The sequence below is a fragment of the Coregonus lavaretus genome (assembly GCF_964263955.1).
Source record: "Coregonus lavaretus genome assembly, chromosome: 16".
In the NCBI taxonomy this organism is placed as follows: domain Eukaryota; kingdom Metazoa; phylum Chordata; class Actinopteri; order Salmoniformes; family Salmonidae; genus Coregonus; species Coregonus lavaretus.
The window spans coordinates 17,900,196-17,972,284 of NC_140003.1; the positions used below are offsets into that span (position 1 = coordinate 17,900,196).

A 72,089-nucleotide genomic window follows, 5' to 3' on the forward strand; every position below is an offset into this window, starting at 1 on the left:
CACTATTCCAACACAATTTCAACTTTAACATTTAAACATAATCAAATCACCTCTGCTTAGTCTAATACAGTGACAATTAAAAGATACCAAAAACAATTTAGTCCAGTCAAGTAAGCTAAATATGATGTGGATTGTGTACTTACGTTTTGCCCTAATTTTTATGCACTATGAGAGAGAGAATTCTGATTAATTCAAACAGCCTGATCTCCGAAGTCGACGTCTATAGTCCCAATCAATCACACACATCGCAGAGCTACAGCGGTGTAGTACAGAACAGGTTACATACGCTTTTATTTTTTGTTGTCCTAGGCTACCTGGCTGAAATGCTTGCTCGCTAGCCTAAACAAAGATTTCTATAACTAGACCAAGATAGACCACTGACCGTCGTTTCAAACGGGAACAAAGAGTCATAGTGGGCAAAACAAGCAAGGAGGTGGGCAGAGCTACGCACTTACCGTTAGGTAACGCCTACTCTGAAAGTGCTCGTGTGCAATAACTCAATTCGCCTTTGCACTCCTTCTAAACAACGCAATTTTTAAAGACTTTGGCAAAGGGTAAAGTCTACAAAACGTAGTCCACTATGTTTGTAACATATTCTAGTTTTGGGAACAGAAAATGTAATTGAGATCAAATGTTTCATCAATGAGAAAATTAGCAGAATGTCGGCCAGAATCCATCTCGTTCCATCTTCTCCACTGCCGGCCACTGAGCTTCCTCTCACTACCAAATATGCCAAGCGGATGCTTCAATAAAAATAAAAAAATAAAAAAAATGTATTGGTCACATACACATGGTTAGCAGATGTTATTGTGAGTGTAGCGAAATTCTTGTGCTTCTAGTTCCGACAGTGCAGCAATATCTAGCAAGTAATATCTAACAGTTCCACAACAAAAACCTAATACACACAAATCTAAGTAAAGGAATGGAATACGAATATATAAATAAATATATGGATGAGCAATGTCATTATCAGAGTGGCATAGGCTAACATGCAATAGATAGCATAGAATACAGTATATACATTTGAGATGGGTAATGCAAGATATGCAAACATTATTAAGATAGTATAGAATACCGTATATACATATGAGATGGATAATGCAAGAAATGTAAACATTATTAAAGTGGCATTATTAAAGTGACTAGTGTTCCATTTATTAAAGTGGCCAGTGATTTTGAAGTCTGTACGTCTGTGCTAGTGATGGCTGTTTAACAGTCTGATGGCCTTGAGATAGAAGCTGTTTTTCAGTCTCTCGGTCCCAGCTTTGATGCACCTGTACTGACCTCACCTTCTGGATGATAGCGGGGCGAACAGGCAGTGGCTCGGGAGGTAGTTGTCCTTGATTATCTTTTTGGCCTTCCTGTGACATCGGATGCTGTAGGTGTCCTGGAGGGCAGGTAGTTTGCCCCCCCGGTGATGCTTTGTGCAGACTGCACCACCATCTGGAGAGCCCTGCGGTTGTGGGCGGTGCAGTTGCCGTACCAGGCTGTGATACAGCCCGACAGGATGCTCTCAATTGTACATCTGTAAAAGTTTTTGAGGGTGGCAGGCCAAATTTCTTCAGCCTCCTGAGGTTGAAGGGATGCTGTTGCGCCTTCTTCACCACACTGTCTGTGTGGGTGGACCATTTCAGTTTGTCAGTGATATGTACGGCGAGGAACTTTCCACCTTCTCCACTGCTGTCCCGTCGATGTGGATAGGGGGGTACGCCCTCTGCTGTTTCCTGAAGTCCACGATCATCACCTTTGTTTTTTGTTACGTTGAGTGAGAGGTTATTTTCCTGACACCACACTCCGAGAGCCCTCACCTCCTCCCTGTAGGCTGTCTCATCACTGTTGGTAATCAATCATACTATTGTTGTGTCATCTGCAAACTTGATGGTTGAGTTGGAGATGTTGTTTCCTACCTTCACCACCTGGGGGCGGCCTGTCAGGAAGTCCAGGACCCAATTGCATAGGGAGGGGTTGAGACCCAGGGTCTCAAGCTTGATGATGAGCTTGGAGGGTACTATGGTGTTGAATGCTGAGCTATAGTCAATGAACAGCATTCTTACAATAGTGTTCCTCTTGTCCAGATGGCATAGGGCAGTGTGCAGTGTGATGGCGATTGCATCGTTTGTGGACCTATTGGGGCGGTATGCAAATTGAAGTGGGTCTAGGGTGACAGGTAAGGTGGAGGTGATATGATCCTTGACTAGTCTCTCAAAGCACTTCATGATGACAGAAGTGAGTGATAGGGGGCGATAGTCATTTAGTTCAGTTATCTTTGCATTCTTGTGTACAGGAACAATGGTGGCCATCTTGAAGCATGTGGGGACAGCAGCCTGGGACAGGGAGAGATTGAATATGTCCGTAAACACACCAGCCAGCTGGTCTGCGCATGCTCTGAGGACGCGGCTAGGAATGCTGTCTTGGCCGGCAGCCTTGCGAGGGTTAACACGTTTAAATTACTCACGTGGCCATGGAGAAGGAGAGCCCACAGTCCTTGGTAGCTGGCCGCGTCGGTGGCACTGTGTTATCCTCAAAGCGGGCAAAGAACTTGTTTAGCTTGTCTGGCAGCAAGACGTCAGCAAGACGTGGCTGGTTTTACTATTGTAGTCCGGGATTGTCTGTAAACCCTGCCACATACGTCTCGTGCTTGAGCCGTTGAATTGCGACTCCACTTTGTCTCGATATTGACGTTTTGCCTATTTGATTGCCTTGCGGAGGGAAACAACCACTCTGTTTGTATTCTGCCATATTCCCCGTCACCTTGCCATGGTTAAATGCGGTGGTTCGTGCTTTCAGTTTTTCGCAAATCTATACACGGTTTCTGGTTAGGGTAGGTTTTAATAGTCACAGTGGGTACGACATCTCCAATACACTTCCTTATAAACCCACTCACCGAATCAGCGTATACGTCTATATTATTCTCAGAGGCTACCCGGAACATATCCCAGTCCTCGTGATCAAATCAATCTTGAAGCGTGGATTCCGATTGGTCAGACCAGCGTTGAATAGTCCAAAGCACGGGTGCTTCCTGTTTGAGTTTCTGTCTATAGGAAGGGAGGAGCAAAATGGAGTCGTGGTCAGATTTGCCGAAAGGAGGGCTGGGGAGGGCCTTGTATGCATAGCGGAAATGAGTCTAACAATGGTCCAGCATTTTTCCAGTGCGAGTGCTACAGTCAATATGCTAATAGAATTTAGGTAGCCTTTCTCTCAAATTTGCTTTGTTAAAATCCCCAGCTACAATAAATGCAGCCTCAGGATACAGTGAGGGAAAAAAGTATTTTATCCCCTGCTGATTTTGTCCGTTTGCCCACTGACAAAGACATGATCAGTCTATAATTTTAATGGTATGTTAATTTGAACAGTGAGAGACAGAATAACAAAAGAAAATCCAGAAAAACGCATGTCAAAAATGTTATAAATTGATTTGCATTTTAATGAGGGAAATATGTACTTGACCCCTCTGCAAACCTGACTTAGTACTTGGTGGCAAAACCCTTGTTGGCAATCACAGAGGTCAGACGTTTCTTGTAGTTGGCCACCAGGTTTGCACACGTCTCAGGAGGGATTTTGTCCCACTCCTCTTTGCAGATCTTCTCCAAGTCATTAAGGTTTCGAGCCTGACGTTTGGCAACTCAAACCTTCAGCTCCCTCCAGAGATTTTCTATGGGATTAAGGTCTGGAGACTGGCTAGGCCACTCCAGGACCTTAATGTGATTCTTCTTGAGCCACTCCTTTGTTGCCTTGGCCGTGTGTTTTGGGTTAAGTCATGCTGGAATACCCATCCATGACCCATTTTTAATGCCCTGGCTGAGGGAAGGCGGGTTCTCACCCAAGATTTGACGGTACATGGCCCCGTCCATCGTCCCTTTGATGTGGTGAAGTTGTCCTGTCCTCTTAGCAGAAAAACACCCCCAAAGCATAATGTTTCCACCTCCATGTTTGACGGTAGGGATGGTGTTCTTGGGGTCATAGGCATCATTCCTCCTCCTCCATACACGGCGAGTTGAGTTGATGCCAAAGAGCTCGATTTTGGTCTCATCTGACCACAACACTTTCACCCAGTTCTCCTCTGGATCATTCAGATGTTCATTGGCAAACTTCAGACGGGCCTGTATATGTGCTTTCTTGAGCAGGGGGACCTTGCGGGCGCTGCAGGATTTCAGTCCTTCATGGCGTAGTGTGTTACCAATAGTTTTATTGGTGACTATGGTCCCAGCTGCCTTGAGATCATTGACAAGATCCTCCCATGTAGTTCTGGGCTGATTCCTCACCGTTCTCATGATCATTGCAACTCCACGAGTTGAGATCTTGCATGGAGCCCCAGGCAGAGGGAGATTGACAGTCCTTTTGTGTTTCTTCCATTTGAAAATAATCGCACCAACTGTTGTCAACTTCTCACCAAGCTGCTTGGCGATGGTCTATTAGCCCATTCCAGCCTTGTGTAGGTCTACAATCTTGTCCCTGACATCCTTGGAGAGCTCTTTGGTCTTGGCCATGTTGGAGAGTTTGGAATCTGATTGATTGATTGCTTCTGTGGACAGGTGTCTTTTATACAGGTAACAAACTGAGATTAGGAGCACTCCCTTTAAGAGTGTGCTCCTAATCTCAGCTCATTACCTGTATAAAAGACACCTGGGAGCCAGAAATCTTTCTGATTGAGAGGGGGTCAAATACTTATTTCCCTCATTAAAATGCAAATCCATTTATAACATTTTTGACATGCGTTTTTCTGGATTTTGTTGTTGTTATTCTGTCTCTCACTGTTCAAATAAACCTACCATTAAAATTATAGACTGATCATTTCTTTGTCAGTGGTGAAACGTACAACATCAGCAGGGGATGAAATACTTTTTTTCCCGCACTGTATATGGTTTCCAGTTTGCATAATGTCCAGTGAAGTTCCTTGAGGGCCGTCGTGGTATCGGCTTGAGGGGGGATATACACGGTTGTAACAATAACCGAAGAGAATTCTTTTGGGCGATAATACGGTCGGCATTTGATTGTGAGGAATTCTAGGTCAGGTGAACAAAATTACTTGAGTTCCTGTATGTTGTTACAATTACACCATGAGTCGTTGGCAACAATGTCATACTCGTTTGGACCAGACAGCATCAGATATATGGCCTACACATAGAGAGACAGAGGGGCACTGTTTCGCTTGCTTGGATGCTTTCTCCTGTAAGATACATTCCGCCTCTTGCGAATTGAAGGAAAATTATGAAACACAGAGAGACAAAAGATACATGATTTTATGTATTTTTATGTATTTTGGGGGGAAGCCTGGAATCCATGAATACATGGCACTGCTGTAACGTCTAATTTTCTTATTTTTGTTCAAGTTCTCGAAACTAAAGAATTAAGTAATGTAAAAAATTTGAAACTGAAATCTGACCGTTTTAAAGGTTGTTCACTTAAAAGTGGGATTAAAATGGATTTAATTGTGATTTTTTTGTCAACAATCTACAGAAAATAATCTTTAAAAAAAAAGATAATACAAATTAAATAACTACAATATAGTCTTTGCATAAGTATTCAGCTTCCTGAGTCAATACATGTTAGAAACACTTTTGGATTATATTACAGCTGTGAGTCTTCTTGGGTAAGTCTATAAGAGCTTTGCACACCTGGATTGTGCAATATCTTCCAATTAGTCTTTTCAAAATTCTTCAAGCTCTGTCAAGATGTTGGGGATCATGGCTAGACAGCAATTTTCAAGTATTGCCATAGACTTTCGAGGAGATTTAAGTCAAAACTGTAACTTGGCCACTCAGGAACGTTCACTCTCTTCTTTGTAAGCAACTCCAGTGTAGATTTGGCCTTGCATTGTATAGGTTATTGTCCTGCTGAAACGTGAATTCCTCTCCCAGTCTCTGGTGTAAAGCAGACTGAACCAGGTTTTCCTCTAGGATTTTGTCTGTGATTAGCGCCATTCCGTTTCTATTTATCCTGAAAAACTCTCCAGTATTTGCCGATGTCAAGCACACCAATACCATGATGCCTCTCACAGCCATTGAACTCTGTAGCTGATTGAAAATCACAAATGGCCTCAAGGTAACATCCTTGAGCAGTTTCATTCCTTTCCTGCAGCTCAGTTCAGAAGGACAACTGTATCCTTGATGTGTCTGGGTGGTTTAATACATAATCCAAAGCATAATTATTAGCTTGATCATTCTTAAAGAGATATTCAATGTCTGATTTGTTATTCTTACACATCTACCAATCACTGCACTTCTTTATGAGGCTTTCGAAAAGCTCCCTTGTATTTGTAGTTGAATCTGTGCTTGAAATGCAATACTTGACTGAGGGAACATACAGATGTTGTATGTATGGGGGACAGAGGAAGGGTTAGTCATAATTTTTTTTATGTCAACCCCTATTATTTTGCACAGTGAGTCCATGTAATTTATGTCATTTTTTAAGCTAGATTTTACTCCTGAACTAATTTAGGCTTGCCTAAACAAAGGGGCTGAACACTTATGCAACGACTATATTTTAGTTATGATTATTTTATTTATCTTAAAAAATAATAATAATTCAGCTTTGACATTAAATATTCGTTTTTGTAAATTGTTGATTAAACAAATGACAATTAAATCAATTTTAATCCCACATTGTAACACAATAAAATGAATCCAGGGGGTCTGAAGACTTTGGCAAGGCACTGTATTAGTCACCCCCTTCACACAGCCATATCACATTGAAACACCCATGTGTTACAAATACCCATGGTTTATATGCAAGTCCTACCATAGACTTGGACTACTTACATGTGTCCCAAACTATGAAGAGTTGTATTTAATATAAATATAAATTATGAATATGTTGTATTGACTTTTAAATTATAATTGTATTTAGCAGATCATTTGCTCACATGCTTTGGCAAAAATAGACCTTTTGAATGACAAACTGAGAATCAACTATCAAATCTCACTTTGACACCACCATGTCTAAATGGCGCTTTCACTAAGGAGGGGGGAAAACACAGATAATAATAGATCTCTTGCACAAGCAGGTTGAAGGGAGCGGGTCTCTTCAGTACAATCTTCAACTGTATCTGAAGAAAATACTGTACACTGGATTTCAAACTCAGCTCTTTATTATTTAAGCTTTAAAGCCTTCAGTGACTCCAGAAAGTATTGCAAACTGGCTCTAACCAGAATAGAAAGAGGAGTGGGAGGCCGAGGTGCACAACTGAGCAAGAGGACAAATACATTAGAATGTCTAGTTTGAGAAACAGGCGCCTCACAGGTCCTCAACTGGCAGCTTCATTAAATAGTACCCGCAAAACATCAGTTTCAACGTCAACAGTGAAGAGGTGACTCAGGGATGCTGACCTATGCAGAGTTGCAAAGAAAAAGCCATATCTCAGACTGGCCAATAAAAAGAAAAGATTAAGATGGGCAAAAGAACACAGACACTGGACTTTTTCATTGCAACTCTTCCTAGGTCAGCATCCCGGAGTCGCCTCTTCACTGTTGACGTTGAGACTGGTGTTTTGCGGGTACTATTTAATGAAGCTGCCAGTTGAGGACCTGTGAGGCGCACAGCCAAGACAAAGCAGGAGTGGCTTCGGGACAAGTCTCTGAATGTCCTTGAGTGGCCCAGCTAGAGCCCGGACTTGAACCCGATCTAACATCTCTGGAGAGACCTGAAAATAGTTGTGCAGCAATGCTCCCCATCTAACCTGACAGAGCTTGAGAGGATCTGCAGAGAAGAATGGGAGAAACTCCCCAAATACAGGTGTGCCAAGCTTGTAGCGTCATACCCAAGTAGACTCGAGGCTGTAATCGCTGCGAAAGATGCTTCAGAAAAGTACTGAGTAAAGGGTCTGAATACTTATGTAAATGTGATATTTCCGTTTAATATTTGTATTTTTTTTTAGCTAAAATGTCTAAAATCCTGTTTCTGCTTTGTCATTATGGGGTATTGTGTGTAGATTGATGAGGGGAAAAAACGATTTAATCAATTTTAGAATAAGGCTGTAACTTACCAAAATGTGGAAAAAGTCAAGGGGTCTAAATACATTCCGACAAGTCTGTATATAACTGTGTCTGTCAGTCAATGTAATTAGCTTTATGAAGATGTGCTATCTTTAATGAACTAATTGTCATTTATCAGCAATGTGGGTGGAGTTATATTACAGTCAGGAGAAATTGGACTTTGACTGTTGAGCGCCCACATGACCAGCATGTCAAAACGAAAGATAATGGAAATGATAGCAGGGTTGAATGAGTATACTTCAGTGAAGTCCAACAAAGGGAGAGAGAGGTTCTAAATGGCTTCCAGAGCAAAGAGACAGAATGGTCAGTTACTGAGTTATATCTAAGCTTACATTTTCAGTGCATTGTTTATAGTTTTCTCACATTGTATTTATAGGCCTAGTCATCAATAGTAATATGTTATGTTGATTCTAGCTAAAATATTGGTCATATATTGGAAATTTGGTCATACTGTAATGCCTAAATTCAAGTGTGTTATATTTTATAAAACATGCCCTCTTCTCTCTAGTAGGGGACCAGCGTAGTCTCCCTGAGCTGAGAATCATCCTCCTGGGGAGGGATTGGCTGGAGAAGAGTCAAACAGGAAACACCATCCTGGACAGGAAGCTGTTTGACACCGGGAGGGACGTGGAGATGTGTGTGAGGAGACAGAGTCTAGTGAACGGCCGGCAGGTCACTGTGGTCAACACACCAGACAGATGCATCCAGTACTCCGTGCAGGACCCTCTCCTTGTCCACCGTAACATAGAAGCCAGTATGTCCATGTGTCAACCAGGTCCCCATGTCTTCCTCATGGTCATCCCTTTGAACCCACGCAAAGGCAGGGAATGGACAGTAGAGGGCCCCCTCAAGATTTTAAACCATACAGTCTGGAGACACATTATGGTGGTGTTTACCAGATGTGAGAAACTCAGGGGAATGTCACTAGAGGATCACATAGCGAGACATGGGTTTCTCCAGGAGATGGTGGGGAAGTGTGGGCATAGGTACCATGCTTTAAACACTAAGGCCAACACATGGTGCAATGATGTCACTCAGGTCCCAGAGCTGCTGAGGAAGATAGATAAAATGGTGGCAGGTGGTCCTGGTTATGTTGTCATGAATGAGAGGTTTTCAATGGCAATTGAAGTTAAGAGGACGGCAGAGGATGAGAGGGCGAGCCTGAGACGGATGAAGGTTCAGAGACAGAGGGAAACACTCAGATCTCTGCTCAGGGGTGAGGATCAAAAAAATTCTAAATATATATATATATATATATTTTACCTAATGATTTCCCCCAAACCTTTACCCTTACATTTTAATCGGTTCGGTGCGATATATGAAATCATGGAAATAGATTATGTTATCTAAAATAAATATCTCCCATTCAGGTAAGTCCCACCAACTATCTGAAGCTGAGCAGAGAATCATCATAGTGGGACCGCGATGGGTTGGGAAGAGCTCATCTGGAAATAGCATCCTGGGTAAGGAAAACTTTGAGGCTGGACACACGACTTCTCACAGTGTGAAGAGACAGGGTGACATCGCCGTAAGGCAAGTCACAGTGGTGGACACACCCGGGTGGCATGGGCGATACTGCACTGAGGATACTCCTGAAGAAGTAAGACTTCAGATTATAATAATAATAATAATAATAATAATAATAATAATATGCCATTTAGCAGACGCTTTTATCCAAAGCGACTTACAGTCATGCGTGCATACATTTTTGTGTATGGGTGGTCCCGGGGATCGAACCCACTACCTTGGCGTTGCAAGCGCCGTGCTCTACCAGCTGAGCTACAGAGGACCATCTCTTTGTGCTCCAGAGCCGCACGCTGTCCTCGTGGTCGTACGCAGTGACGAAACATTCACAGAGACAGACAGGTCAAGAGCAGAAGAACAACTGAATCTGATTGGCTGGTCAGTCTGGAGTCAAGCTATAGTGTTATTCACCTGGGGAGACAAGCTTGGAGACACAACCATCGAACATCACATCGAGAGATGGCCTGCCCTTCTGTGGCTTGTTGATAAATGTGGTGACAGGTACCATGTCTTTGATAATACAAGCACGGCTGGAGGCCCTCAGGTCAAAGAACTTCTGGAGAAAATTGAGGAGACAGTGGTGGGAAACGATGGTGGACACTGGCTCAAAATGTACTGGGAGCTCGGGGAGAGCAACAAGAAGTTGACAAAAAGCTCTGAGGAGATTGGGAGAAGACTAGAGAAGGTAGAGAAGGAGAATAACAAGCTTAAAAGTATGATTGAAGAGAAAGAGAGGAAAGTAGAGAAAATACATAAGAGATATGAGGAGAATGATGGAATGTTGAAAGAGATGGAGCAGAGAAGCACAATGAGAGAAAAGGAGACAGAAGAGAGACATATGGAGTATGAGCGAGAGAAAGAGGCCCTCAAACAAATGTGTGTGGAGAACGACAGAGCATTGGATCAGATGGAGAAGAAGCATAAAACAGAAAGTAAAGAACTGAGAGACAAGATAGAAAACCTGGAAAAGAGAACGTTTGAAAAAGAAGAGGAGTTGAATGCCACAATAGCTGATTTACAGAAACCGCTACAGGAGAATAAACACAGGTATGAAAGGAAAGAAGGGGAGATATCAAAACTTGAGAGAGATGTAGCGGAGTTTAACCATCAGAATAAAGTGAGAGAAGAGGAGTTGAATGCCACAATAGTTGTTTTACAGAAGGAGTTACAAGAGAATAAACAAATTAATGAAATGAAAGAAAGGCAGGTTTCAAAGCTTGAGAGAAAGGTAACAGAGATTAAGCATCAGAATAACGTGAGTGAAGAAGACATGATCAACCATCTGAAGATTAAGGAGGATCGAATGCAACTACACAGAGAGGAATCTACAGCACCTGCAGACATGGTGGACACCTCTTATCTAAGTGAGTGCGTGAATTGCCTCCATTTCAGATCTCATTTAGCTATAAATGTAGTTAAATAATGTAAAACATGGTGATTGTTAATGCTAAATCATAATGCATGCGCTCTCTTTTACAGAGACTCAACATAGACATTTGAGAAAGACACAGATGTTGTCACAGAAGGAAGACGAGAGGCAGAGGGACACAGCAGGACGAGAGCAGAGTGTTGGAGATGAACAGGGAGTAGCACCATGGCTGAAGGTTGGGGCAGCAGTACTGGGGGCAGTGGTTGGGGCCATGGCTTGCTCTGTGAGGGCACCACTAAGGGCAGCCACAGGGACAACTATAGGGGCTGCAGCAGGGTCTCTACTGGGGAGTTTACTGATACGAGGTGAAGAGGCCAGAGAGAAGAAAATGGAGTCTGATTCCCCTGATTAGCCATTGAAACAGATGGCCCAGCACATTGTATAATCTGTTTGAGAAGCAGAATTGTAGTTCTGTAAATAGTTTTAGGGAGACCCCTACTGGTAAAAGGAGCAGCTAACGTCTTTGCATAAAGGGATAGTTCGCCCAAATTACATATGGTTTCCTAATTACCTTGGGTGACTGTCCCAAACTTTTCGTAGTCCGTAGCGCTAAGGTTATCTTTCATCAATTGCCTACTTTTTTATGTTTTTGTTTACCTGATTTGTAGTATACTTGTATGTCTATTGTATGTATACTGCTGCAATCAAATTACTGTATTTGGACAGTAAAGATTTCCTGTATCTGAACTTAATATTCGTGCGTATTTATTTCACAGAGGATTCGGATGCATAGCAATATGTCTGTATTGACCATTATAATGTATATTCATCTATAGAGGAAGATAAGGGATGGGGTAGGAATAAAGATAATCATCTCAGTTTCAACTGACTATGAGTTGCGATTGGATACGAAATTAATGGCTGATTCATTTTGACTACTGGGTCTCACTGTGACAATTTAACTATCTATTCTAGCATGTGCATTAAAGAACATAATTGGTTAAGGAAAACTGTGATAAATAACAAAGTATATCAGTTTCACTTAAGGACCAAAGGACCAAAGGATTGACAGCCGTCCCATATAGATTGCAAAATAGTTGGGAAGAGATCTTTGACGTACCGATGCCATGGCATAGTGTTTATGAACTGACACGCAAAACGACACCGGATTCAAAAATTAGAATCTTTCAATTTAAATTATTATATCAAATTCTTGCTACCAATAGAATGTTATTTATATGGGGGATACAATCTTCCCAGCTCTGCAGATTTTGCTGTGAAGAGACAGAATCATTAGATAATAATATAATAATATGCCATTTAGCAGACGCGTTTATCCAAAGCGACTTACAGTCATGCGTGCATACATTTTTTTGTGTATGGGTGGTCCCGGGGATCGAACCCACTACCTTGGCGTTACAAGCGCCGTGCTCTACCAGCAGTGCTACAGAGGACCAGAGATCTTTTTTTTTGGTTCTGTCCATTTGTAGCTTGTTTTTGGACACAGGTCCAGGAATGGCTAAAGGATTGCAATATTTACCTGGAACTAACCTTGCAGATAGCATTACTGGGTGATCTGAAAAGTCATAGTCAATCAATCAATAATATAATAATACTTTTAGCAAAAATGTTTATTTTTAATTCACAATCTGTAGAAGCAATGAGAATAGAAAGGTTCAGAACTTTTGTAAAACATCACAGTACGGTTGAAATATATATGGCAAATAGAAATCCTATATGGATGGTGTTAATAGATAGATGGGAGGTATTGAATAGAGTTGAAGGATGGGACTAATAACAAATAACAACAAATAATAACAAAGATAGCTAATAATGTAAGCATACTGTGTCCATAATAAGTATATAGGTTGTATGTTGGGAGCTTTTGGGAAAGAGCACAGTTAGAAAGATATGGCATATAGAAGCAAACCGGATGGACATCATGAAAATGATCGGAGAGGTTGAGAGTAGAAGAAGTTCAGGAGCAATAAAAATAAAAAAATAAAAAAATATGTAATAGAATTATTGTAAAATTATCTCTGTCCATAAGGTGTAGATAGTAAGTATAGACCGGAAGTAGAGGCCTGGGCATTGTTGTTCACTAATTTACTCCAAGTAGGGAAAGGATGGTGGGGTTGAAAAGTAATAAAGGGGAGTATATATATATATATATATAAAAACATGGGGGATTGGAAGTGATGCAGACAATTACATTGATAGAAGATACAATCTATCTGCAATATTAAGCTGATCCATTCCCCCCCCCCCAAAAAATAAAATAATATATATATATATAAAAAAGAAAAAGAAAGAACAAGATAACACTTGCTGATTTACGATTCCCCACATGGCAGTTTCTTTTCATTGTTGCTAGCCATCCAGAATCAAAACAACACACGGCCTTCTGCCACATTGAAGCGTACACATCGTTTTTGTGACGTTCTCAGCTAACCTGTGTATATCTCTGCACAGCACTGGAATCATTCATTCTATTTCTATGACTGGAATAAGGATTTTCAGAGACAACCTGGGGTGTTCTCTTCTATAACAGAATCCCAGACCTCCAACTGCACTTCAAGTCCTCAGACCTTCTGATCGTTCACATAGAAGAGTCATATTAACCGGTCGTCAAAACTAGTCGAGTGGCGCGGCCAAGGCATCATGTAACGCACCCTCTTCCAGAAGCTTGAGTTGGGCAGCGTCGACCCACGCTTTCCCTCCTGCCACATTAAGGGGGCACTCTTGCGGACCAGGTGCTGCAGGCCGGGGGGCAGGTGTGTGTAGCCCCCCTCCCCCATGTCTCCCAGCTGGATGAGTATGACGCTCATCTCACTGTGGACCAGAGCCTGGTGGAGCCCCACCTGACAGTCATAGTCCTCCGCTGAGGTCAACGATGACGAGTAGCCCCACTGGCCCCATGACCCTTGACCTCCTGAGCCTGACCTTGAGCTGGGGGTCAGGATGACAATCAGCCTCCTGCTCAGCCGCATGCAGGCCTCCACCAACTCCATGCGGTCTGGGGACAACAGAACAGAGAGGAGCAGGAGAAGTTAACTTTCGACTTTGGTACTGTTTATTACTGTTACATTTGCTTCTTAGAGGGCAGGACACAGTCTGAAAGAACCAACCTTCTCCAGGTAGGTCGTCTCTGCCGTGGATGAAGAGTCTAAAGCCACACTTCTGCTCCAGGACAGTCGGCAGAACGCTGCTCACAAAGTGATACACTTTCTCCTCCATGTCTTTGTCTATGCCATCCATTTGGTAGACAATGTAAGCATCATAGACCTTCCCATCTGAAAACACAGACAAAGAGGAGGTTTCTGTCAAACCTCAGCATGAAAGGAGTAGATTTGAGAGATTTGATTGAATTCCATTTGAACTGAAATTGAGTTATTTTAGTATAAAATGGCCCATTACTTCTACACTAGTAGTGGGATTGACCCAAGGCGGGGCCTGTTGCGAAAGGCCTACTGCAAACAACTGCACTGCACAATCAGTGGGCCGATTGAGACATTTACTGTACAGTACAAGGTTAGAGTGCTCCTGTGTGGTGACTAAAAACTAAATGTAGTAATATGTTTATATGGTACCCAATACTATACAGATAATGTAGGCTGAATAAGCATTTCTGGACAATGAAATATCTTAGTGAAATAGCATCAGTAAACTTTAGTCTATGGCTAGATGTTCTTACCCTCAGATTGATCATAGCATTTGAAAACTCCACGGAAGAGGAGAGCCAGATCGATGTCAAACACTTTGACGGCTACAGCAGCTAGCAAGAAGAGCAGCAATGCCACACATAGACCCATAAATATAAACCCTGTTGGGGGAAGACATGGAGGACACAACACCAAGAAAGTTACAGAGTGTATATGTGTGATTTTGTTTGTGTGACATGTGGATGTGTGTCCGAGTGATGTTTGTGTAAGTGTGTGTGCACTAACATCTTGGTTTGAGAGTCACCACTGCATGAATCAATTTCTGGTCGTTGCTGGCAACACACTTGAACTCTGACTGGAGGTCCTTGATAGTCACTGTGTCTATGGTCAGGATAGCCGTGAAGATACTCCGCATTGAAGATACCTCCACCTCGCTACAGTAACACATACACACAAAATATTCACACAGTGAATTCTCAATGGTGAATCTGGGGTCTGTGTAAATTCTGTTACCATGTTCTCAAAAACAAGTGTGTGTATGCTTGTGTGTATGCGTGCATCCATGTGTGTGTGCGTGCATGTGTGTACCTACCTGGTGGAGTTCACTGAGTAGCCTTGCTGCTGCGAACCCACTTTCACTCCGTTCATCTCCCACCACACGTGACAGTTGTCTACAATGTTCTGCCCACAAAATGCTTCACACCTCAACTTCTTAGTGGTGTCTATGAAGAACAAGAGATACAATGAAGACAGAGAGATATACCGGGCAAACCAAATCAAGCACAACACAAGTATTTGAAAGTATTTGAGCCAGGTGTGATCCCTACACAGGTCTGTGGTCTCTGTGCTTCCGTCTCTAGGCACGTTGATCTGAGGAGGGTGCAAGGCAGAGGGAGCTGAAGGAGACAAACGCACAGTTTAGTCAGAAAGATACTTTTGGATACATTCAAAAAGTAGTCAATTATGTTTTTGATGATTGTGGCTGCCTCAAAGACCAAACGTGATATGAGGGTTGCTTTTGAAGTTGCTTTTGATCCTGTTTGTTTGTGTAGCCTAATAACCTACTGTAATGTAGCCTAGAGTTTCTATGTTTGCTGACCCTGCTGCCATCTTGGATGAGGTTTCAGTAAAGCTAAAATCAAATAAATAAAATGCTGAGTGGATTGACAGCTGTCATCAAGCCACGACCTACTTACCTTGGATCTTTAGTCTCCTGGATGCAGAAGTGTTGAGAACCCTCCCGTTGTGATCCCACGTGCACACACACGTATAGATGCCCTCGTCTGCTTTTGAGGCGCCATTCACCCACAGATTACACTCAGACTCGTTTGGAATGAGACTGAAATTCTGAAATGAAAGACAAACAATTTGACAAACTTCTTTGCTGAACTAGCAGTAAGATACCTGATTCCACTAATCAAGAGCTTGATGATGAGTTGGGTGTTAGTGCTGGGCTAGAACAAAAACTGTGCAACACTTATGAGCTTTAGGACAGGAGTTGAGAACCAATGGTAAATAGTTTTGCAGGATTGAGGTTTGTGTTAGCATTCTGGTCATGTTCAGTACCTTATACCAGGCTAAGTTTTCTTTTCCATCCTGGCACAGTTGTTCCACAGGGTCAGGACATGGGATAACGATGTTGTCTGCTGACTCTGAGATATCACTGAACAGGACTGAGTGATCGAATGGTTGGGCTTTGACCACAATCACCTTTGTCACAAATATGACGCATGTGTCTGCTGCCTTTCTCCTGGAACATATGAATATATACAGAGTACCAGTTATCCAAAACGGTTCTACCTGGAACCAACAGGGTTCTAACTGGGGGCCAGCCGAATAACCCTTTTAGGCTATAGATAACAAATGTTTTTTCTAAGAGTCTATACAGCCTGAAACTAAGCAGTGTAAAAACGTAGAAAGTTTCCTTACAAGCCAGAATGTTTCATAAAATTGTATTACATTTTACCATACCAGTTGTCTGTGTGGTTGGTCCTTCAGTGGGTCGAATTCTGTGACAAAATATCGACAGGAAAGTATTATTTACCTGACTTTTTAGAGTGCCGGTACTGCCGTTGATATTTCTATCATCTGGCACATGCTCAAAACCATGTAAACACCTGCAATATTTTGGTCAGTATGCATATATCGGCGTGCATGTCCGTCCAGCTTGTGCTTGGCCTTAGGTCAGGAGCAAACACATCTTTATTGCCACACACGAGACCCGCGTTTTGAAGACGGTTATAATAGTTTTTTGTGGATATTTTGCCTCAAATTTCAATTGGCAGAGTAAGTTCAAATACAGTGCATTCGGAAAGTATTCAGACCCCTTCCCTTTTTCCGCATTTTGTTACGTTACAGCCTTATTCTAAAATCAATTAAATTGTCGTTTTTCCTCATCAGTCTACACACAATACCCCATAATGACAGGTTTTTAGAAATGTTAGCAAATTAATAAAAAATAAAAAACTGAAATATTACATTTACTTAAGTATTCAGACCCTTTACTCAGTACTTTGTTGAAGCACCTTTGGCAGCGATTACAGCCTCGAGTCTACTTGGGTATGACGCTACAAGCTTGGCACACCTGTATTTGGCGAGTTTCTCCCATTCTTTTCAGCAGATCCTCTCAAACAGGTTGGATGGAGAGCGTCGATGCACAGCTATTTTCAGGTCTCTCCAGAGATGTTCGATCGGGTTCAAGTCCGGGCTCTAGCTGGGCCACTCAAGGACATTCAGAGACTTGTCCCAAAGCCACTTCTGCATTGTCTTGGCTGTGTGTGCCACACCTGGAGTTCCAGGTCTCAGGCAGCCTCTGGAACTGCCGTTCTGCTGCCAACAAAGCTGACTTCATCCCAGCCTATGCTAACCTCCAGTCCCTCGACTTCCTGGCGCTGACGGAAACATGGATTACCACTGAAAACACTGCTACTCCTACTGCTCTCTCCTCGTCTGACCATGTGTTCTCGCATACCCCGAGAGCATCTGGTCAGAGGGGTGGTGGCACAGGAATCCTCATCTCTCCCAAGTGGACATTCTCAATTTTTCCTCTAACCCATCTGTCTATCTCCTCATTTGAATTCCATGCTGTCACAGTCACTAGCCCATTTAAGCTTAATATCCTTGTCATCTATCGCCCTCCAGGTTCCCTTGGAGAGTTCATCAATGAGCTTGACGCCTTGATAAGTTCCTTTCCTGAAGATGGCTCACCCCTCACAGTTTTGGGGGATTTCAACCTCCCTATGTCTACATTTGACTCATTTCTCTCTGCCTCCTTCTTTCCACTCCTCTCCTCTTTTGACCTCACCCTCTCACCGTCCCCCCCTACTCACAAGGCAGGCAATACGCTTGACCTCATCTTTACTAGATGCTGCTCTTCTACTAATCTCACTGCAACTCCCCTCCATGTCTCCGACCACTACTTTGTTTCCTTTTCTCTCTCGCTCTCCTCCCACACTACTCACTCTGCCCCTACACAGATGGTAATGCGCCGCCGCAACCTTCGCTCTCTCTCTCCCACTACTCTCTCCTCTTCCATCCTATCATCTCTTCCCTCTGCTCAATCCTTCTCCCTCCAATCTCCTGATTCTGCCTCCTCAACCCTCCTCTCCTCCCTTTCTGCATCCTTTGACTCTCTGTGTCCCCTATCCTCCCGGCCGGCTCGGTCCTCCCCTCCAGCTCCGTGGCTTGATGACTCATTGCGAGCTCACAGAACAGAGCTCCGGGCAGCTGAGCGGAAATGGAAGAAAACTAAACTCCCTGCCGACCTGGCATCTTTTCACTCCCTCCTCTCTACATTTTCTTCATCTGTTTCTGCTGCTAAGGCCACTTTCTACCACTCTAAATTCCAAGCATCTGCCTCTAACCCTAGGAAGCTCTTTGCCACTTTTTCCTCCCTGCTGAATCCTCCCCCCCCCCCCCTCTCTCTCTGTGGATGACTTCGTCAACCACTTTGAAAAGAAGGTTGACGACATCCGATCCTCGTTTGTTAAGTCTAATGACACTGCAGGTCCTACTCACACTGCCCTACCCTATGCTTTGACTTCTTTCTCCCCTCTCTCTCCAGATAAAATCCTGCGACTTGTGACTGCAGGCCGCCCAACAACCTGCCCGCTTGACCCCATCCCCTCCTCTCTTCTCCAGACCATCTCCGGTGACCTTCTCCCCTACCTCACCTTGCTGATCAACTCATCCTTGACCGCTGGCCATGTCCCTTCCGTCTTCAAGAGAGCGAGAGTCGCTCCCCTTCTCAAAAAACCAACACTCGATCCCACTGATGTCAACAACTACAGACCAGTATCCCTTCTTTCTTTTCTTTCCAAAATATTGAGCGTGCCGTCTTTAGCCAACTCTCTTGCTATCTCTCTCAGAATGACCTTCTTGATCCAAACCAGTCAGGTTTCAGGACTGGTCATTCAACTGAGACTGCTCTTCTCTGTGTCACGGAGGCTCTCCGCACTGCTAAAGCTAACTCTCTCTCCTCTGCTCTTGTCCTTCTAGACCTGTCTGCTGCCTTTGATACTGTGAACCATCAGATCCTCCTCTCCACCCTCTCCGAGCTGGGCATCTCCGGCGCGGCTCACTCCTGGATGGCGTCCTACCTGACCGGTCGCTCCTACCAAGTGGCGTGGCGAGAAGCTGTCTCCGCACCACGTGCTCTCACCACTGGTGTCCCCCAGGGCTCAGTTCTAGGCCCTCTCCTTTTCTCCCTATACACCAAGTCACTTGGCTCTGTCATATCCTCACATGGCCTCTCCTATCATTGCTACGCTGACGATACACAACTAATCTTCTCCTTTCCCCCTTCTGATAACCAGGTGGCGAATCGCATCTCTGCATGTCTGGCAGACATATCAGTATGGATGACGGATCACCACCTCAAGCTGAACCCTGGCAAGACGGAGCTGCTCTTCCTCCCGGGGAAGGACTGCCCGTTCCATGATCTCGCCATCACGGTTGACAACTCCGTTGTGCCCTCCTCCCAGAGTGCGAAGAGCCTTGGCGTGACCCTGGACAACACCCTGTCGTTCTCCGCTAACATCAAGGCGGTGACCCGCTCCTGCAGGTTCATGCTCTACAACATTCGGAGAGTACGACCCTGCCTTACACAGGAAGCGGCACAGGTCCTAATCCAGGCACTTGTCATCTCCCGTCTGGACTACTGCAACTCGCTGTTGGCTGGCCTCCCTGCCTGTGCCATTAAACCCCTACAACTCATCCAGAATGCCGCAGCCCGTCTGGTGTTCAACCTTCCCAAGTTCTCTCACGTCACCACCCTCCTCCGCACACTCCACTGGCTTCCAGTTGAAGCTCGCATCCGTTACAAGACCATGGTGCTTGCCTATGGAGCAGTGAGGGGAACGGCACCTCTGTACCTTCGGGCTCTGATCAGTCCCTACACCCAAACGAGGGCATTGCGTTCATCCACCTCTGGCCTGCTGGCTCCCCTTCCTCTGCGGAAGCATAGTTCCCGCTCAGCCCTGTCAAAACTGTTCGCTGCTCTGGCACCCCAATGGTGGAACAAGCTCCCTCACGACGCCAGGACAGCGGAGTCACTCACCACCTTCCGGAGACATTTGAAACCCCACCTCTTTAAGGATTACCTGGGATAGGATAAAGTAATCCTTCTACCCCCCCCCCCCCCAAAAACAAAAAATTGTAAAGTGGTTTTCCCACTGGCTATAGGGTGAATGCACCAATTTGTGAGTCGTTCTGGATAAGAGCGTCTGCTAAATGACGTAAATGTGCCCTTGAGCAAGGCACTTAACCCTAATTGCTCCTGTAAGTCGCTCTGGATAAGAGCGTCTGCTAAATGACTAAAATGTAAAATGTAAATGTCTTTGTCATGTTGGAAAGTGAACCTTCGCTCCAGTCTGAGGTCCTGAGCTCTCTGGAGCAGGTTTTCATCAAGGATCTCTGTACTTTGCTCCATTCATCTTTCCTTCTATCCTGACTAGTCTCCAAGTCCCTGCCGCTGAAAAACATCCCCAATGCATGATGCTGCCTCCACCATGCTTCACCGTAGAGATGGTGCCAGGTTTCCTCCAGACGTGACGCTTGGCATTCAGGCCAAAGAGTTCAATCTTGGTTTCATCAGACTAGAGAATCTTGTTTCTCATGGTCAGTCCTTTAGGTGCCTTTTGGCAAACTCCAAGCAGGCTGTCATGTGCCTTTTACTAACGAGTGGCTTCTGTATGTCCACTCTACCATAAAGGCCTGATTGGTAGAGTGCTACAGAGATGGGAGATCCTTCCAGAAGGACAACCATCTCCACAGAGGAACTCTGGAGCTCATTCAGAGAGACCATCAGGTTCTTGGTCACCTCCCTGACCAAGGCCCTTCTCCCCTGATTGCTCAGTTTGGCCGGGCGGCCAGCTCTAGGAAGTCTTGGTGGTTCCAAACTTCTTCCATTTAAGAATGATGGAGGCCACTGTGTTCTTGGGGACCTTCAATGCTGCACAAATGTTTTGGTCCCCTTCCCCAGACCTGTGCCCCGACAGAATCCTGTCTCCGAGCTCTACGGACAATTCCTTCGACCTCATGGCTTGGATTTTGCTCTGACATGCATTGTCAACTGTGGGACCTTATATAGACAGATATGTGCCTTCCAAATCATGTCCAATCAATTGAATTTACCACAGGTGGACTCCAATTCAGTTGTAGAAACATCAAGGATGATCAATGGAAACAGGATGCACCTGAGATCAATTCCGAGTCTCATAGCAAAGGATCTGAATTCTTATGTAAATAAAGTATCTATTTTTATTTTTACATTTGCAAGAATTTCTAAAAACCTGTTTCCGCTTTGTCATTATGGGGTATTGTGTGCAGATTGATGAGGATTTGTATTTTATTTAATCCGTTTTAGAATAAGGCTGTAACGTATCAAAATGTGGAAAAAGTAAAGGGGTCTGAATACTTTCCGAATGCACTGTATAATATTATTCAACGTTCATGCAAGACAAGGGACATTTAGGTTATTTTTCTTTGTAAATGTGCATGCCTACCCTAGCCCTAGCTTCATGTACACATCCAGGTTCAACACTAACCCTAGACACAACCCTCAACCTAACCCTAAGCCCCCCAAATAGGGCTCCCCCACCTCCGAATTACCAATTTAACCCCTAAACACACACACACATCAACACACTGTTGTTGTATTACCAGTAGGTGCAGTACTGATCAGTCGTTGATTAACAGGGGGAGGAAGAAGAGCACCGGCCCATGATGATGCACACGCCCTTCCTCAGAGGACGGGAGCTCCTGGGTTCCGTTTCTGTACCAGGTAAACGCAGTCACGTTGGCCCAATCCAACTCACTCAGGTTACGGTAGGCTGGCAAACTAAGGCCCTCCCCCTCTGTCACAGTAGTTGCATCCCCCTCAGATCGTTTACATGGGGACTCTGCTAAAATATTAACATACATTACCCGACTAAAAGAGGTCTATTGTTCTAGGTACAATATATTCACTATGCTTTGTAATAATAGGACGTAAAATGTGTGAAATGTGAAGATGCTATACCTGTGTAATTACCTATTGTAGTGGGGTTTAAGGACATTTCTCTCTGTGCAGAAATCCTAGTCAAACTAAGGAGCAGAAACATGAGACCACCATCCACCAACTACAAGACAACGGGAACAAAAAAAGTAATGTTACCTTATTGTAAAGTTGGTCAGGAACTATCGTTCCAAACAAGACCCTATATGAAAACATCAGGACCATGCTTTACTTGTTTTTACAATAAATGACACTTATTTTCAAGAGGGAATACATATGCAGAATTTTTTTTTAGGTTCGGAGTGAAGAATAACTGAAAGAGCATACCCTGAAAGTGTAGGAGCACATTTTCTGCAAAACAGGAACTTGCATCCACTGATACGAAAGACCATGAGTCACATTTCTCTTGAAAGATCTTGCTAGGATATCCTGTGTTAGATACTGCAGAAATGATTAAATCTGAAATGTTGACCAAATGGGGATTATTGAAATGGCAATGCAACATATTAACCATCACCACCACGCTTGACCTTTGGTATGATGTTCTTACTGTGGAATGCAGCGTTTGGTTTTCGCCAGGCATAATGGGACCCATCTCATCCAAAAAGTTGACTCAAAGTTTGCCAAAAAGCACCTGGACGATCATCAAGGCTCTTGGAAGAACGTTCTATGGACAGATGATTCAAAAGTATAACTTTTTCGACAACATGGTTCCAGTAATGCCTGGCGAAAACCACAACACTGCATTCCACAGTAAGAACATCATACCAAAAGGTCAAGCATGGTGGTGGTGGTGTGATGGTTTGGGGATGCTTTGCTGCCTCAGGACCTGGACGACTTGCCTTAATAGAAGGAACCATGAATTCTGCTCTGTATCAGAGAATTATACAGGAGAATGTCAGGCCATCCATCTGTGAGCTGAAGCTGAAGTGCAGCTGGGTCATACAGCAAGACAATGATCCAAAACACACAATCAAGTCTACATGAAAATTGCTAAAAAGCAACAAAAATTGGAAGTTTTGGAATGGCCTAGTCAAAGTCCAGACCTAATCCCAATTGAGATGCTGTGGCAGGACTTGAAACGAACAGTTCATGCTTGAAAACCCACATGTCACTGAGTTAAAGCAGTTCTGCATGGAAAAGTGGGCCAAAATTCATCCACAGCAACGTGAGACACTGATCAACAACTACAGGAAGCATTTAGTTGGAGTCATTGCAGCTAAAGGTGGCACAACCAGTTATTGAGTGTAAGGGAAAATGTAAATGTAAAATGGGGCAATTACTTTTTCACACAGGGGAATTGGATGTTGCATAACTTTGTTTATGAAATAAATGAAATAAATATGTAATTGTTGTGTTATTTGTTCACTTATGTTCCCTTTATCTAATATTAGGTTTTGGTTGAAGATCTGATAACATTCAGTATCACAAATATGCAAAAGTAGAGAAAATTAGAAAGGGGGCAAATACTTTTTCATACCACTGTACTGTATTTGCCAACAACAAAAAATCTATCGCTTTGGTGCTATTTTCATAAGCATGTTGTGAATTTTCAAAACTTAGTACAAAACTCCAAACTGCTAACACCTGTAATGCAGAAAGTCTTATATATTTTTAACATTTTATTGTGCATTTATTTTGTATGGAGACATCTATCACCACGCAACCATTGATCCAAACATTTATTCAATCACCAAACAACATAATTATATCTTTTCAATTCATGACATTGTTGCCAAAACCAGATAGCATCCTCTGTCCAGTGAAGTCCACAAAGCATATTGCATGTACAGTAACAGACATGACCTACAGCATTGTCAAGCAAGTTAATGTTTCCGACATTTTCGGACCACTAAACAACTATTGATTTAGAACCAAAGAGTGTTACCGCAAGTCGCAAAGAAAACAGGAGCTGCCTCCACTATTCCAGCACCATTTCAACTTTAACATTTAAACATAATCAAATCACCTCTGCTTAGTCTAATACAGTGACAATTAAAATATACCAAAAACAATTTAGTCCAGTCAACGTAAGCTAAATATGATGTGGCTGTCCATGGATCTGATTTCTGTGTGCGTTTGTGCATGTAGAAAAGCATGTTGACTCACCCTACTTGTAGAGAAACGGCAATGCCATCCTCCTCGCTTTCATGTTGACAAAACGGTCTATGACTCTGTCATACAGTACACGTGTAACAGTTGTTAAAGTACTTTGTGAATTTCACCAGGTTCATTTATTAATATAGCATGTTGATTTGTTATTATGCATGCCTGCATCCTGGGAATAGGGGAGTGTGTACTTACGTTTTGCCCTGCGTGCTCGTGCGCAAATAATTTTGATGCACTATGAGAGAGAGAATTCTGATTAATTCAAACAGCTAATACTAGCTTCAGGCTCTTCATGGGCCGCTTACTATTTAGCCATCAATATTCATTGATATGTGATTCAGACACTGCAATATTATGCATGTTTAGCTTCATGCATGTTTATCTTTAGTGTTCAATTGAGAACAGTATTGTATTTAGCTTAACTTGTGTGATGCAGTAGTGTAAATATGTTTAGGCCCAATTGCCTTGTATAGCCTTTGTGTATAACTTTGCATGGTTAATTATATTTCCATGTATCTCTTTCCTCCTAGAAACATCACACCCTGTTGTATAAGTACCCAAAGTGAACCGGAGTGCGTTGTGTGGTGACAAGAAAAACCCTTTGCCCTGACATCCTTTGGCTCTGCTCTTGCCAGACATCCTTGCCATTCACACATCCCTGAATCAGTACAGTGTGTTTAGTAGATGTCATCCAGTTTTTTAAATAACCACTTACCTCAATGTCTCGCCACTGTTTCATTGACTCTGAATGAGTAACAATAGTTGGATAGTCTGATTTCTTCACACAAAAGGGTAGCCAGCAGATCTGCACAGCTTGTTTGAGCTCCAACAAATAAATAAACTCTTCAAAGACAATGTTCTAGTGTTTGGCTGTTTATTGCCTTTATTAATGCACCCTTGACAACAATGACATTGATTACCAATTAATTATTCTACTTCAGACGAGCATCCATAGACTTGGGAGAGATTCACCTATCGTGCTTTTAAGACAACTGGCAACATGAAAAAACACTTGGTCAAATCATGACGTCAGTTATCTTCAGGTCAGAAAGTCAGAGCTCTAGAAAGATGCCTGATACGGGTTGGATGGTATACTGCACTGTTGGAGCTAGAAACAAGCATTTCACTGCACCTGCGATAATCTACAAAAAAGACTGTATACAACCAATAATATTTGATTTGCTGGCTAACAAAAAGGGGTGTGCTTCAGGATCTGAGGGGATTAGATTAAATCGTCCCGGGCACCTGGGTAGGCGTGTTTTGCACTGGGTGAAAGTTGATTGCATTCATTTTGGAACCGGGCAGCCTCGGAGTCGGCTCAAAATAAAAGTGACGTAATTAAGCACATGGAGTAATGAGTAGGATTTTTTTTTCACACATGCAAGAGCAGCTATGTTTCAATTAAACTTGTCCAGTGAAAGTTTACATAGAAAATAGATGTGACAATTGCATGCTAGGGTGCGTTTCCATTGAACTATACTGAAAACCCAAATCATTAAACGTTGAATACAAATGTAGGTTGAAGTATTTCCATTACTCATTTAGGCAAATTGTGCATACAGCTGTATGCCCTCCCACTTAGGTTTCTTGTCTCAGGTAGCCCACGAAAGCCAGCATGGATATAATGCAATAATTGACATATCTTTGCCAAATTCTAATAATTCTCATCATTAACATAACGCCACAGATCTAGCTCCCATGCACTATCGGCTGCCTAGGCTAGTTCGTGCCATGGTGAAACCTGCATTCCTGTAGATCTGAAATAATTGGATGGTGAAACTTGCCAGGCAACCAGAAAAGCAAGGTGAAGCAATTCAGGCATTTGTTATGGGTGGAAGATGGCACAATGATGCCATCTGTTGGTAAATGTTAATTACTGCAACTCCCGTGTTTTACCGGTGTACTTGAGATACCCGGATTTATTGCAATATACTGAACAAGACTGGTTACTTGCATCAATGCCTCTGTCTCGTCATTTAACATTCAAACATGGTGTCAGAGTCAGATAACTAACCATGCTTTCCGCAAATTAGAGTCACCTGTTCTGGTTTACAAAAAAAAGCTTAGTTGAGTAAAACGTCGCCGGAATTGTCCTTAGCTAGATTGAGTTTGCTAGTTAGCTTCTGTGTTGTTAGCACCGTTTAGACATGGCAGCGAACATTCCCCCTCCCGCCGTTATGAAGCTCAGCAGAGATTGGAGCACAAACTGGGATACGTTTAGAGGTGAATGGGAGGACTATGCACTAGCAACGGGACTTCGGGAAAAGGACAATGAGGTAGTGGCTGCCACTTTGAGGACTATAATGGGAGCTGAATGCCGACACGTATACAAACACAACCTGAACCTAACAGCAGCTCAGCAAGGTAACGCTACAGCTATTCTTGATGCTCTCGAACTTTACTTTAAGCCAGCAAAGAACGTTATCTACGAGCGTTATGTTTTCGGTTGTTGCAAACAGGAGGACGGGGAGTCCATTGACAGCTTTGTCACTAAGCTAAGGGAAAAGGCAGCTACATGTGACTATGGTGCTTTAAGAGATGAACTGATCAGAGACAAGATAGTGCTTGGCATAACTGATGAGGGCACCCGCAGACGTTTGCTTAGAGAACGTGACCTGACACTGGTCTTGGCAGTGGAGACATGCCGTGCAGAAGAGCTTACAGATAAGGTCCATGGAGCTAGAAAGGCAACATATGGACAATGTCAATGCTACATTCAGGCAGCCAGTAAAGAAATTCCCTTTTGCCACAGCTAATGCTAATACTATAGCCAACTCTGCAGTAGACAACCCCAATGCATGCCGATATTGTGGCATTTCTCATGGACGAGGAAAAGAACACTGCCCAGCCTATGGAACAATATGCAAATCCTGTGGTACAGCTAATCACTTCCCAAGGGCCTGCATGAAAAGCTTGAGAAAGGTTGGTAAAGTGCACTCCATTGAAATAAACACAGATGACGGGAACAACAGCACAGAGGATGTATATGCTAGCGATTGCATAGGGGCAGTAAGGGCAAAAGGAAAAAAATGGTTTGTCACCCTGCTACTTAATAATAAACCACAGCAATGCCAGCTAGATTCAGGGGCCACGTATCATGAGCCTTAAAGAGAAAAGGAGGCTCGCGCCCAGAGACAAACTCACACAGAGTAGCACCAAGCTGAAACTGTATTCAGGCCAGTTCATGACCTCTTTAGGCCTGTTTGTGATAGAGTGTGTTTTACGTGGCCAGAAAAACACTCTTGAGTTTGAAATAGTTGAGGCTAGTCAACAGCCATTACTGTCAGGTTCTACATGCGAGGACCTTGGGCTTATTAACTTCACCATCCCAGCTGATCTTAACATTATAGACAAAGTCCAGGCTGGGCCCCTGAGCAAGGAGACTCTCCTAAGCAAGTACCATGATGTCTTCAACGCACCGGTCGAGTCAGTTCCCGGCGAAGTCCATTTTGAGTTGGATGCAGCAATCCAGCCTGTCCAGTGTGCACCCCGCAATGTACCAGTGGCCATGAAAGCAGCTACGAAGGCTCAGCTTGACAAATACGAAGCAGATGGCCACATCATATCCGTCACCGAGCCTACAGACTGGATAAGTAATATGGTTATCGTCAAGAAACCAGACAAGCTATGGATATGCATGATGCAGACAGGTCAAGCTAAGGCTAAGCATAAAAAAGCTTCAGTTTAAAGTGCCAGAGGTTCGCTTTCATGGGCACATCTTGTCCTCCACCGGATTGAAGGCGGATCCAGAAAAAGTGAAGGCTGTCTTGGATATGCCCCACACATCTGACGTGAAGGCAGTGCAGCGCTTCGTCGGATTCGTCACCTACCTGGCCAAGTTCCTACCGCTGCTCTCTGAAGAGTGTGAACCACTAAGGAGGCTCATGGACAAGGACACCATCTGGCATTGGCTCCCAAAACATGACACAGCGGTGAGGGAAATAAAACAACTGGTCACCCAGACACCTGTACTGCGATACTACGATGTGTCAAAACCTGTCACGATTCAGAGTGACTCAAGCCAGTATGGACTGGGCTGTTGCCTCATGCAAGAGGGCCAGCCTGTGGCATTCGCCTCTAGGGCACTCACTCCAACAGAGCAGAACTATGCCCCGATAGAGAAGGAGTGCCTCAGCATTGTGTTTGCATGCCAACACTTCCACCACTACCTGTACGGGCGTGACAATATTACCGCAGAGACAGATCACAAGCCCCTTATTGCTATATTTCAGCAAGCCTCTCCTGAATGCCCCGAAACAATTGCAGAGCATGCTACTGGCCCTACAAAACTACAACCTCAAGGTGGTGTATAAGCCAGGGCCAGAGATGTATGTGAGTGACACGCTCAGCAGGGCTACTGTATCAGGCACTCACACACGCTCCATGCATGAACAACATGCAGTGTGCAGCTTACAAACAGAGCAAGTGGATGTTGAACACATCAACCAGGCTGACTACCTCAATGTTACGGACCAGCGCCTTATACAAATCAGACAGCACACAGACAGGGACGAGCAACTCCAGGCATTGAGGTCTGTGATTCTGATGGGCTGGCCCGACTGCAAGGAAGAAACTGCTTTAGCCATCAGAGAATATTGGCCAGTCAAAGAAGAGCTCAGTGTTCAAAACGGAGTAATATTCAAGGGTCAGAGAGTCGTTATTCCCCGGTCTCTGCGCCCTGAGATGTTGGCGCGCGTGCACTCAAGTCACATAGGAGGTGAGGCCTGTTACAGACAAGCACGTGACACACTGCATTGGCCAGGAATGCAGAGTGAAATCAAAGACTGTCAGTAAATGCACAATCTGCAATGAATATGCCATTGAGCAACAGAGAGAGACGATGACCCACGAGCTACCAATGCGCCCCTGGCAGATAGTAAGTCTAGATCTCTTCCAGCACAGTGGCAAAGACTTTCTGCTGGTAGTTGATCATTACTCAGACTTCTGGGAGATTGACCTCCTCCCTGACCTCTCAGCAGAGACAACGATCAAACGCTGCAAGGCTCAGTTTGCCTGCTATGGCCAGCCAGATAGGGTAATTTCAGATAATGGACCCCAATTCACCGGATGTGAGTTCCGAAAATTTGCTGCAGAATGGGAATTTGAGCATGTCACTTCAAATCAAATCAAATTGTATTGGTCACATGCGCCGAATACAACAGGTGCAGACATTACAGTGAAATGCTTACTTCATCACCACGACACCCAAACGCTAATGGGAAGGCTGAGTCGGCAGTCAAAATCGCAAAGAACCTCTGCAAAAAAGCTCTGCGAGAGGGCAAAGATGCCTGGAAAGCAATCCTGCAGTGGCGCAATACCCCAACAGAAGGCATGGATAGCAGCCCGGGCCCAGCGCCTCATGGCACAGCGTTTAAAAGCAGCTCTGCCAGTAGCAAGCACTCTCCTGGAGCCATGTGTGGTGACAGACGTGCTGGTGAAGCTACGTCACAGAAGACAGGTCTCCAAGTTCATCTACGACAAATCAGCAAAAGACTTACCTGAACTCAGGGTGGGTGAAACGGTGCGAATGAAGCCACTACCAAGGGACCGGACGGGCCTCTGGAGACTCGGATCCTGTGTACAGAAAGTGGCACCACGCTCCTACTTGGTCGAAGTGAATGGATCACTGTACCGTCGTAACAGGGTTGACCTTCGGATTGCTGAGCCAGCATCTACTCAGAACTCTGATGGTCATAGGGGTCGCATGACAAAAGACGGAACCCCAGCAAGTCACATGGGGCCTGAGGCACTGGGCGAAGAGCCAGGGGATCACAGGTCGGCCACTCCCTCGCCCATCAATACTCCCCTTAGACAGTCAGGTGACAAGCCTGTGCGGGAGCCCACAGTCCACGCAGACAAGCAGTGTGCCACTAGAGATCCTGGTTCGAATCCAGGCTCTGTCGTACCCGGCCGCAACCGGGAGACCCATGGGGCGGCGCACAATTGGCCCAGCGTCGTCCAGGGTAGGGGAGGGAATGGCCGGCAGGGATGTAGCTCAGTTGGAAGAGCATGGCGTTTGCAACGCCAGGGTTGTGGGTTCGATTCCCATGGGGGGCCAGTATGAAAAATAAAACAATAATGGTATGCACTCACTAACTGTAAGTCGCTCTGGATAAGAGCGTCTGCTAAATGACTTAAATGTAAATGTAAGCCCCCTGTCTTTTCACTCTGCGGGCGTCTGTCCCAGCCACCAAAAATACTAAATCTGTAGGTTTCCCATTAGGGATTGTTGACAGACAGAGATAAAAGTGAAGAGAGTATCAAAATGTGTTAAGTGGTTAACAAAAAAAATATATATATAATAATAATAATACTAAACTGTTCATGTTGGAAATTACTACTAGGTTTGTTTTGTTAGTGAATTGACAGCTCCTGTCCTACTTTATAAAAGGGAAGATGTTATGGTGGAAGATGGCACAATGATCCCATCTGTTGGTAAATGTTAATTACTGCAACAGTGTTTTACCGGTGTACTTGAGATACCCGGATATAATTGCAATATACTGAACAAGACTGGTTACTCGCATTAATGCCTCCGTCTCGTCATTTAACATTCAAACAGCATTCTTGAAAGTCAGGACAATCCTTGTACTACAAAGAAAAAACATTTTAGAGTTGAACATTTTTGCTAGACGTAGGCTAGGTATTTAGAATGAAATGTGGAGTGGAGCTTTTAGTTACCTGAAGACGTCACATGCACCGCGTAGCCTACCTTCAATAGTATTCGGCAATCATCATTTATTTGAAAAACACAGTTTATCACTTATCGCTATAAATAAAGTTCGACAAAAGAAAAATCCACCCGTCGAATGGATAAAAATGCTGTTGATCTTTAGATGTCTCCTATATCTGACTTAACATTACGCGTCGCAAATATTTCTTTTGCAACATTGCTTTTGTCGAATAAACCTGGGTCAACGGAAACCTGCCTACTGATTTGCCTTCCCAATGAAAACTAGTTAGAAAATTCAACAAATAAAATGTTTAAAAGAGATGTTTCTAGATGATGTACCATGCTGCCTTGTTGACAACGTGACAGAGTGGCGCAGATTTCTGTTCGATTTGAGAAGGGGCTCCCCTCTCACCGCTTTTCGCCGTTCATGTCACGGGCCAAAGACCAGTGCCCTGCAGCTCAGCATTATCGAATCCGCCCACTGTCCCCGACTTTAGTACCATAACATCAACTATATTGTAATGGCCTGGCTAGATCATAAAGGAACAAATGCCCAGACAGACGCTTGAGTTTACGAATTCCCGATTTATTTACCAAACTCAACACAGGCTACTGTTTGACCGTAGCCTCGCCAAATAAATCAAGGATAACCATATAAAACAACCATGACCATCTCTTGTTAAGACCAGATGTAAGAGAGAGAACAATGGCTAAGCATGGTCTTATACTTACCTCACACCTGCATTCACCAGCTGCTCTCGGGCGAAGGTGTGGGCTGCTTCCAGGCGGTTCTGGAGTCTCCAGGGGCTGACCAAACGCCATCTTTGCAGATGGTCCTGGATGCCAGGAAGCTTGGCCCCAGTGATGTACTGGGCTGTACGCACTACTCTCTGTAGTGCCTTGCGGTCGGAGGCCAAGCAGTTCCAATACCAGGCAGTGATGCAACCAGTCAGGATGCTCTCGATGGTGCAGCTGTAGAACTTTGAGGATCTGAGGACCCATGCCAAATCTTTTCAGTCTCCTGAGGGGGAATAGGCTTTGTTGTGCCCTCTTCACGACTGTCTTGGTATGTTTGGATCATGATAGTTTGTTGGTGATATGGACACCAAGGAACTTGAAGCTCTCAGACAAACAAAGGAAAATAAAACCCACACCAACTTAGGTAAGGGAGTGCAAATAAACGTGGAGCAAACCAAACAGGTGAGACAAGATAAGTATTTTTCACAACTTAAGGAGAAGGTGCTAAACAGCAGTGTCGCTCATCCAACATCTTTCATGCCAACTGGAGCACTCGGCCAGCCACTCTTAAATAGCACCTGTGCCTGCATAGGTAAAACTAACGACTGACTAACGAGGCAACAGGTGCAACACATCCTGACCAACGAGGATGATTCAAATCAGGGCAAGCCACACCCAAAGAGAGCCAACCTGTAAATCGAAAACAAAATCGAAAACGAAATTGAGCAAAACCCCAAAGCTTATAATGAGGATGTTTAAGAACATATATTGAACATTTTATTCAAAACAGTTAAACTGTTGTAATATTGTGACGTGTAACTTCAGACACACTCTATGCTGAGTAAAATAACATTATTTATTCTCCAAAAATTCTAACATTAGCATTTCTTGGCAGTGACTTTTCTACCAAAACAAGTGTGGTATAAAGATTAAAGACTGAAGCACTTAAAGGTTATACATTTCTACTTGCAAATCATACATGTAACATTTATACCTCAATCACATACTGTATCAGTAGTAAGGAATAAAAATCCACTACAGAAAAACTGGCAGGTAGATCTCCCCGTTTTATGATTAGTTTGTGTTCGCGAGGTTGACAACATTAGCAAAACATTCACATTACAAGTCTTCCTCAAGTCCATGCAACAGTTGTTTCACAACAGTTTTTGTGAATTAAATGTTTGTTATATTTCCTATACCATCCTGTGTTGTGTGGTTAGTCTTTAACCATTGATATGTTCTAGGCTATTTTGAGACCTTAAGGGAAAGATTCACCCATTTTGAATGTTATATCGTTTTTGTGCATTTCTGAGCGATGATCTATCGATTCCTGGGTTGATTTCCTGTTTTCATGTGTATCTGATCTATTCACTGTTCAAGCAGGCATGAAATACAAAACTCGTCATACCTGCTGTATTTCTGCCTGCTTGAACGGCAATAGCTCAGATACACATGAAATGACCCCAGGAATCGATATAACATCACTCAGAAATGGCATGTCCATCTTTTTGTGAGAAATTACACTGGTCACTCAAAACATTTATAAAGTATAAATAGCCCACACTTCAGATGAGGCCACACAAAAAGACTAATGATTAATTATGATTAGTAAATGGTTAATAAGGACCTATATTAAACATCTTATGAATGGAGTAATGACTAATAAATGATGAATAAACTATTTACTAATCTATTATGCTTTATTACGTAGAGTTATTACAAAGTGCTACCAGAAAAAGAAAACATATATGTTGATCGATTTTCTGTGGCAGCAGTTATCACTTTCATAATTTGCCTACAGTACATGGCATCTGTAATGCTGACTGTTCAGATTGACAGTCGTGGCTTTTTCCACATCCAGTTTATTCAGTGACTATCTTCAGGGCATCAGATAAGTTAGTCACTCAAAAAAGGTATATTTCCAACACACACACAAAAATGTACAGAATGTCCCCAGGTGTGTGTGTGTGTTTGGGTCTGTGTTACATGAGAAGGTGTGTGCCAGAGCAGAGTCTAAATGTCATGAGACCAGATGGTGGGAGATGAGGTCTGATTAGATACAGCAGCAGCAGCTAATAGCGCGTAAACATCAGTACAGCAGCTAACCAAACCATCCACACGAACCAATACAGGCTGACAAAATTGGACAGAAACACGATAGCATTTATCTTTATTGCAAGGCTTGAGTAAATGAGGCAAGTCTTTACAAGCACAAAAGCAACATACAGTAGACTACCTTGTCTTCATTTTGTTTTGACATAATAATCGACACGCTTTTCTTGAGAAACTTGTCTACTTACACAAAAGGTTGGAAATGTACATTTCAATTGATTTAGGACCTTAGTCAATATGTCACTATGGCAGCTGCCATAGACCGGTTGGTTGTTTAGCAATATAACCGAATTGTGCACAAATATGGGGCAAAACAGACAGTGTTGGCTTAGATTGACAACATGTAAACTATATTTAGTCTCCAATGTTTATTGAAAACATAAATAAAGTTGCACAATGAGCACTTGTCTCTCAAACACATCATTACAGTTGTAAGTTAGCTAGCACATTTTTGCCATTTTCGCATTGACGTGACATCAGTGAAAATCCCTAAAAACAACACATTGTACCAAGAACAAGATAACACTAGCTGAAATTAGCCACTTACGATTCCCCACATGGCAGTTTCTATTCATTGTTGCTAGCCATCCAGAATCACAACACACTGCCTTCTGCCACATTGAAGCGTACACATCGTTTTTGTGACGTTCTCAGCTAACCTGTGTATATCTCTGCACAGCACTGGAATCATTCATTATATTTCTATGACTGGAATAAGGATTTTCAGAGACAACCTGGGGTGTTCTCTTCTATAACAGAATCCCAGACCTCCAACCGCACTTCAAGTCCTCAGACCTTCTGATCGTTCACATAGAAGAGTCATATTAACCGGTTGTCAAAACTAGTTGAGTGGCGCGGCCAAGGCATCATGTAACGCACCCTCTTCCAGAAGCTTGAGTTGGGCAACGTCGACCCACGCTTTCCCTCCTGCCACATTAAGGGGGCACTCTTGCGGACCAGGTGCTGCAGGCCGGGGGACAGGTGTGTGTAGCCCCCCTCACCCATGTCTCCCAGCTGGATGAGTATGACGCTCATCTCACTGTGGACCAGAGCCTGGTGGAGCCCCACCTGACAGTCATAGTCCTCCGCTGAGGTCAACGATGACGAGTAGCCCCACTGGCCCCATGACCCTTGACCTCCTGAGCCTGACCTTGAGCTTGAGCTGGGGGTCAGGATGACAATCAGCCTCCTGCTCAGCCGCATGCAGGCCTCCACCAACTCCATGCGGTCTGGGGACAACAGAACAGAGAGGAGCAGGAGAAGTTAACTTTCGACTTTGGTACTGTTTATTACTGTTACATTTGCTTCTTAGAGGGCAGGACACAGTCTGAAAGAACCAACCTTCTCCAGGTAGGTCGTCTCTGCCGTGGATGAAGAGTCTAAAGCCACACTTCTGCTCCAGGACAGTCGGCAGAACGCTGCTCACAAAGTGAAACACTTTCTCGTCCATGTCTTTGTCTATGCCATCCATTTGGTAGACAATGTAAGCATCATAGACCTTCCCATCTGAAAACACAGACAAAGAGGAGGTTTCTGTCAAACCTCAGCATGAAAGGAGTAGATTTGAGAGATTTGATTAAATTCTATTTGAACTGAAATTGAGTTATTTTAGTATAAATGGCCCATTACTTCTACACTAGTAGTGGGATTGACCCAAGGCGGGACCTGTTGCGAAAGGCCTACTGCAAACAACTGCTGTCACGTTCGTTGATGAATGGGTCAGACCAAGGCGCAGCGATATGCATACATGTTTATTTGAACCGAATAAACAACGACAAAACAACAAACGAAACGTGAAGTCCAAGGTACACAAACAACATACCTAACACGGAACAAGATCCCACAACCCACTAGTGCCAATAGCGACAGCTGCCTCTGATTGGGTACCACACCGGCCAACTTAAATCTAGACATACTAGATCTAAACATAGAAAATCACAACAAGGAATATACACACCCTGACTCAACATATAAGCGTCCTCTGAGTCAGGGCGTGACAACTGCACTGCACAATCAGTGGGCCGATTGAGACATTTACTGTACAGTACAAGGTTAGAGTGCTCCTGTGTGGTGACTAAAAACTAAATGTAGTAATATGTTTATATGGTACGCAATACTATACAGATAATGTAGGCTGAATAAGCATTTCTGTACAATGAAATATCTTAGTGAAATAGCATCAGTAAACTTTAGTCTATGGCTAGATGTTCTTACCCTCAGATCGATCATAGCATTTGAAAACTCCACGGAAGAGGAGAGCCAGATCGATGTCAAACACTTTGACGGCTACAGCAGCTAGCAAGAAGAAGAGCAGCAATGCCACACATAGACCCATAAATATAAACCCTGTTGGGGGAAGACATGGAGGACACAACACCAAGAAAGTTACAGAGTGTATATGTGTGATTTTGTTTGTGTGACATGTGGATGTGTGTCTGAGTGATGTTTGTGTAAGTGTGTGTGCACTAACATCTTGGTTTGAGAGTCACCACTGCATGAATCAATTTCTGGTCGTTCATGGCAACACACTTGAACTCTGACTGGAGGTCCTTGATAGTCACTGTGTCTATGGTCAGGATAGCCGTGAAGATACTCCGCATTGAAGATACCTCCACCTCGCTACAGTAACACATACACACAAAATATTCACACAGTGAATTCTCAATGGTGAATCTGGGGTCTGTGTAAATTCTGTTACCATGTTCTCAAAAACAAGTGTGTGTATGCTTGTGTGTATGCGTGCATCCATGTGTGTGTGCGTGCGTACCTACCTGGTGGTGATCACTGAGTAGCCTTGCTGCTGCGAACCCACTGTCACTCCGTTCATCTGCCACGACACGTGACAGTTGTCTACAATGTTCTGCCCACAAAATGCTTCACACCTCAACTTCTTTGTGGTGTCTATGAAGAACAAGAGATACAACGAAGACGGAGAGATATACCGGGCAAACCAAATCAAGCACAACACAAGTATTTGAAAGTATTTGAGCCAGGTGTGATCCCTACACAGGTCAGTGGTCTCTGTGCTTCCGTCTCTAGGCAGGTTGATCTGAGGAGGATGCGAGGCAGAGGGAGCTGAAGGAGACAAACGCACAGTTTAGTCAGAAAGATACTTTTGGATACATTCAAAATGTAGTCATTGATGTTTTTGATGATTGTTGCTGCCTCAAAGACCACACGTGATATGAGGGTTGCTTTTGATGTTGCTTTTGATCCTGTTTGTTTGTGTAGCCTAATAACCTACTGTAATTTAGCCTAGAGTTTCTATGTTTGCTGACCCTGCTGCCATCTTGGATGAGGTTTCAGTAAAGCTAAAATCAAATAAATAAGATGCTGAGTGGATTGACAGAGCTGTCATCAAGCCACGACCTACTTACCTTGGATCTTTAGTCTCCTGGATGCAGAAGTGTTGAGAACCCTCCCGTTGTGATCCCACGTGCACACACACGTATAGATGCCCTCGTCTGCTTTTGAGGCGCCATTCACCCACAGATTACTCTCAGACTCGTTTGGAATGAGACTGAAATTCTGAAATGAAAGACAAACAATTTGACAAACTTCTTTGCTGAACTAGCAGTAAGATACCTGATTCCACTAATCAAGAGCTTGATGATGAGTTGGGTGTTAGTGCTGGGCTAGAACAAAAACTGTGCAACACTTATGAGCTTTAGGACAGGAGTTGAGAACCAATGGTAAATAGTTTTGCAGGATTGAGGTTTGTGTTAGCATTCTGGTCATGTTCAGTACCTTATACCAGGCTAAGTTTTCTTTTCCATCCTGGCACAGTTGTTCCACGGGGTCAGGACATGGGATACGGATTTTGTTTGCTGAATCTGAGATATCACTGAACAGGACTGAGTGATCGAACGGTTGGGCTTTGACCACAATCACCTTTGTCACAAATATGACGCAGGTGTTTGCTGCCTTTCTCCTGGAACATATGAATATACACAGTGTACCAGTTATCCAAAACGGTTCTACCTGGAACAAACAGGGTTCTAACTGGGGGCCAGCCGAATAACCCTTTTAGGCTATAGATAAATGTTTTTTCTAAGAGTCTATACAGCCTGAAACTAAGCAGTGTAAAAACGTAGAAAGTTTCCTTACAAGCCAGAATGTTTAATAAAATTGTATTACATTTTACCATACCAGTTGTCTGTGTGGTTGGTCCTTCAGTGGGTCGAATTTTGAGACAAAATATCGACAGGAAAGTATTATTTACCTGACTTTTTAGAGTACCGGTACTGCCGTTGATATTTCTATCATCTGGCACATGCTCAAAACCATGTAAACACCTGCAATATTTTGGTCAGTATGCATATATCGGCGTGCATGTCCTTCCATCTTGTGCTTGGCCTTAGGTCAGGAGCAAACACATCTTTATTGCCACACACGAGACCCGCGTTTTGAAGACGGTTATAATAGTTTTTTGTGGATATTTTGCCTCAAATTTCAATTGGCAGAGTAAGTTCAAATACAGTGCATTCGGAAAGTATTCAGACCCCTTCCCTTTTTCCGCATTTTGTTACGTTACAGCCTTATTCTAAAATCGATTAAATTGTTGTTTTTCCTCATCAGTCTACACACAATACCCCATAATGACAGGTTTTTAGAAATGTTAGCAAATTAATAAAAAATAAAAAACTGAAATATTACATTTACTTAAGTATTCAGACCCTTTACTCAGTACTTTGTTGAAGCACCTTTGGCAGCGATTACAGCCTCGAGTCTACTTGGGTATGACGCTACAAGCTTGGCACACCTATATTTGGCGAGTTTCTCCCATTCTTCTCAGCAGATCCTCTCAAGCTCTGTCAGGTTGGATGGAGAGCGTCGATGCACAGCTATTTTCAGGTCTCTCCAGAGATGTTCGATCGGGTTCAAGTCCGGGCTCTAGCTGGGCCACTCAAGGACATTCAGATACTTGTCCCAAAGCCACTTCTGCATTGTCTTGGCTGTGTGCTTAGGGTCTTTGTCATATTGGAAAGTGAACCTTCGCTCCAGTCTGAGGTCCTGAGCAGGTTTTCATCAAGGATCTCTCTGTACTTTGCTCCATTCATCTTTCCTTCTATCCTGACTAGTCTCCAAGTCCCTGCCGCTGAAAAACACCCCCAATGCATGATGCTGCCTCCACCATGCTTCACCGTAGAGATGGTGCCAGGTTTCCTCCAGACGTGACGCTTGGCATTCAGGCCAAAGAGTTCAATCTTGGTTTCATCAGACCAGAGAATCTTGTTTCTCATGGTGAGTCCTTTAGGTGCCTTTTGGCAAACTCCAAGCAGGCTGTCATGTGCCTTTTACTAACGAGTGGCTTCTGTATGTCCACTCTACCATAAAGGCCTGATTGGTAGAGTGCTACAGAGATGGGAGATCCTTCCAGAAGGACAACCATCTCCACAGAGGAACTCTGGAGCTCATTCAGAGAGACCATCAGGTTCTTGGTCACCTCCCTGACCAAGGCCCTTCTCCCCTGATTGCTCAGTTTGGCCGGGCGGCCAGCTCTAGGAAGTCTTGGTGGTTCCAAACTTCTTCCATTTAAGAATGATGGAGGCCACTGTGTTCTTGGGGACCTTCAATGCTTTACAAATGTTTTGGTCCCCTTCCCCAGACCTGTGCCCCGACAGAATCCTGTCTCAGAGCTCTACGGACAATTCCTTCGATCTCATGGCTTGGATTTTGCTCTGACATGCATTGTCAACTGTGGGACCTTATATAGACAGATATATGCCTTCCAAATCATGTCCAATCAATTGAATTTACCACAGGTGGACTCCAATTCAGTTGTAGAAACATCAAGGATGATCAATGGAAACAGGATGCACCTGAGCTCAATTCCGAGTCTGAATTCTTATGTAAATAAGGTATCCATTTTTATTTTTACATTTGCAAGAATTTCTAAAAACCTGTTTCCGCTTTGTCATTATGGGGTATTGTGTGCAGATTGATGAGGATTTGTATTTTATTTAATCCGTTTTAGAATAAGGCTGTAACGTATCAAAATGTAGAAAAGTAAAGGGGTCTGAATACTTTCCGAATGCACTGTATAATATTATTCAACGTTCATGCAAGATAAGGGACATTAAGTTTTTTTTTCTTTTAAATGTGCATGCCTACCCTAGCCCTAGCTTCATGTACACATCCAGGTTCAACACTAACCCTAGACTCAACCCTCAACCTAACCCTAAGCCCCCCAAATAGGGCTCCCCCACCTCCGAATTACCAATTTAATCCCTAAACACACACACATCAACACACTGTTGTTGTATTACCAGTAGGTGTAGTACTGATCAGAGTCGTTGATTAAAAGGGGGAGGAAGAAGAGCACCGGCCCATGATGATGCACACGCCCTTCCTCAGAGGACGGGAGCTCCTGGGTTCTGTTTCTGTACCAGGTAAACTCAGTCACGTTGGCCCAATCCAACTCACTCAGGTTATGGTAGGCTGGCAAACTAAGGCCCTCCCCCTCTGTCACAGTAGTTGCATCCCCCTCAGATCGGTTACATGGGGACTCTGCTAAAATATTAACATACATTACCCGACTAAAAGAGGTCTATTGTTCTAGGTACAATATATTCACTATGCTTTGTAATAATAGGACGTAAAATGTGTGAAATGTGAAGATGCTATACCTGTGTAATTACCTATTGTAGTGGGGTTTAAGGACATTTCTCTCTGTGCAGAAATCCTAGTCAAACTAAGGAGCAGAAACATGAGACCACCATCCACCAACTACAAGACAAGGGGAACAAAAAAAAGTTATGTTACCTTATTGTAAAGTTGGTCAGGAACTATCGTTCCAAACAAGACCCTATATGAAAACATCAGGACCATGCTTTACTTGTTTTTACAATAAATGACACTTATTTTCAAGAGGGAATACATATGCAGAATTTTTTTTTAGGTTCGGAGTGAAGAATAACTGAAAGAGCATACCCTGAAAGTGTAGGAGCACATTTTCTGCAAAACAGGAACTTGCATCCACTGATACGAAAGACCATGAGTCACATTTCTCTTGAAAGATCTTGCTAGGATATCCTGTGTTAGATACTGCAGAAATGATTAAATCTGAAATGTTGACCAAATGGGGATTATTGAAATGGCAATGCAACATATTAACCATCTCCACCACGCTTGACCTTTGGTATGATGTTCTTACTGTGGAATGCAGCGTTTGGTTTTCGCCAGGCATAATGGGACCCATCTCATCCAAAAAGTTGACTCAAAGTTTGCCAAAAAGCACCTGGACGATCATCAAGGCTCTTGGAAGAACGTTCTATGGACAGATGATTCAAAAGTATAACTTTTTGGACAACATGGTTCCAGTAATGCCTGGCGAAAACCACAACACTGCATTCCACAGTAAGAACATCATACCAAAAGGTCAAGCATGGTGGTGGTGGTGTGATGGTTTGGGGATGCTTTGCTGCCTCAGGACCTGGACGACTTGCCTTAATAGAAGGAACCATGAATTCTGCTCTGTATCAGAGAATTATACAGGAGAATGTCAGGCCATCCATCTGTGAGCTGAAGCTGAAGTGCAGCTGGGTCATACAGCAAGACAATGATCCAAAACACACAATCAAGTCTACATGAAAATTGCTAAAAAGCAACAAAAATTGGAAGTTTTGGAATGGCCTAGTCAAAGTCCAGACCTAATCCCAATTGAGATGCTGTGGCAGGACTTGAAACGAACAGTTCATGCTTGAAAACCCACATGTCACTGAGTTAAAGCAGTTCTGCATGGAAAAGTGGGCCAAAATTCATCCACAGCAACGTGAGAGACTGATCAACAACTACAGGAAGCATTTAGTTGGAGTCATTGCAGCTAAAGGTGGCACAACCAGTTATTGAGTGTAAGGGAAAATGTAAATGTAAAATGGGGCAATTACTTTTTCACACAGGGGAATTGGATGTTGCATAACTTTGTTTATGAAATAAATGAAATAAATATGTAATTGTTGTGTTATTTGTTCACTTATGTTCCCTTTATCTAATATTAGGTTTTGGTTGAAGATCTGATAACATTCAGTATCACAAATATGCAAAAGTAGAGAAAATTAGAAAGGGGGCAAATACTTTTTCATACCACTGTACTGTATTTGCCAACAACAAAAAATCTATCGCTTTGGTGCTATTTTCATAAGCATGTTGTGAATTTTCAAAACTTAGTACAAAACTCCAAACTGCTAACACCTGTAATGCAGAAAGTCTTATATATTTTTAACATTTTATTGTGCATTTATTTTGTATGGAGACATCTATCACCACGCAACCATTGATCCAAACATTTATTCAATCACCAAACAACATAATTATATATTTTCAATTTATGACATTGTTGCCAAAACCAGATAGCAACCTCTGTCCAGTGAAGTCCACAAAGCATATTGCATGTACAGTAACAGACATGACCTACAGCATTGTCAAGCAAGTTAATGTTTCCGACATTTTCGGACCACTAAACAACTATTGATTTAGAACCAAAAGAGTGTTACCGCAAGTCGCAAAGAAAACAGGAGCTGCCTCCACTATTCCAGCACCATTTCAACTTTAACATTTAAACATAATCAAATCACCTCTGCTTAGTCTAATACTGTGACAACTAAAATATACCAAAAACAATTTAGTCCAGTCAACGTAAGCTAAATATGATGTGGCTGTCCATGGATCTGATTTCTGTGTGCGTTTGTGCATGTAGAAAAGCATGTTGACTCACCCTACTTGTAGAGAAACGGCAATGCCATCCTCCTCGCTTTCATGTTGATAAAACGGTCTATGACTCTGTCATACAGTACACGTGTAACAGTTGTTAAAGTACTTTGTGAATTTCACCAGGTTCATATATTAATATAGCATGTTGATTTGTTATTATGCATGCCTGCATCCTGGGAATAGGGGAGTGTGTACTTACGTTTTGCCCTGCGTGCTCGTGCGCAAATAATTTTGATGCACTATGAGAGAGAGAATTCTGATTAATTCAAACAGCTAATACTAGCTTCAGGCTCTTCATGGGCCGCTTACTATTTAGCCATCAATATTCATTGATATGTGATTCAGACACTGCAATATTATGCATGTTTAGCTTCATGCATGTTTATCTTTAGTGTTCAATTGAGAACAGTATTGTATTTAGCTTAACTTGTGTGATGCAGTAGTGTAAATATGTTTAGGCCCAATTGCCTTGTATAGCCTTTGTGTATAACTTTGCATGGTTAATTATATTTCCATTTATCTCTTTCCTCCTAGAAACATCACACCCTGTTGTATAAGTACCCAAAGTGAACCGGAGTGCGTTGTGTGGTGACAAGAAAAACCCTTTGCCCTGACATCCTTTGGCTCTGCTCTTGCCAGACATCCTTGCCATTCACACATCCCTGAATCAGTACAGTGTGTTTAGTAGATGTCATCCAGTTTTTTAAATAACCACTTACCTCAATGTCTCGCCACTGTTTCATTGACTCTGAATGAGTAACAATAGTTGGATAGTCTGATTTCTTCACACAAAAGGGTAGCCAGCAGATCTGCACAGCTTGTTTGAGCTCCAACAAATAAATAAACTCTTCAAAGACAATGTTCTAGTGTTTGGCTGTTTATTGCCTTTATTAATGCACCCTTGACAACAATGACATTGATTACCAATTAATTATTCTACTTCAGACGAGCATCCATAGACTTGGGAGAGATTCACCTATCGTGCTTTTAAGACAACTGGCAACATGAAAAAACACTTGGTCAAATCATGACGTCAGTTAGCTCAAAATAAAAGTGACGTAATTAAGCACATGGAGTAATGAGTAGGATTGTGTTTTCACACATGCAAGAGCAGCTATGTTTCAATTAAACTTGTCCAGTGAAAGTTTACATAGAAAATAGATGTGACAATTGCATGCTAGGGTGCGTTTCCATTGAACTATACTGAAAACAGCTGTATGTAATGACGTCACCCAAATCATTAAACGTTGAATACAAATGTAGGTTGAAGTATTTCCATTACTCATTTAGGCAAATTGTGCATACAGCTGTATGCCCTCCCACTTAGGTTTCTTGTCTCAGGTAGCCCACGAAAGCCAGCATGGATATAATGCAATAATTGACATATCTTTGCCAAATTCTAATAATTCTCATCATTAACATAACGCCACAGATCTAGCTCCCATGCACTATCGGCTGCCTAGGCTAGTTCGTGCCATGGTGAAACCTGCATTCCTGTAGATCTGAAATAATTGGATGGTGAAACTTGCCAGGCAACCAGAAAAGCAAGGTGAAGCAATTCAGGCATTTGTTATGGGTGGAAGATGGCACAATGATGCCATCTGTTGGTAAATGTTAATTACTGCAACTCCCGTGTTTTACCGGTGTACTTGAGATACCCGGATTTATTGCAATATACTGAACAAGACTGGTTACTTGCATCAATGCCTCTGTCTCGTCATTTAACATTCAAACATGGTGTCAGAGTCAGATAACTAACCATGCTTTCCGCAAATTAGAGTCACCTGTTCTGGTTTACAAAAAAAAGCTTAGTTGAGTAAAACGTCGCCGGAATTGTCCTTAGCTAGATTGAGTTTGCTAGTTAGCTTCTGTGTTGTTAGCACCGTTTAGACATGGCAGCGAACATTCCCCCTCCCGCCGTTATGAAGCTCAGCAGAGATTGGAGCACAAACTGGGATACGTTTAGAGGTGAATGGGAGGACTATGCACTAGCAACGGGACTTCGGGAAAAGGACAATGAGGTAGTGGCTGCCACTTTGAGGACTATAATGGGAGCTGAATGCCGACACGTATACAAACACAACCTGAACCTAACAGCAGCTCAGCAAGGTAACGCTACAGCTATTCTTGATGCTCTCGAACTTTACTTTAAGCCAGCAAAGAACGTTATCTACGAGCGTTATGTTTTCGGTTGTTGCAAACAGGAGGACGGGGAGTCCATTGACAGCTTTGTCACTAAGCTAAGGGAAAAGGCAGCTACATGTGAATATGGTGCTTTAAGAGATGAACTGATCAGAGACAAGATAGTGCTTGGCATAACTGATGAGGGCACCCGCAGACGTTTGCTTAGAGAACGTGACCTGACACTGGTCTTGGCAGTGGAGACATGCCGTGCAGCAGAGCTTACAGATAAGGTCCATGGAGCTAGAAAGGCAACATATGGACAATGTCAATGCTACATTCAGGCAGCCAGTAAAGAAATTCCCTTTTGCCACAGCTAATGCTAATATTATAGCCAACTCTGCAGTAGACAACCCCAATGCATGCCGATATTGTGGCATTTCTCATGGACGAGGAAAAGAACACTGCCCAGCCTATGGAACAATATGCAAATCCTGTGGTACAGCTAATCACTTCCCAAGGGCCTGCATGAAAAGCTTGAGAAAGGTTGGTAAAGTGCACTCCATTGAAATAAACACAGATGAAGGGAACAACAGCACAGAGGATGTATATGCTAGCGATTGCATAGGGGCAGTAAGGGCAAAAGGAAAAAAAATGTTTGTCACCCTGCTACTTAATAATAAACCACAGCAATGCCAGCTAGATTCAGGGGCCACGTAACATGAGCCTTAAAGAGAAAAGGAGGCTCGCGCCCAGAGACAAACTCACACAGAGTAGCATCAAGCTGAAACTGTATTCAGGCCAGTTCATGACCTCTTTAGGCCTGTTTGTGATAGAGTGTGTTTTACGTGGCCAGAAACACACTCTTGAGTTTGAAATAGTTGAGGCTAGTCAACAGCCATTACTGTCAGGTTCTACATGCGAGGACCTTGGGCTTATTAACTTCACCATCCCAGCTGATCTTAACATTATAGACAAAGTCCAGGCTGGGCCCCTGAGCAAGGAGACTCTCCTAAGCAAGTACCATGATGTCTTCAACGCACCGGTCGAGTCAGTTCCCGGCGAAGTCCATTTTGAGTTGGATGCAGCAATCCAGCCTGTCCAGTGTGCACCCCGCAATGTACCAGTGGCCATGAAAGCAGCTACAAAGGCTCAGCTTGACAAATACGAAGCAGATGGCCACATCATATCTGTCACCGAGCCTACAGACTGGATAAGTAATATGGTTATCGTCAAGAAACCAGACAAGCTATGGATATGCATGATGCAGACAGGTCAAGCTAAGGCTAAGCATAAAAAAGCTTCAGTTTAAAGTGCCAGATGTTCGCTTTCATGGGCACATCTTGTCCTCCACCGGATTGAAGGCGGATCCAGAAAAAGTGAAGGCTGTCTTGGATATGCCCCACACATCTGACGTGAAGGCAGTGCAGCGCTTCGTCGGATTCGTCACCTACCTGGCCAAGTTCCTACCGCTGCTCTCTGAAGAGTGTGAACCACTAAGGAGGCTCATGGACAAGGACACCATCTGGCATTGGCTCCCAAAACATGACACAGCGGTGAGGGAAATAAAACAACTGGTCACCCAGACACCTGTACTGCGATACTACGATGTGTCAAAACCTGTCACGATTCAGAGTGACTCAAGCCAGTATGGACTGGGCTGTTGCCTCATGCAAGAGGGCCAGCCTGTGGCATTCGCCTCTAGGGCACTCACTCCAACAGAGCAGAACTATGCCCAGATAGAGAAGGAGTGCCTCAGCATTGTGTTTGCATGCCAACACTTCCACCACTACCTGTACGGGCGTGACAATATTACCGCAGAGACAGATCACAAGCCCCTTATTGCTATATTTCAGCAAGCCTCTCCTGAATGCCCCGAAACAACTGCAGAGCATGCTACTGGCCCTACAAAACTACAACCTCAAGGTGGTGTATAAGCCAGGGCCAGAGATGTATGTGAGTGACACGCTCAGCAGGGCTACTGTATCAGGCACTCACACACGCTCCATGCATGAACAACATGCAGTGTGCAGCTTACAAACAGAGCAAGTGGATGTTGAACACATCAACCAGGCTGACTACCTCAATGTTACGGACCAGCGCCTTATACAAATCAGACAGCACACAGACAGGGACGAGCAACTCCAGGCATTGAGGTCTGTGATTCTGATGGGCTGGCCCGACTGCAAGGAAGAAACTGCTTTAGCCATCAGAGAATATTGGCCAGTCAAAGAAGAGCTCAGTGTTCAAAACGGAGTAATATTCAAGGGTCAGAGAGTCGTTATTCCCCGGTCTCTGCGCCCTGAGATGTTGGCGCGCGTGCACTCAAGTCACATAGGAGGTGAGGCCTGTTACAGACAAGCACGTGACACACTGTATTGGCCAGGAATGCAGAGTGAAATCAAAGACTGTCAGTAAATGCACAATCTGCAATGAATATGCCATTGAGCAACAGAGAGAGACGATGTCCCACGAGCTACCAATGCGCCCCTGGCAGATAGTAAGTCTAGATCTCTTCCAGCACAGTGGCAAAGACTTTCTGCTGGTAGTTGATCATTACTCAGACTTCTGGGAGATTGACCTCCTCCCTGACCTCTCAGCAGAGACAACGATCAAACGCTGCAAGGCTCAGTTTGCCTGCTATGGCCAGCCAGATAGGGTAATTTCAGATAATGGACCCCAATTCACCGGATGTGAGTTCCGAAAATTTGCTGCAGAATGGGAATTTGAGCATGTCACTTCAAATCAAATCAAATTTTATTGGTCACATGCGCCGAATACAACAGGTGCAGACATTACAGTGAAATGCTTACTTCATCACCACGACACCCAAACGCTAATGGGAAGGCTGAGTCGGCAGTCAAAATCGCAAAGAACCTCTGCAAAAAAGCTCTGTGAGAGGGCAAAGATGCCTGGAAAGCAATCCTGCAGTGGCGCAATACCCCGACAGAAGGCATGGATAGCAGCCCGGGCCCAGCGCCTCATGGCACAGCGTTTAAAAGCAGCTCTGCCAGTAGCAAGCACTCTCCTGGAGCCATGTGTGGTGACAGACGTGCTGGTGAAGCTACGTCACAGAAGACAGGTCTCCAAGTTCATCTACGACAAATCAGCAAAAGACTTACCTGAACTCAGGGTGGGTGAAACGGTGCGAATGAAGCCACTACCAAGGGACCGGACGGGCCTCTGGAGACTCGGATCCTGTGTACAGAAAGTGGCACCACGCTCCTACTTGGTCGAAGTGAATGGATCACTGTACCGTCGTAACAGGGTTGACCTTCGGATTGCTGAGCCAGCATCTACTCAGAACTCTGATGGTCATAGGGGTCGCATGACAAAAGACGGAACCCCAGCAAGTCACATGGGGCCTGAGGCACTGGGCGTAAGCCAGGGGATCACAGGTCGGCCACTCCCTCGCCCATCAATACTCCCCTTAGTCAGGTGACAAGCCTGTGCGGGAGCCCACAGTCCACGCAGACAAGCAGTGTGCCACTAGAGATCCTGGTTCGAATCCAGGCTCTGTCGTACCCGGCCGCAACCGGGAGACCCATGGGGCGGCGCACAATTGGCCCAGCGTCGTCCAGGGTAGGGGAGGGAATGGCCGGCAGGGATGTAGCTCAGTTGGAAGAGCATGGCGTTTGCAACGCCAGGGTTGTGGGTTCGATTCCCATGGGGGGCCAGTATGAAAAATAAAACAATAATGGTATGCACTCACTAACTGTAAGTCGCTCTGGATAAGAGCGTCTGCTAAATGACTTAAATGTAAATGTAAGCCCCCTGTCTTTTCACTCTGCGGGCGTCTGTCCCAGCCACCAAAAATACTTAATCTGTAGGTTTCCCATTAGGGATTGTTGACAGACAGAGATAAAAGTGAAGAGAGTATCAAAATGTGTTAAGTGGTTAACAAAAAAAAAATATATATATATATATATAATAATACTAAACTGTTCATGTTGGAAATTACTACTAGGTTTGTTTTGTTAGTGAATTGACAGCTCCTGTCCTATTTTATAAAAGGGAAGATGTTATGGTGGAAGATGGCACAATGATCCCATCTGTTGGTAAATGTTAATTACTGCAACAGTGTTTTACCGGTGTACTTGAGATACCCGGATATAATTGCAATATACTGAACAAGACTGGTTACTCGCATTAATGCCTCCGTCTCGTCATTTAACATTCAAACAGCATTCTTGAAAGTCAGGACAATCCTTGTCCTACAAAGAAAAAACATTTTATAGTTGAACATTTTTGCTAGACGTAGGCTAGGTATTTAGAATGAAATGTGGAGTGGAGCTTTTAGTTACGTGAAGACATCACATGCACCGCGTAGCCTACCTTCAATAGTATTCGGCAATCATCATTTATTTGAAAAACACAGTTTATCACTTATCGCTATAAATAAAGTTCGACAAAAGAAAAATCCACCCGTCGAATGGATAAAAATGCTGTTGATCTTTAGATGTCTCCTATATCTGACTTAACATTACGCGTCGCAAATATTTCTTTTGCAACATTGCTTTTGTCGAATAAACCTGGGTCAACGGAAACCTGCCTACTGATTTGCCTTCCCAATGAAAACTAGTTAGAAAATTCAACAAATAAAATGTTTAAAAGAGATGTTTCTAGATGATGTACCATGCTGCCTTGTTGACAACGTGACAGAGTGGCGCAGATTTCTGTTCGATTTGAGAAGGGGCTCCCCTCTCACCGCTTTTCGCCGTTCATGTCACGGGCCAAAGACCAGTGCCCTGCAGCTCAGCATTATCGAATCCGCCCACTGTCCCCGACTTTAGTACCATAACATCAACTATATTGTAATGACCTGGCTAGATCATAAAGGAACAAATGCCCAGACAGACGCTTGAGTTTACGAATTCCCGATTTATTTACCAAACTCAACACAGGCTACTGTTTGACCGTAGCCTCGCCAAATAAATCAAGGATAACCATATAAAACAACCATGACCATCTCTTGTTAAGACCAGATGTAAGAGAGAGAACAATGGCTAAGCATGGTCTTATACTTACCTCACACCTGCATTCACCAGCTGCTCTCGGGCGAAGGTGTGGGCTGCTTCCAGGCGGTTCTGGAGTCTCCAGGGGCTGACCAAACGCCATCTTTGCAGATGGTCCTGGATGCAAGGAAGCTTGGCCCCAGTGATGTACTGGGCTGTACGCATTACTCTCTGTAGTGCCTTGCGGTCGGAGGCCAAGCAGTTCCAATACCAGGCAGTGATGCAACCAGTCAGGATGCTCTCGATGGTGCAGCTGTAGAACTTTGAGGATCTGAGGACCCATGCCAAATCTGTTCAGTCTCCTGAGGGGGAATAGGCTTTGTTGTGCCCTCTTCACGACTGTCTTGGTGTATTTGGATCATGATAGTTTGTTGGTGATATGGACACCAAGGAACTTGAAGCTCTCAGACAAAGGAAAATAAAACCCACACCAACTTAGGTAAGGGAGTGCAAATAAACGTGGAGCAAACCAAACAGGTGAGACAAGATAAGTATTTTTCACAACTTAAGGAGAAGGTGCTAAACAGCAGTGTCGCTCATCCAACATCTTTCATGCCAACTGGAGCACTCGGCCAGCCACTCTTAAATAGCACCTGTGCCTGCATAGGTAAAACTAACGACTGACTAACGAGGCAACAGGTGCAACACATCCTGACCAACGAGGATGATTCAAATCAGGGCAAGCCACACCCAAAGAGAGCCAACCTGTAAATCGAAAACAAAATCGAAAACGAAATTGAGCAAAACCCCAAAGCCTATAACAAGAGGTTGTTTAAGAACATATATTGAACATTTTATTCCAAAACAGTTAAACTGTTGTAATATTGTGACGTGTAACTTCAGACACACTCTATGCTGAGTAAAATAACATTATTTATTCTCCAAAAATTCTAACATTAGCATTTCTTGGCAGTGACTTTTCTACCAAAACAAGTGAGGTTAAAATATTAAAGACTGAAGCACTGGAAGCATTTAAAGGTTATACATTTCTACTTGCAAATCATACATGTAACATTTATACCTCAATCAAATACTGTATCAGTAGTAAGAAAGGAATAAAAATCCACTACAGAAAAACTGGCAGGTAGATCTCCCCGTTTTATGATTAATTTGTGTTCGCGAGGTTGACAACATTAGCAAAACATTCACATTACAAGTCTTCCTCAAGTCCTTGCAACAGTTGTTTCACAACAGTTTTTGTGAATTAAATGTTTGTTATATTTCCAATACCATCCTGTGTTGTGTGGTTAGTCTTTAACCATTGATATGTTCTAGGCTATTTTGAGACCTTAAGAGGGAAAGATTCACCCATTTTGAATGTTATATCGTTTTTGTGCATTTCTGAGCGATGATCTATCGATTCCTGGGTTGATTTCCTGTTTTCATGTGTATCTGATCTATTCACTGTTCAACCAGGCATGAAATACAAAACTCGTCATACCTGCTGTATTTCTGCCTGCTTGAACGGCAATAGCTCAGATTCACATGAAATGACCCCAGGAATCAATATAACATCACTCAGAAATGGCATGTCCATCTTTTTGTGAGAAATTACACTGGTCACTCAAAATATTTATAAAGTATTTATAAAGTATAAATAGCCCACACTTCAGATGAGGCCACACAAAAAGACTAATGATTAGTAAATGGTTAATAAAGACCTATATTAAACATCTTATGAATGGAGTAATGACTAATAAATGATGAATAAACTATTTACTAATCTATTATGCTTTATTACGTAGAGTTATTACAAAGTGCTACCAGAAAAAGAAAAAATATATGTTGATCGATTTTCTGTGGCAGCAGTTATCACTTTCATAATTTGCCTACAGTACATGGCATCTGTAATACTGACTGTTCAGATTGACAGTCGTGGCTTTTTCCACATCCAGTTTATTCAGTGACTATCTTCAGGGCATCAGATAAGTTAAAGTCACTCAAAAAAGGTATATTTCCAACACACACACACACACACACACAAATGTACAGAATGTCCCCAGGTGTGTGTGTGTTTGGGTCTGTGTTACATGAGAAGGTGTGTGCCAGAGCAGAGCCTAGTCTAAATGTCATGAGAACAGATGGTGGGAGATGAGGTCTGATTAGATACAGCAGCAGCAGCTAATTTTTTAAATTATTTTTTATTTTATTTCACCTTTATTTAACCAGGTAAGCCAGTTGAGAACAGGTTCTCATTTACAACTGCGACCTGGCCAAGATAAATAGCGCGTAAACATCAGTACAGCAGCTAACCAAACCATCCACACGAACCGATACAGGCTGACAAAATTGGACAGAAACACGATAGCATTTATCTTTATTGCAAGGCTTGAGTAAATGAGGCATGTCTTTACAAGCACAAAAGCAAAATACAGTAGACTACCTTTTCTTCATTTTGTTTTGACATACAGTGGGGAAAAAAAGTATTTAGTCAGCCACCAATTGTGCAAGTTCTCCCACTTAAAAAGACGAGAGAGGCCTGTAATTTTCATCATAGGTACACGTCAACTATGACAGACAAATTGAGATTTTTTTTCTCCAGAAAATCACATTGTAGGGTTTTTAATGAATTTATTTGCAAATTATGGTGGAAAATAAGTATTTGGTCACCTACAAACAAGCAAGATTTCTGGCTCTCACAGACCTGTAACTTCTTCTTTAAGAGGCTCCTCTGTCCTCCACTCGTTACCTGTATTAATGGCACCTATTTGAACTTGTTATCAGTATAAAAGACACCTGTCCACAACCTCAAACAGTCACACTCCAAACTCCACTATGGCCAAGACCAAAGAGCTGTCAAAGGACACCAGAAACAAAATTGTAGACCTGCACCAGGCTGGGAAGACTGAATCTGCAATAGGTAAGCAGCTTGGTTTGAAGAAATCAACTGTGGGAGCAATTGTTAGGAAATGGAAGACATACAAGACCACTGATAATCTCCCTCGATCTGGGGCTCCACGCAAGATCTCACCCCGTGGGGTCAAAATGATCACTAGAACGGTGAGCAAAAATCCCAGAACCACACGGGGGGACCTAGTGAATGACCTGCAGAGAGCTGGGACCAAAGTAACAAAGCCTACCATCAGTAACACACTACGCCGCCAGGGACTCAAATCCTGCAGTGCCAGACGTGTCCCCCTGCTTAAGCCAGTACATGTCCAGGCCCGTCTGAAGTTTGCTAGAGTGCATTTGGATGATCCAGAAAAGGATTGGGAGACTGTCATATGGTCAGATGAAACCAAAATAGAACTTTTTGGTAAAAACTCAACTCGTTGTGTTTGGAGGACAAAGAATGCTGAGTTGCATCCAAATAACACCATACCTACTGTGAAGCATGGGGGTGGAAACATCATGCTTTGGGGCTGTTTTTCTGCAAAGGGACCAGGACGACTGATCCGTGTAAAGGAAAGAATGAATGGGGCCATGTATCGTGAGATTTTGAGTGAAAACCTCCTTCCATCAGCAAGGGCATTGAAGATGAAACGTGGCTGGGTCTTTCAGCATGACAATGATCCCAAACACACCGCCCGGGCAACGAAGGAGTGGCTTCGTAAGAAGCATTTCAAGGTCCTGGAGTGGCCTAGCCAGTCTCCAGATCTCAACCCCATAGAAAATCTTTGGAGGGAGTTGAAAGTCCGTGTTGCCCAGCGACAGCCCCAAAACATCACTGCTCTAGAGGAGATCTGCATGGAGGAATGGGCCAAAATACCAGCAACAGTGTGTGAAAACCTTGTGAAGACTTACAGAAAACGTTTGACCTGTGTCATTGCCAACAAAGGGTATATAACAAAGTATTAAGAAACTTTTGTTATTGACCAAATACTTATTTTCCACCATAATTTGCAAATAAATTCATTAAAAATCCTACAATGTGATTTTCTGGAAATGTTTTCCTCATTTTGTCTGTCATAGTTGACGTGTACCTACGATGAAAATTACAGGCCTCTCTCATCTTTTTAAGTGGGAGAACTTGCACAATTGGTGGCTGACTAAAAACTTTTTTCCCCCACTGTATAACAAAGTATTGAGAAACTTTTGTTATTGACCAAATACTTATTTTCCACCATAATTTGCAAATAAATTCATAAAAAATCCTACAATGTGATTTTCTGGATTTTTTTTCTCATTTTGTCTGTCATAGTTGACGTGTACCTATGATGAAAATTACAGGCCTCTCTCATCTTTTTAAGTGGGAGAACATGCGCAATTGGTGGCTGACTAAATACTTTTTTTCCCCACTGTAATAATCGACACGCTTTTCTTGAGAAACTTGTCTACTTACACAAAAGGTTGGAAATGTAAATTTCAATTGATTTAGGACCTTAGTCAATATGTCACTATGGCAGCTGCCATAGACCGGTTGGTTGTATAGCAACATATGCGACGTGTGCACAAATATGGGGCAAAACAGACAGTGTTGGCTTAGATTCTTGACAACATGTAAACTATATTTAGTCTCCAATGTTTATTGAAAACATAAATAAAGTTGCACAATGAGCACTTGTCTCTCAAATACATCATTACAGTTGTAAGTTAGCTAGCAGATTTTTGCCATTTTAGCATTGACGTGACATCAGTGAAAATCCCTAAAAACAACACATGGTATCAAGAACAAGATAACAAGATTCTGAGCCTGCCTGGCAGGGTTGGTCCTACAAAGCCAGAGCCCCCTGATGGGAGAGCATAATATACAAGGAAATTCTCAAAGCTGCTAATGAGAACCTTGACGACCTTTTACCTAGCCAGTGGGGATTCCGGTGGGGTACGCCCACCCAGGTAGTGGCAGTGCTGGCAACACTGGCTGCAGTAACCCATGGGGAGGGGGTCACACTCGGACAATCAGAGAGGGGGTTTATCATTGTAGCCCAGGTGGCACAAAATAATCAAAGGTCTGACCGCATGGAGATGCTTGGGAAAATGGTTACAACAGGTGATCAGAGTGTTTGTGTCTCAGGTGAAGAGGGTGGATCTGATCTCCATCACCTAGGACTTGACATAGATTAAGTAGATTAATCAAATCTCACATTGTTATCAATTTCTGCTCAATCTGCATGCTTTCTCAATCAGCTTTAACTGTATGGGCACTCGTAAATCAAGTTATTTCTCGAGTTGGGCTCTGGGATATAACAGCCGTTGAGTATCTGATTTTATGGTGGATTGTGGAGGAGGGGGGTTGAGTGTGTTGGAGTATGTGAGTATGTGCGTGTGTGCTTGTCTGGCATCTGTCGTGGGGGGGTGGGGATGTTGGGGGGGGAGGGTATGGGATGGACCGCGGGAATTATTTGCTAGGATAATAATTGCTTGTCAATGAATTAAATGTAATACAATGGCAATCCGGGTTATATGTTAGAATCCTACGCGTGAACTGCCGACATTATTACGCATATTAATTGATAATGATGGAAAATAGGATATGCATAATTAAAAAAAAAATAGTTATATATATATATATATATATATATATAGAGGTGAAAGCATTGGAAATGCTTTTGGCGGTTAATCTGCTTCTGTTTTGTGGGTGGTACTGTGTGCTGTTTTCGATGGATGGGTCCTGGCATCTCGGGGCCTTAGTGATACGGAGGGACGTGGGTGGGATGCTGATCACTGGGATGACGGCTCAACTTGGGATGGGGAGGGGCTTTAGCGGGGGAATTAGTGGAGAACAATTGAAGGGTTACTCCGTAGCAATGCAAACATCACGGTACAGCTATATGGACACTCAATCATTACGCTATTTTTTATTGGTAAATTTACAAACATATATAATGATAAATAGACTTGAAACTTGTATCTCATTATGGTGTATGGTGAAATAAGTATAGCCATTTATAATTGTAATGGCTTAGCTGATAATTACAAAAGAAGAACAATATTTACACGGCTCAAAGAGAAGGAATATAATATCTATTGTATACAGGAAACTCATTCAACAATTCGAGATGAAGTAGCGTGGAAAAAAGAATGGGGGGGTGAAATATACTTCTCCCATGGGCAAAGAAATTCAAAAGGGGTGATGATATTAATTTATAGTAATTTCGATCCGAATGTGCAAATTGTACAAATAGATACACAAGGTAGATGGATTATTTTAAATATGTTATTGGACCATAAACAGATATGGCTCATTAACCTTTACGGACCAAATAATGATGATCCACAATTCTTTGACAATATATATAATAAATGATCAAGCCTGCAAGCAACTCAAGACAATATTATTATGGTGGGGGATTATAATACTGTTTTAAATAGCTCAATGGACCGTAAAGGAAATCACACCACAAACAATCACCCACATGCTCTTAAGGAAATTGTGAATGTCATGGATACATTAGAACTAGTAGATATATGGAGGCTTAAATATACTGATCTAGTGATATATACATGGCGGAGACTGAATCAAGCTAGTCGTCTTGACTTCTTTCTTATCTCATTCTCGTTGGCACCAAAAGTAAAAAAAGTGTTGATAGGGGACAGAATGCGGTCGGACCATCATATAATAGGCATATACATTACTCTTACTGAATTTCCACGTGGGTGAGGATATTGGAAATTTAATCAAAGCCTATTGGATGATAATTTATTTATAATTAGAACAAAGGAATTTATAACTGACTTTTTCCAACATAACATAGGTACAGCGAATCCCCTTATTGTATGGGACAGCTTTAAATGTGCCTTTAGAGGCCATGCAATTCAGTACTCATCTCGAAAACAAAAGCAATTTAGGTCAAAAGAGTTTATACTAAGAAAGGAAATAGAAAGTCTAACAGAACAGATAGATGGCAATAAAAACTGTAACATAGAGGCTCAGAATAAATTAGAGGAAAAACAAAAAGAAATGGAGAAACTTATTCAAGAAAGATCAAGTGTAATATATTATAAAAATAAAGCAAACTGGATGCAATATGGGGAAAAATGCGCAAAATTCTTTTTTAATCTTCAACATAGGAATGCTACCAAAAATAACTTAATGAAACTGGTTACAATTGACGGAGTCACCCATAATTCACCAAATGATATTTTGAAGGAAGAAACAAAGTACTTTAAGCATATGTTTTCTTTTCAGTCGCCTCCATCTCCTCTAACTGAAGCTAATTGTAGAGATGTTTTTCTATTGATAATGTCAAATTAACAGCCACACAGAAAGACTCATGTGAAGGTGAAATTACAGAGGAGGAACTTCTGGATGCAATTAAAGACTTTAAGTCTGGGAAAACTCCAGGGTTGGATGGCATACCAGTCGAGGTATACCAAACCTTTTTTGATATACTAAGAGGACCGTTATTAGCATGTTTTAACCACTCCTATGTAAATGGTAGATTATCTGACACTCAATAAGAAGGTCTGATCTCATTATTACTGAAACAGGATACAAGTGGAAAATATAAAGATCCAGTCCATTTACAAAATTGGAGGCCCCTTACACTTCAGTGTTGTGATGCAAAAATCCTAGCAAAATGTATAGTGCATAGAATTCAAAAGGTATTGTCGGATATTATTCATTCTAATCAGACAGGTTTTTTACATGGAAGATACATTGGAGATAATATAAGGCAAGTATTGGAAACAATAGAACACTATGGAACATATGGGAAACCAGGCCTGCTATTCATAGCAGACTTCGAAAAGGCATTTGATAAAGTTCGACTGGGGTTTATATATAAATGCCTGGAGCATTTCAATTTTGGAGAATCTCTTATAAAATGGGTCAAAATCATGTATAGTAACCCTAGGTGTAAAATAGTAAATAATGGCTATTTCTCAGAAAGTTTTAAACTGTCAAGAGGAGTGAAACAAGGTTGTCCACTATCGGCATATCTATTTATTGTGGCCATTGAGATGTTAGCTATTAAAATCAGATCCAATAATAATATCCGAGGATTAGAAATACAGGGCTTAAAAACAAAGGTGTCATTGTACGCTGATGATTCATGTTTTCTTTTAAATCCACAACTAGAATCCCTCCACAGCCTCATAGAGGATCTATATACATTTTCTAACCTCTCTGGATTACAACCAAATTATGACAAATGTACTATATTACGTATTGGATCACTAAAAAATACAATGGTCTGATGGTGATGTGGATATACTCGGAATACATATCCCAAAGAAATAAATGATCTCACTTCAATACATTTTAATAGAAAGTTAGCAAAAATAGATAAGATCTTACTACCATGGAAAGGAAAATACCTGTCTATTTGTGGAAAAATCACCCTGATTAACTCTTTAGTATTATCCCAGTTTACCTATTTGCTTATGGTCTTGCCTACGCCTAGCGAACAGTTTTTTAAATTATATGAGAAAAAAATATTCAATTTTATTTGGAACGGCAAGCCAGACAAAATTAAAAGAGCATATTTATATAATGAATATGAATTCGGAGGACAGAAATTATTAAATATTAAAGCATTAGACCTATCACTAAAAGCTTCAGTCATACAAAAGTTATACTTAAATCCGAACTGGTTCTCAAGCAAATTAGTAAGATTGTCTCACCCAATGTTCAAGAAAGGCCTTTTTCCCTTTATTCAGATTACAACTTCTCACTTTCAGTTATTTGAAAAGGAAATAATCTCCCAAATGTCACTATTTCTAAAACAAGCCATAGAAAGTTGGTTGCAATTTCAATTTAATCCTCCAGAAACGACAGAACAAATAAGGCAACAAATATTGTGGTTAAATTCAAATATACTAATTGACAAAAAACCTTGATTATTTGACAGAATGTTTAAAAAAGGTATAATCTTCGTAAATGATATCATCGGTAGGACTGGTGGAGTTATGTCGCACATGCAGCTGACAAAAACATATGGAAATGTCTGCTCTACCCAAAATTACAACCAAATAATTGCTGCCTTACCGCAAAAGTGGAAGAGGAAAGTGGAAGGGGGAGAAAGTAAGGAACTTGTCTGTCGGCCTTGCATTAAAGAACATAATTGGTTAAGGAAAACTGTGATAAATAAAAAAGTATATCAGTTTCACTTAAGGACCAAAGGATTGACAGCCGTCCCATATAGATTGCAAAATAGTTGGGAAGAGATCTTTGACGTACCGATCCCATGGCATAGTGTTTATGAACTGACACGCAAAACGACACCGGATTCAAAAATTAGAATCTTTCAATTTAAATTATTATATAAAATTCTTGCTACCAATAGAATGTTATTTATATGGGGGATACAATCTTCCCAGCTCTGCAGATTTTGCTGTGAAGAGACAGAATCATTAGATAATAATATAATAATATGCCATTTAGCAGACGCTTTTATCCAAAGTGACTTACAGTCATGCGTGCATACATTTTTTTGTGTATGGGTGGTCCCAGGGATCGAACCCACTACCTTGGCGTTACAAGCGCCGTGCTCTACCAGCTGAGCTACAGAGGACCAGAGATCATTTGTTTTGGTTCTGTCCATTTGTAGCTTGTTTTTGGACACAGGTCCAGGAATGGCTAAAGGATTGCAATATTTACCTGGAACTAACCTTGCAGAAAGCATTACTGGGTGATCTGAAAAGTCATAGTCAATCAATCAATAATATAATAATACTTTTAGCAAAAATGTTTATTTTTAATTCACAATCTGTAGAAGCAATGAGAATAGAAAGGTTCAGAACTTTTGTAAAACATCACAGTACGGTTGAAATATATATGGCAAATAGAAATCCTATATGGATGGTGTTAAGAGATAGATGGGAGGTATTGAATAGAGTTGAAGGATGGGACTAATAACAAATAACAACAAATAATAACAAAGATAGCTAATAATGTAAGCATACTGTGTCCATAATAGGTATATAGGTTGGGAGCTTTTGGGAAAGAGCACAGTTAGAAAGATATGGCATATAGAAGCAAACCGGATGGACATCATGAAAATGATCGGAGAGGTTGAGAGTAGAAGTAGTTCAGGAGCAATACAATTTTTAAAAAATATATATATATATATATAATAGAATTATTGTAAAATTAACTCTGTCCATAAGGTGTAGATAGTAAGTATTAGGGGTGTAACGATTCGTTTTAACAACGATTCGATTTGTATCACGATTCGTGGTTGTCGATACGATTCAAGGACGATATTGGTTCATTTAGAACGATACGATCCGAAACGATTCAGTGACTTGAAATCGATTCAGTAACCTTTTAGCCAAAAATTCAACCAGTGTGACTGAAATAAATACCTGGATACTGGACAGTGCAGGTGAAGTTTCCTAGATTCCTGTTTCTTGTAAGGACCGCAATGGTGGCTTGATAATTTCTCGCTCGTCGGCTTCTCCTCTGTCGTCCGCCATGCTATGTTTTGTTGTCTTTGCGCCTTTGCGCTGCTACTGGCGCGGGGCGATGACGTCACGGATAGGCAGACTGAATCGAGTAATGTTTAAAGCCTTTATCATTAAAAGTGCTAAGAAAAAACATCCATATAAAGTCTGACGTGCTTAAATCCAATGGGTTATTTCCTAGTATCGATAAAATCGATTTATTACATTTTAAAACAATGTTAGATTGATATATGTTGTCCAAAAGGCCAACTCGCCGAGCACAGATCGATGTAGTTGGATCATAGGAATATAAATCGATACATCGATGTAGTAGATGGATCGTTACACCCCTAGTAAGTATAGACCGGAAGTAGAGGCCTGGGCATTGTTGTTCACTAATTTACTCCAAGTAGGGAAAGGATGGTGGGGTTGAAAAGTAATAAAGGGGAGTATATATATTTAAAAAAATTAAAAACATGGGGGATTGGAAGTGATGCAGACAATTACATTGATAGAAGATACAATCTATCTGCAATATTAAGCTGATCCATTCCCCCCCAAAAAAAGAAAAATTAAAATAAAGAACAAGATAACACTTGCTGAAATTAGTCATTTACGATTCCCCACATGGCAGTTTCTTTTCATTGTTGCTAGCCATCCAGAATCAAAACAACACACGGCCTTCTGCCACATTGAAGCGTACACATCGTTTTTGTGACGTTCTCAGCTAACCTGTGTATATCTCTGCACAGCACTGGAATCATTCATTCTATTTCTATGACTGGAATAAGGATTTTCAGAGACAACCTGGGGTGTTCTCTTCTATAACAGAATCCCAGACCTCCAACTGCACTTCAAGTCCTCAGACCTTCTGATCGTTCACATAGAAGAGTCATATTAACCGGTTGTCAAAACTAGTCGAGTGGCGCGGCCAAGGCATCATGTAACGCACCCTCTTCCAGAAGCTTGAGTTGGGCAACGTCGACCCACGCTTTCCCTCCTGCCACATTAAGGGGGCACTCTTGCGGACCAGGTGCTGCAGGCCGGGGGGCAGGTGTGTGTAGCCCCCCTCCCCCATGTCTCCCAGCTGGATGAGTATGACGCTCATCTCACTGTGGACCAGAGCCTGGTGGAGCCCCACCTGACAGTCATAGTCCTCCGCTGAGGTCAACGATGACGAGTAGCCCCACTGGCCCCATGACCCTTGACCTCCTGAGCCTGACCTTGAGCTGGGGGTCAGGATGACAATCAGCCTCCTGCTCAGCCGCATGCAGGCCTCCACCAACTCCATGCGGTCTGGGGACAACAGAACAGAGAGGAGCAGGAGAAGTTAACTTTCGACTTTGGTACTGTTTATTACTGTTACATTTGCTTCTTAGAGGGCAGGACACAGTCTGAAAGAACCAACCGTCTCCAGGTAGGTCGTCTCTGCCGTGGATGAAGAGTCTAAAGCCACACTTCTGCTCCAGGACAGTCGGCAGAACGCTGCTCACAAAGTGATACACTTTCTCCTCCATGTCTTTGTCTATGCCATCCATTTGGTAGACAATGTAAGCATCATAGACCTTCCCATCTGAAAACACAGACAAAGAGGAGGTTTCTGTCAAACCTCAGCATGAAAGGAGTAGATTTGAGAGATTTGATTGAATTCCATTTGAACTGAAATTGAGTTATTTTAGTATAAAATGGCCCATTACTTCTACACTAGTAGTGGGATTGACCCAAGGCGGGACCTGTTGCGAAAGGCCTACTGCAAACAACTGCACTGCACAATCAGTGGGCCGATTGAGACATTTACTGTACAGTACAAGGTTAGAGTGCTCCTGTGTGGTGACTAAAAACTAAATGTAGTAATATGTTTATATGGTACCCAATACTATACAGATAATGTAGGCTGAATAAGCATTTCTGTACAATGAAATATCTTAGTGAAATAGCATCAGTAAACTTTAGTCTATGGCTAGATGTTCTTACCCTCAGATCGATCATAGCATTTGAAAACTCCACGGAAGAGGAGAGCCAGATCGATGTCAAACACTTTGACGGCTACAGCAGCTAGCAAGAAGAGCAGCAATGCCACACATAGACCCATAAATATAAACCCTGTTGGGGGAAGACATGGAGGACACAACACCAAGAAAGTTACAGAGTGTATATGTGTGATTTTGTTTGTGTGACATGTGGATGTGTGTCTGAGTGATGTTTGTGTAAGTGTGTGTGCACTAACATCTTGGTTTGAGAGTCACCACTGCATGAATCAATTTCTGGTCGTTCATGGCAACACACTTGAACTCTGACTGGAGGTCCTTGATAGTCACTGTGTCTATGGTCAGGATAGCCGTGAAGATACTCCGCATTGAAGATACCTCCACCTCGCTACAGTAACACATACACACAAAATATTCACACAGTGAATTCTCAATGGTGAATCTGGGGTCTGTGTAAATTCTGTTACCATGTTCTCAAAAACAAGTGTGTGTATGCTTGTGTGTATGCGTGCATCCATGTGTGTGTGCGTGCGTGCATGTGTGTACCTACCTGGTGGAGTTCACTGAGTAGCCTTGCTGCTGCGAACCCACTTTCACTCCGTTCATCTCCCACCACACATGACAGTTGTCTTTAATGTTCTGCCCACAAAATGCTTCACACCTCAACTTCTTAGTGGTGTCTATCAAGAACAAGAGATACAATGAAGACAGAGAGATATACCGGGCAAACCAAATCAAGCACAACACAAGTATTTGAAAGTATTTGAGCCAGGTGTGATCCCTACACAGGTCAGTGGTCTCTGTGCTTCCGTCTCTAGGCAGGTTGATCTGAGGAGGATGCGAGGCAGAGGGAGCTGAAGGAGACAAACGCACAGTTTAGTCAGAAAGATACTTTTGGATACATTCTAAATGTAGTCATTGATGTTTTTGATGATTGTTGCTGCCTCAAAGACCACACGTGATATGAGGGTTGCTTTTGATGTTGCTTTTGATCCTGTTTGTTTGTGTAGCCTAATAACCTACTGTAATGTAGCCTAGAGTTTCTATGTATGCTGACCCTGCTGCCATCTTGGATGAGGTTTCAGTAAAGCTAAAATCAAATAAATAAAATGCTGAGTGGATTGACAATGCTGTCATCAAGCCACGACCTAGTTACCTTGGATCTTTAGTCTCCTGGATGCAGAAGTGTTGAGAACCCTCCCGTTGTGATCCCACGTGCACACACACGTATAGATGCCCTCGTCTGCTTTTGAGGCGCCATACACCCACAGATTACTCTTAGACTCATTTGGAATGAGATTGAAATTCTGAAATGAAAGACAAACAATTTGACAAACTTTTTTGCTGAACTAGCAGTAAGACACCTGATTCCACTAATCAAGAGCTTGATGATGAGTTGGGTGTTAGTGCTGGGCTAGAACAAAAACTGTGCAACACTTATGAGCTTTAGGACAGGATTGAGAACCAATGGTAAATAGTTTTGCAGGATTGAGGTTTGTGTTAGCATTCTGGTCATGTTCAGTACCTTATACCAGGCTAAGTTTTCTTTTCCATCCTGGCACAGTTGTTCCACGGGGTCAGGACATGGGATAGCGATGTTGTCTGCTGACTCTGAGATATCACTGAACAGGACTGAGTGATCGAATGGTTGGGCTTTGACCACAATCACCTCTGTCACAAATATGAGGCAGGTGTCTGCTGCCTTTCTCCTGGAACATATGAATATACACAGTGTACCAGTTATCCAAAACGGTTCTACCTGGAACCAACAGGGTTCTAACTGGGGGCCAGCCGAATAACGCTTTTAGGCTATCGATAACAAATGTTTTTTCTAAGAGTCTATATAGCCTGAAACTAAGCAGTGTAAAAACGTAGAAAGTTTCCTTACAAGCCAGAATGTTTAATAAATGTGTATTACATTTTACCATACCAGTTGTCTGTGTGGTTGGTCCTTCAGTGGGTCGAATTTTGAGACAGAATATCCACAGGAAAGTATTATTTACCTGACTTTTTAGAGTGCCGGTACTGCCGTTGATATTTCTATCATCTGGCACATGCTCAAAACCATGTAAACACCTGCAATATTTTGGTCAGTATGCATATATCGGCGTGCATGTCCGTCCATCTTGTGCTTGGCCTTAGGTCAGGAGCAAACACATCTTTATTGCCACACACGAGTCCCGCGTTTTGAAGTCGGTTATAAAAGTTTTTTGTGGATATTTTGTCTCAAATTTCAATCGGCAGAGTAAGTTCAAATACAGTGCATTCGGAAAGTATTCAGACCCCTTCCCTTTTTCCGCATTTTGTTACGTTACAGCCTTATTCTAAAATGGATTAAATTGTTGTTTTTCCTCATCAGTCTACACACAATACCCCATAATGACAGGTTTTTTGAAATGTTAGCAAATGAATAAAAAATAAAAAACAGAAATATTACATTTACTTAAGTATTCAGACCCTTTACTCAGTACTTTGTTGAAGCACCTTTGGCAGCGATTACAGCCTCGAGTCTACTTGGGTATGACGCTACAAGCTTGGCACACCTGTATTTGGGGAGTTTCTCCCATTCTTCTCAGCAGATCCTCTCAAGCTCTGTCAGGTTGGATGGAGAGCGTCGATGCACAGCTATTTTCAGGTCTCTCCAGAGATGTTCGATCGGGTTCAAGTCCGGGCTCTAGCTGGGCCACTCAAGGACATTCAGAGACTTGTCCCGAAGCCACTTCTGCATTATCTTGGCTGTGTGCTTAGGGTCTTTGTCGTGTTGGAAAGTGAACCTTCGCCCCAGTCTGAGGTCCTGAGCGCTCTGGAGCAGGTTTTCATCAAGGATCTCTCTGTACTTTGCTCCATTCATCTTTCCTTCTATCCTGACTAGTCTCCAAGTCCCTGCCGCTGAAAAACATCCCCATTGCATGATGCTGCCTCCACCACACTTCACCGTAGAGATGGTGCCAGGTTTCCTCCAGACGTGACGCTTGGCATTCAGGCCAAAGAGTTCAATCTTGGTTTCATCAGACCAGAGAATCTTGTTTCTCATGGTCTGAGTCCTTTAGGTGCCTTTTGGCAAACTCCAAGCGGGCTGTCATGTGCCTTTTACTGACGAGTGGCTTCCGTATGTCCACTCTACCATAAAGGCCTGATTGGTAGAGTGCTGCAGAGATGGTTGTCCTTCTGGAAGGTTCTCCCATCTCCACAGAGGAACTTTGGAGCTCATTCAGAGACACCATCAGGTTCTTGGTCACCTCCCTGACCAAGGCCCTTCTCCCCTGATTGCTCAGTTTGGCCGGGCAGCCAGCTCTAGGAAGAGTCTTGGTGGTTCCAAACTTCTTCCATTTAAGAATGATGGAGGCCACTGTGTTCTTGGGGACCTTCAATGCTGCACAAATGTTTTGGTACCCTTCCCCAGACCTGTGCCTCGACACAATCCTGTCTCGGAGCTCTACGGACAATTCCTTCAACCTCATGGCTTGGATTTTGCTCTGACATGCACTGTCAACTGTGGGACCTTATATAGACAGATGTGTGCCTTTCCAAATCATGTCCAATCAATTTAATTTACCACAGGTGGACTCCAATCCAGTTGTAGAAACATAAAGTATGATCAAATGGAAACAGGATGCACCTGAGCTCAATTCCGAGTCTCATAGCAAAGGGTCTGAATACATATGTAAATAAGGTATCCATTTTTATTTTTACATTTGCAAGAATTTGTTTCCGCTTTGTCATTATGGGGTATTGTGTGCAGATTGATGAGGATTTGTATTTTATTTAATCAATTTTAGAATAAGGCTGTAACATATCAAAATGTGGAAAAAGTCAAGGGGTCTGAATACTTTCCGAATGCACTGTATAATATGATTCAACGTTCGTGCAAGACAAGGGACATTTAGGGTTTTTTCTTTGTAAATGTGCATGCCTACCCTAGCCCTAGCTTCATGTACACATCCAGGTTCAACACTAACCCTACACTCAACCCTCAACCTAACCCTAAGCCCCCCAAATAGGGCTCCCCCACCTCCGAATTACCAATTTAACCCCTAAACACACACACATCAACACACTGTTGTTGTATTACCAGTAGGTGTAGTACTGATCAGAGTCGTTGATTAAAAGGGGGAGGAAGAAGAGCACCGGCCCATGATGATGCACACGCCCTTCCTCAGAGGACGGGAGCTCCTGGGTTCTGTTTCTGTACCAGGTAAACTCAGTCACGTTGGCCCAATCCAACTCACTCAGGTTATGGTAGGCTGGCAAACTAAGGGCCTCCCCCTCTGTCACAGTAGTTTCATCCTCCTCAAATAGTTTACATGGGGACTCTGCTAAAATATTAACATACATTACCAGACTAAAAGAGGTCTATTGTTCTAGGTTCAATATATTCACTCTGCTTTGTAATAATAGGACGTAAAATGTGTGAAATGTGAAGAAGATGCTATACCTGTGTAATGACCTATTGTAGTGGGGTTTAAGGAAATTTCTCTCTGTGCAGAAATCCTAGTCAAACTAAGGAGCAGAAACATGAGACCACCATCCAACAACTACAAGACAAGAGGAACAAAAAAAGTTATGTTACCTTATTGTAAAGTTGGTCAGGAACTATCGTTCCAAACAAGACCCTATAATAAAACATCAGGACCATGCTTTACATGTTTTTACAATAAATTACATACTTATTTTCAAAAGGGAATAAAATACATATGCAGAAAATATTTTTAGGTTCGGAGTGAAGAATAACTGAAAGAGCATACCCTGAAAGTGTAGGAGCACATTTTCTGCAAAACAGGAACTTGCATCCACTGATACGAAAGACCATGAGTCACATTTCTCTTGAAAGATCTTGCTAGGATATCCTGTGTTAGATACTGCAGAAAGAATTAAATCTGAAATGTTGACCAAATGTGGATTACTGAAATGGCAATGCAACATACAGTGAGGGAAAAAGTATTTGATCGCCTGCTGATTTTGTATGTTTGCCCACTGACAATGAAATGATCAGTCTATTATTTTAATGGTAGGTTTATTTAAACAGTGAGAGACAGAATAACAACAAAAAAATCCAGAAAAACGCATGTCAAAAATGTTAAAATGTATTTGCATTTTAATGAGGGAAATAAGTATTTGACCCCCTCTCAATCAGAAAGATTTCTGGCTCCCAGGTATATTTTATACAGGTAATGAGCTGAGATTAGGAGCACACTCTTAAAGGGAGTGCTCCTAATCTCAGCTTGTTACCTGTATAAAAGACACCTGTCCACAGACGCAATCAATCAATCAGATTCCAAACTCTCCACCATGGCCAAGACCAAAGAGCTCTCCATGGATGTCAGGGACAAGATTGTAGACCTACACAAGGCTGGAATGGGCTACAAGACCATCGCCAAGCAGCTTGGTGAGAAGGTGACAACAGTTTGCGATTATTCGCGAATGGAAAAAAAACACAAAAGAACTGTCAACCTCGGCCTGGGGCTCCATGCAAGATCTCACCTCGTGGAGTTGCAATGATCATGAGAACGGTGAGGAATCAGCCCAGAACTACACGGGAGGATCTTGTCAATGATCTCAAGGCAGCTGGGACCATAGTTACCAAGAAAAAAATGTGGTAACCCACTACGCCGTGAAGGACTGAAATCCTTTAGCGACCGCAAGGTCCCCCTGCTCAAGAAAGCACATATACAGGGCCGTATGAACATCTGAATGATTCAGAGGAGAACTGGGTGAAGGTGTTGTGGTCAGATGAGACCAAAATCGAGCTCTTTGGCATCAACTCAACTCGCCGTGTTTGGAGGAGGAGGAATGCTGCCTATGACCCCAAGAACACCATCCCCACCGTCAAACATGGAGGTGGAAACATTATGCTTGGGGGTGTTTTTCTGCTAAGGGGACAGGATAACTTCACCGCATCAAAGGGACAATGGACGGGGCCATGTACCGTCAAATCTTGGGTGAGAACCTCCTTCCCTCAGCCAGGGCATTGAAAATGGGTTGTGGATGGGTATTCCAGCATGACAATGACCCAAAACACACAGCCAAGGCAACAAAGGAGTGGCTCAAGAAGAAGCACATTAAGGTCCTGGAGTGGCCTAGCCAGTCTCCAGACCTTAATCCCATAGAAAATCTGTGGAGGGAGCTGAAGGTTCGAGTTGCCAAAAGCCAGCCTCGAAACCTTAATGACTTGGAGAAGATCTGCAAAGAGGAGTGGAACAAAATCCCTCCTGAGATGTGTGCAAACCTGGTGGCCAACTACAAGAAACGTCTGTCCTCTGTGATTGCCAACAAGGGTTTTGCCACCAAGTACAAAGTCATGTTTTGCAGAGGGGTCAAATACTTATTTCCCTCATTAAAATGCAAATCAATTCATAACATTTCTGACATGCGTTTTTCTGGATTTTTTTGTTGTTATTCTGTCTCTCACTGTTCAAATAAACCTACCATTACAATTATAGACTGATCATGTCTTTGTCAGTGGGCAAACGTACAAAATCAGCAGGGGATCAAATACTTTTTTCCCTCACTGTATTAACCATCACACCACCACCACCACGCTTCACCTTTGGTATGATGTTCTTACTGTGGAATGCAGTGTTTGGTTTTCGCCAGGCATAATGGGACCCATCTCGTCCAATAAGTTGACTCAAGTTTGCCAAAAAGCACCTGGACGATCATCAAGACTCTTGGAAGAACGTTCTATGGACAGATGATTCAAAAGTATAACTTTTTGGACGACATGGTTCCAGTAATGCCTGGCGAAAACCAAACACTGCATTCCACAGTAAGAACACCAAAGGTCAAGCATGGTGGTGGTGGTGTGATGGTTTGGGGATGCTTTGCTGCCTCAGGACCTGGACGACTTGCCTTAATAGAAGGAACCATGAATTGTGCTCTGTATCAGAGAATTCTACAGGAGAATGTCAGACCATCCATCTGTGAGCTGAAGCTGAAGCGCAGCTGGTCATGCAGCAAGACAATGATCCAAAACACACAATCAAGTCTACATGAAAATAGCTAAAAAGCAACAAATTTGAAGTTTTAGAATGGCCTAGTCCAGACCTAATCCCAATTCAGATGTTGTGGCAGGACTTGAAACGAACAGTTCATGCTTGAAAACCCACATGTCACTGAGTTAAAGCAGTTCTGCATGGACCAAAATTCATCCACAGCGACGTGAGAGACTGATCAACAACTACAGGAAGCATTTAGTTGGAGTCATTGCAGCTAAAGGTGGCACAACCAGTTATTGAGTGTAAGGGGGCAATTACTTTTTCACATAGGGGAATTGGGTGTTTTTATTTTTTTGTCATTTAGCAGACGCTCTTATCCAGAGCGACTTACAGGAGCAATTAGGGTTAAGTGCCTTGCTCAAGGGGATCATCCACAGATTTTTCACCTAGTTGGCTCGGGGATTAGAACCAGCTACCTTTCGTTTACTTGCACAACGCTCTTAACCACTAAGCTACTGTTGGGTTCTATTTTTCTCATAATTGGATCTGTATGTGATGAATAACTTAGAAGGAATGCATTAATGAGGAGCATAGGTTTGTACTATACTGATATAAATTGTTTCACATAACAGGCTGTGATTCATGTAAGGAACGTTAGGGGTAGGACAGATAAGACTTGTATTTCTTACAGATACGAACACTCTCTCTTTGTTGTCTGTGAAACTGTCCTTGAACGTGGGTACATGGAGTACAGATTGGAGGGGTGTCTTTTGGGTGCTGACTCCGCAGGTTATTATGATAGAAACTTATGCCTGGGAACGGTGGCGCGCCAAGGGGTGGAGCGCCAAGGGGTGGGACTAACCCGTGCGCCAACGGATTGGCTGAGTAAAGTCTAAACCACACTCAGTCTTTTACTCTGATTGGCCAACAGAAGAGGTGGGAACTCTCTGTCAGAGTATTTGAGAAAGAACCTGTAAACAATGTTTTAGTTCTCTGTCTGCCCTGCGTGGTTTTTCAGTGAGCCCGTATACGAACCTTCATACTTATCATACATACATTTTGCATATAATAAATTAAGCTTGGATTGAAGATATCTTGATTCTTATTCCAATACCAGATTTGAATTACGCAATTTCTAACACTACCTGCCGCCACAGTGTTGCATAACTTTGTTTATGAAATAAATATGTAATTGTTGTGTTATTTGTTCACTTATGTTCCCTTTATCTAATATTAGGTTTTGGTTGAAGATCTGATAACATTCAGTATCACAAATATGCAAAAGTAGAGAAAATTAGAAAGGGGCCAAATACTTTTTCATAGCACTGTACTGTATTTGCCAACAACAACAAAAAATATCGCTTTGGTGCCATTTTCATAAGCATGTTGTTAAATTTCAAAACTCTTAGTACAAAACTCCAAACTGCTAACAACTGTAATGCAGAAAGTCTTACATTTTAAACATTTTATTGTGCATTTATTTTGTATGGAGACGTCTATCACTACACAACCATTGATCCAAACATTTATTCAATCACCAAACAACATAATGATATATTTTCAATTCATGACATTGTTGCCAAAACCAGATAGCAACCTCTGTCCAGTGAAGTCCACAAAGCATATTGCATGTACAGTAACAGACATGACCTACAGCATTGTCAAGCAAGTTAATGTTTCCGACATTTTCGGACCACTAAACAACTATTGATTTAGAACCACAGAGTGTTACCGCAAGTTGCAAAGAAAACAGGAGCTGCCTCCACTATTCCAACACCATTTCAACTTTTACATTTAAACATAATCAAATCACCTCTGCTTAGTCTAATACAGTGACAATTAAAAGATACCAAAAACAATTTAGTCCAGTCAAGTAAGCTAAATATGATGTGGAGTGTGTACTTACGTTTTGCCCTAATTTTTATGCACTATGAGAGAGAGAATTCTGATTAATTCAAACAGCCTGATGTCGTATATGATGAATTGTGGTAATATTGCTGATGAACAAAAAGTCCGTTATGCTGCATCGTGTCAGAAGTTTTTATTCATACCACGAGGTTACAGCATAAATTCACAGACACGCGTTGCCTGGAGAACGCCTCCCAGATTGTTATGGTCGTTCTGTCGTCTCATCGTTTAACTCCTATTTATAAACAATGCAAAGGGAGGGGCTACTCCCTCTTCTGGCCAATCACCAGTCTCCCCTCGGGCGTCACCCTCCAAGCGGCACATTTCAAATAACATCATAAAACATCCCCCCTTTGGCCTGAACAACCAACATTCCATTTCGTCATGAAAAACATTTAACAAAGGCATAATCTTCAGATACGATATTCCCCCCTTTCGAGACGAAATAAACGTCTCGAAAACAAACAGAATAAGATTATGACTATTAACCATTTATCTCATTGAATATTCTTAACCTTAAACCCAAAAACATTCTCCTCTAGAGTGTAAATACCTTTCTATGAAATAACTGTTTATGAAGTATGAACACATTACTATGAATTATGAATAAATCTCTATGGAGTGTGAGAGCGAAAAACTGTCCAGCAGCCATCCATCCATATCAATCAAGACAGTAAAATTCTCTCACCGTCCCTCTGCCCCAGGCAACCACCGTCGGTACTCCAGATAACCTCATAACTCATGTAAATGCATTTGAAACTATGATGTACTTAAATACCCATGTAAACAAAATCCTATCCATAAATATCCACTCTCAGGCTGGTCAACCCATAGGACCTGAAAGGGAATCTCTCCCTGCTTAAACATTCTGTCCCTAACCCCATCGAAATAAACAAAAGCATCTACGATCCTCATCTGCATTCAATAACATCAAACATAATTCTACTAAAATCAATACCTAAGAATATGACACAATTATGTACTACACATCAAATATGTCTATATTTCATTGCAGACACTGGAATGTAGTCCACTACACTTCCTCTTCCTGTAGTGTCCTCTTCCAATGGACTTGTTGATGATGGAATCAGCCACACCATCCTTGTTTCCTCTCCTCCAGTCATATTGTCTTTGTTTGAGTATTCCAATCTCCACATGCTTCTCCCACATGCTTCTGGAATGACAAGAAAATAAACGACCAAACAGTATCCTTTGCAAAACAACCACTTTCAAATTAAACCTCCATTTCACCTAAGAATTTAAAAAAAATGATACATAAATGATGCATGAATCACATTATCCATTCCCCCCTTTGATTCATAAATCACACTAAAAATCATACTAATATTGAAAAACCAACTTGAAAAATCATAAAATAATCCAAAATGATATTTATCCATTCAGTAGTCCATCTAGACCCCCTCGTCCGTCTTCGTCCAGATCCGGAACAGTCAACACCGGCATCTGAGTG

At 42.6% G+C, this 72,089-nt stretch overlaps 3 protein-coding genes, 1 long non-coding RNA gene and 1 pseudogene across 7 annotated transcripts in view; all 5 read right to left on the reverse strand.

Moving 5' to 3' along the window:
• Window positions 1–388, reverse strand: part of LOC311143899 (interleukin-1 receptor-like 1) — an 11,499-nt gene extending 11,111 nt beyond the window's left edge. For all 3 annotated transcript variants that reach the window (XM_084179771.1, XM_084179768.1, XM_084179770.1), the window contains exon 1: window positions 144–388. The gene's annotated coding sequence lies outside the window, so the exon portion shown is untranslated. The remainder of the gene's footprint in view (window positions 1–143) is intronic.
• A 12,833-nt stretch (window positions 389–13,221) lies between these two features.
• On the reverse strand, window positions 13,222–22,481 carry LOC311143901 (interleukin-1 receptor-like 1; annotated as a pseudogene). The gene is made up of 11 exons: window positions 22,369–22,481; window positions 22,066–22,165; window positions 21,708–21,946; window positions 16,113–16,296; window positions 15,743–15,893; window positions 15,374–15,442; window positions 15,139–15,268; window positions 14,832–14,980; window positions 14,579–14,707; window positions 14,013–14,177; window positions 13,222–13,900 (listed from the first exon to the last, which is right to left on the reverse strand). The product of its transcript is annotated as an interleukin-1 receptor-like 1 (transcript).
• An 11,234-nt stretch (window positions 22,482–33,715) lies between these two features.
• On the reverse strand, window positions 33,716–40,205 carry LOC311143424 (interleukin-1 receptor-like 1; the record flags this gene model as incomplete). The annotated part of the gene is made up of 9 exons (XM_084179244.1): window positions 33,716–34,902; window positions 35,015–35,179; window positions 35,888–36,019; window positions 36,144–36,292; window positions 36,445–36,574; window positions 36,680–36,748; window positions 37,051–37,201; window positions 37,421–37,604; window positions 39,943–40,205. 9 exons carry the CDS (start codon window positions 40,203–40,205, stop codon window positions 34,493–34,495), a joined length of 1,653 nt encoding a protein of 550 aa, XP_084035370.1. The 3' UTR covers window positions 33,716–34,492.
• A 112-nt stretch (window positions 40,206–40,317) lies between these two features.
• On the reverse strand, window positions 40,318–40,719 carry LOC311143903. The gene is made up of 3 exons (XR_014614452.1): window positions 40,607–40,719; window positions 40,439–40,481; window positions 40,318–40,367 (listed from the first exon to the last, which is right to left on the reverse strand). It is a non-coding gene; the product is annotated as an uncharacterized lncRNA (long non-coding RNA).
• Window positions 40,720–60,367: 19,648 nt separating this feature from the next.
• Window positions 60,368–66,739, reverse strand: LOC311143902 (interleukin-1 receptor-like 1). Its single transcript, XM_084179774.1, has 11 exons — window positions 66,521–66,739; window positions 66,211–66,310; window positions 65,848–66,088; window positions 63,301–63,484; window positions 62,932–63,082; window positions 62,561–62,629; window positions 62,326–62,455; window positions 62,015–62,163; window positions 61,762–61,890; window positions 61,196–61,360; window positions 60,368–61,083 (listed from the first exon to the last, which is right to left on the reverse strand). Exons 1-11 carry the CDS (start codon window positions 66,563–66,565, stop codon window positions 60,680–60,682), a joined length of 1,767 nt encoding a protein of 588 aa, XP_084035900.1. The 5' UTR covers window positions 66,566–66,739; the 3' UTR covers window positions 60,368–60,679.
• Window positions 66,740–72,089: the final 5,350 nt, after the last annotated feature.

Bases quoted from the DNA above. Each gene is read 5' to 3' on its own strand.
- LOC311143902 (XM_084179774.1), bottom strand. From the start codon at position 66,565: ATGCAAGTTCCTGTTTTGCAGAAAATGTGCTCCTACACTTTCAGG. The intron at 66,089-66,210 runs GTATAGCATCTT...ATATTTTAGCAG, and splicing joins TACAATAGGTCATTACACAG to AGTCCCCATGTAAACTATTT. The intron at 63,485-65,847 runs GTAATACAACAA...CATATGTTCCAG, and splicing joins GATCAGTACTACACCTACTG to GAGAAAGGCAGCAGACACCT.